Raw genomic sequence first — 72,089 nt, forward strand, 5'->3', positions numbered from 1 at the left:
ATGGTGAGCCCGATGGAGAGTCCAATGGATAGCTCGCTGATGAGGAGAGCTCGATGGAGAGCTCGATGGAGAGGAAAGCACGATGGAGAGCCCGATTGAGAGGAGAGCTCGATGGACAAACCGATGGAGAGTCCAATGGAGAGCCCGAAGGAGAGCCCAATGGAAAGCTCGATGGAGAGGAAAGCATGATGGAGAGCCCGATTGAGAGGAGAGCTCGATGGACAAACCGATGGAGAGTCCAGTGGAGAGCCCGAAGGAGAGCCCAATGGAAAGCTCGATGGAGAGCCCGATGGAGAGTCCAATGGAGAGCCCGATGGAGAGGAGACCTCGATAGAGAAGAGAGCCCGATGGAGAACAGAGCTCGATACAGAGGAGAGCCCGATGGAGAGGAGAGCTCAATGGAGAGCCCGATGTAGAGGAAAGCCCGATGGAGAGCTTGTTGGAGAGCACGATGGAGAGACTGATGGAGAGCACGATGGAGAGCCTGATGGAGGGCACGATGCAGAGCCTGATGGAGAGCCTGTTGGAGAGCACGATGGAGAGTCCGATGGAGAGAAGAGCTTGATAGAGAGGAGAGTCCGATGGAGAGGAGAGCTCGATAGAGAGGAGAGCCTGATGGAGAGGAGAGCTAGTTGGAGAGCCCAATGGAGAGGAGAGCTCAATGGAGAGCCCGATGGAGAGGAGAGCCCGATGGAGAGCTTGTTGGAGAGCCTGATGGAGAGCCTGATTGAGAGGAGAGCTCGATGGAGAGCCCGATGGAGAGGAGATCCCGATGGAGAGCACGATGGAGAGCCTGATGGACAGCTCGATGGAGAGCCTGATGCAGAGCCCAATGGAGAGCCCGATGGGGAGCATGATGGAGAAGAGAGCCCGATGGAGAGCCCGATGGAGAGAGAGCTCGATGGACAGCTCGATGGAGAGCCCGTGGGGAGCCTAATGGAGAACCCGATGGAGAGTCCAATCGATAGCTCGATGGAGAGCCCGATGGAGAGTCCAATGGAGAGCCAGATGGTGAGTCCGATGGAGAGCCCGATGGAGAGGAGAGCTCCATAGAGAAGGGAGCTCGAAGGAGAGCCCGATGGAGAGTCCATTGGAGAACCCGATGGAGAGGCAAGCTCGATAGAGAAGGGAGCTCGATGGAGAGCCCAAAGGAGAGCCGGATGGAGAGCAGAGCTCGATAGAGAGGACAGCCAGATGGAGAGGAGAGCCCAATGGAGAGGAGAGCTCAATGGAGAGCCCGATGGAGAGCATGATGGAGAGCTCGATGTGGAGGAGAGCTCAATCGAGAGGAGAGCCCGATGGAAAGCTCGATGGAGAGTCCGATGGAGAGGAGAGCCCGATGGAGAGGAGAGCTTGATAGAGAGGAGAGCTCGATGGACAGCTCCATGGAGAGCCAGATGGAGAGCCCGATGGAGAGGAGAGCCCGATCGAGAGCTCGATGGAGAGTCTGATGGAGAGCCCGTTGGAGAGGAGAGCCCGATGGAGAGTCCGATGGAGAGTCTGATGGAGAGGAGAGCCCGATGGAGAGGAGGGCTCGATAGAGAGGGGAGCTCGATGGAGAGCTCAATGGAGAGGAGAGCCCGATGGAGAGGAGAGCTTGATAGAGAGGAGAGCTCGATGGACAGCTCGATGGAGAGCCAGATGGAGAGCCCGTTGGAGAGGAGAGCCCGATGGAGAGTCCGATGGAGAGTCTGATGGAGAGCTCAATGGAGAGACCGACGCAGAGGAGAGCCTGATGGAAAGCCTGATGGAGAGTCCGATGGAGTGGAGAGCTCGATAGTGAAGGGAGCTCAATGGAGAGCCCGAAGGGGAGGAGAGCTCAACGGAGAGCCCGATGGAGAGGAGAGCCCGATGGAGAGCTTGATGAGAGCCTGATGGAGAACCTGATGGAGAGGAGAGCTCGATGGAGAGCTTGATGAGAGCCTGATGGAGAACCTGATGGAGAGGAGAGCTCGATGGAGAGCCCGATGGAGAAGAGAGCCCGATGGAGAGCTTGATGAGAGCCTGGTGGAGAATCTGATGGAGAGGAGAGCTCGATGGAGAGCCCGATGGAGAGGAGAGCCTGATGGAGAGGAGAGCCCGATGGAGAGGAGAGCTCAATGGAGAGCCCGATGGAGAGGAGAGCCCGATGGAGAGCATGATGGAGAGCTCGATGTGGAGGAGAGCTCAATAGAGAAGAGAGCCCGATGGAAAGCTCGATGAAGAGTCCGATGGAGAGCCCGATGGAGAGGAGAGCTTGATAGAGAGGAGAGCTCGATGGACAGCTCGATGGAGAGCCAGATGGATAGCCCGATGGAGAGGAGAGCCCGATGGAGAGTCCGATGGAGAGTCTGATGGAGAGCTCAATGGAGAGACCGACGCAGAGGAGAGCCTGATGGAAAGCCTGATGGAGAGTCCGATGGAGTGGAGAGCTCGATAGTGAAGGGAGCTCGATGGAGAGCCCGAAGGAGAGGAGAGCTCAACGGAGAGCCCGATGGAGAGGAGAGCCCGATGGAGAGCTTGATGAGAGCCTGATGGAGAATCTGATGGAGAGGAGAGCTCGATGGAGAGCCCGATGGAGAGGAGAGCCCGATGGAGAGCTTGATGAGAGCCTGATGGAGAACCTGATGGAGAGAAGAGCTCGATGGAGAGCCCGATGGAGAGGAGAGCCCGATGGAGAGCTTGATGAGAGCCTGATGGAGAACCTGATGGAGAGAAGAGCTCGATGGAGAGCCCGATGGAGAGGAGAGCCCGATGGAGAGCTCAATGGAGAACCCGATGGAGAGTCCGATGGAGAGCACAATGGAGATTCCGATGGAGAGCCTGATGGACAGCTCGATGGAGAGCCTGATGCAGAGCCCAATGGAGAGCCCGATGGAGAGGAGAGCCCGATGGAGAGACAGCTCGATGGAGAGCCCGATGGAGATCCCCATGGAGAGCCCAATGGACAGCCCGATGGAGAACCCGATGGAGAGTCCAATGGATAGCTCGATGAAGAGGAGAGCTCGATGGAGAGAAGAGCTTGATGGAGAGCACGATTGAGAGGAGAGCTCGATGGACAAACCGATGGAGAGTCCAATGGAAAGCCCGAAGGAGAGCCCGATGGAGAGTCCAATGGAAAGGAGAGCTCGATAGAGAAGGGAGCTCGATGGAGAGCCCGAAGGAGAGCAGAGCTCGATAGAGAGGAGAGCCCAATGGAGAGGAGAGCTCAATGGAGAGCCGGATGGAGAGGAAAGCCCAATGGAGAGTACGATGGAGAGCACAATTGGGAGAAGAGCTCGATAGAGAGGAGAGCCTGATGGAGAGGAGAGCCTGATGGAGAGTCCGATGGAGAGCTCGATGGAGAGGAGAGTCCGATGGACAGCACGATGGACAGCTCGATGGAGAGTCTGATGGAGAGCTCAATGGAGAGACCGACGCAGAGGAGAGCCTGATGGAAAGCCCGATAGAGAGTCCGATGGAGAGGAGAGCTCGATAGGGAAGGGAGCTCGATGGAGAGCCCGAAGGAGAGGAGAGCTCAACGGAGAGCCCGATGGAGAGGAAAGCCCGATGGAGAGCTTGATGAGAGCCTGATGGAGAACCTGATGGAGAGGAGAGCCCGATGGAGAGCCCGATGGAGAGTCCGATGGAGAGGAGAGCTCGATAGTGAAGGGAGCTCGATGGAGAGCCCGATGGAGAGGAGAGCCCGATGGAGAGCTCAATGGAGAGCCCGATGGAGAGTCCGATGGAGAGCACAATGGAGAGTCCGATGGAGAGCACAATGGAGAGTCTGATGGAGAGCCTGATGGACAGCTCGACGGAGAGCCTGATGCAGAGCCCAATGGAGAGCCCGATGGGGAGCACGATGGAGAGGAGAGCCCGATGGAGAGCCCGATGGAGAGAGAGCCCGATGGAGAACCCGATGGAGAGGAGAGCCCGATGGAGAGCCCGATGGAGAACCCGATGGACAGCCCGATGGAGAACCCGATGCAGAGTCCAATGGATAGCTCGATGGAGAGGAGAGCTCGATGGACAAACCGATGGAGAGTCCAATGGAAAGCCCGAAGGAGAGCCCAATGGAAAGCCCGAAGGAGAGCCCAATGGAAAGCTCAATGGAGAGCCCGATGGAGAGGAGAGCTCGATAGAGAAGAGAGCCCGATGGAGAACAGAGCTCGACACAGAGGAGAGCCCGATGGAGAGGAGAGCTCAATGGAGAGCCCGATGGAGAGGTGAGCTCAATGGAGAGCCCGATGTAGAGGAAAGCCCGAATCAGAGCATTTGAAGGATAGCCAGATGGAGAACCTGATGGAGAGCCTGATGGAGAACCTAATGGAGAGGAGAGCTCGATGGAGAGCCTGAAGGAGAGCCCGATGGAGAGCTCGATGGAGAGCATGATGGAGAGCTCGATTGAGAGGAGAGCCCGATGGAGCGCCCGAAGGAGAGCCCGAAGGAAAGCACGATGGAGAGCCAGATGGAGAGCTCAATGGAGAGCCCAATGGAGAGCCGCATGGAGAAACCTATGGAGAGCTTGATTGAGAGGAGAGCCCGATGGAGACCTTGATGGAGAGCCCGATGGAGAGTCCGATGGAGAGGAGAGCTCGATAGAGAAGGGAGCTCGATGGAGAGCCCGAAGGAGAGCTCGATGGAGAGGAAAGCTCGATAGAGACGAGAGCTCGATGGAGAGCCCGAAGGAGAGCTCGATGGAGAGGAGAGCTCAATAGAGAAGTGAGCTCGATGGAGAGCCCGAAGGAGAGCCCGGTGGAGAGGAGAGCTCGATAGAGAGGAGAGCCTGATGGAGAGGAGAGCTCAATTGAGAGCCCGATGGAGAGGAGAGCTCGCTGGAGAGCTCGATGGAGAGGAGAGCCCAATGGAGAGTCCAATGGAGAGCCCGATGGAGAGTTCGATGGAGAGGAGAACCCGATGGAGAGCCTGATGGAGAGGAGAGCTCGCTGGAGAGCTCGATGGAGAGGAGAGCCCAATGGAGAGTCCAATGGAGAGCCCGGTGGAGAGTTCGATGGAGAGGAGAGCCCGATGGAGACCCCAATGGAGAGTCAAATGGAGAGCTCGATGGAGAGCCTGATGGAGAGTTCGATGGAGAGCTCGATGGAGAGGAGAGCCCGATGGAGAGCCCAATGGAGAGCCCGGTGGAGAGTTCGATGGAGAGGAGAGCCTGGTGGAGAGTTCGATGGAGAGCTCACTGGAGAGCCTGATGGAGAGCTCAATGAAGAGCTTGATGGAGAGGAGAGCCTGATGGAGAGCCCGATGGAGAACCCCATGGAGAGCGCGATGGAGAGCCCGGTGGAGAGTTCAATGGAGAGCTTGATGGAGAGCCCGATGCAGAGCTCGATGGAGAGCCTGATGGAGAGCTCGATGAAGAGCTTGATGGAGAGTTCGATGGAGAGCTCGATGGAGAGCCTGATGGAGAGCTCGATGAAGAGCTTGATGGAGAGCCGGATGGAGAGTTCGATGGAGAGGAGAGACCTTATGGAGAGCCTGATGGAGAGCCTGATGGAGAGCCCGATGGAGAGGAGAGCTCGATGGAGAGCCCGATGCAGAGCTCGATGGAGAGGAGAGCCCGACGGAGAGCCTGATGGAGAGCCCAATGACCCTCCTTGTGCTGGTGGTGATGTCCTTGTATCTGATGTGGTGTAGTGTGATGAATCTGAGTACCAGTGTCCGTAGCCATGGTTGAAGGGGATCGTCCTTGTCTTTTCCAGCTTCCTGAGGGTGAATTTGCTGACGTCCCTTCAATTGTGAGGCAAAGCGCACAAAATGAGTATTGAATCAACTGCCACAACAGCTTAAATCCAACCAGCCCAGTTACCCTCAGAGTGCCTGCAGATCTCAGTCACTGCACATTCTCCAGACAATCCCTCCAGGATTTCCCTAACAGGCCGGCCAGTGGGTGGAGTTTCTGTTTGTTTGTTAAAATGGTGTCAGGCTCACCGGGTGAATGGAGGGGCCTGTAAATGGACTCCCACACAAACCCCGTTCTCACTGGGTGAACGGAGGGGCCTGTAAATGGACTCCCACACACACCCCGTTCTCACTGGGTGAACTGAGGGGCCTGTAAATGGACTCCCACACACACCCCGTTCTCACTGGGTGGGAATGGAGGGGCCTGTAAATGGACTCCCACACACACCCTGTTCTCACTGGGTGGGAATGGAGGGGCCTGTAAATGGACTCCCACACACACCCCGTTCTCACCGGGTGGGAATGGAGGGGCCTGTAAATGGACTCCCACACAATCCCCGTTCTCACCTGGCGAACTGAGGGGCCTGTAAATGGACTCCCACACAAACCCCGTTCTCACTGGGTGAACGGAGGGGCCTGTAAATGGACTCCCACACACACCCCGTTCTCACTGGGTGAACGGAGGGGCCTGTAAATGGACTCCCACACACACCCCGTTCTCACTGGGTGAACGGAGGGGCCTGTAAATGGACTCCCACACACACCCCGTTCTCACCGGGTGGGAATGGAGGGGCCTGTAAATGGACTCCCACACACACCCCGTTATCACCAGGTGAGAATGGAGGGGCCTGTAAATGGACTCCCACACACACCCCGTTCTCACTGGGTGAACGGAGGGGCCTGTAAATGAACTCCCACACACACCCCGTTCTCACTGGGCGGGAATGGAGGGGCCTGTAAATGGACTCCCACACACACCCCGTTCTCACTGGGCGGGAATGGAGGGGCCTGTAAATGGACTCCCACACACACCCCGTTCTCACTGGGTGAACGGCGGGGCCTGTAAATGGACTCCCACACACACCCCGTTCTCACTGGGCGGGAATGGAGGGGCCTGTAAATGGACTCCCACACACACCCTGTTCTCACCAGGTGGGAATGGAGGGGCCTGTAAATGGACTCCCACACACACCCCGTTCTCACCAGGTGGGAATGGAGGGGCCTGTAAATGGACTCCCACACACACCCCGTTCTCACTGGGTGAATGGAGGGGCCTGTAAATGGACTCCCACACACACCCTGTTCTCACCAGGTGGGAATGGAGGGGCCTGTAAATGGACTCCCACACACACCCCGTTCTCACCGGGCGGGAATGGAGGGGCCTGTAAATGGACTCCCACACACACCCCGTTCTCACTGGGTGAATGGAGGGGCCTGTAAATGGACTCCCTCACACACCCCGTTCTGACTGGGTGAATGGAGGGGCCTGTAAATGGACTCCCACACACACCCCGTTCTGACTGGGTGAACGGATGGGCCTGTAAATGGACTCTCACACACATCCCGTTCTCACTGGGTGAATGGAGGGGCCTGTAAATGGACTCCCACACACACCCCGTTCACACTGGGCGGGAATGGAGGGGCCTGTAAATGGATTCCCACACACACCCCGTTCTCACCAGGTGGGAATGGAGGGGCCTGTAAATGGACTCCCACACACACCCCGTTCTGACTGGGTGAACGGATGGGCCTGTAAATGGACTCCCACACACACCCCGTTCACACTGGGCGGGAATGGAGGGGCCTGTAAATGGACTCCCACACACACCCCGTTCTCACTGGGTGGGAATGGAGGGGCCTGTAAATGGACTCCCACACACACCCCGTTCTCACTGGGCGGGAATGGAGGGGCCTGTAAATGGACTCCCACACACACCCCGTTCTCACTGGGTGAACTGAGGGGCCTGTAAATGGACTCCCACACACACCCCGTTCTGACTGGGTGAACGGAGGGGCCTGTAAATGGACTCCCACACACACCCCGTTCTGACTGGGTGAACGGATGGGCCTGTAAATGGACTCTCACACACATCCCGTTCTCACTGGGTGAATGGAGGGGCCTGTAAATGGACTCCCACACACACCCCGTTCACACTGGGCGGGAATGGAGGGGCCTGTAAATGGACTCCCACACACACCCCGTTCTCACTGGGTGGGAATGGAGGGGCCTGTAAATGGACTCCCACACACACCCCGTTCTCACTGGGCGGGAATGGAGGGGCCTGTAAATGGACTCCCACACACACCCCGTTCTCACTGGGTGAACTGAGGGGCCTGTAAATGGACTCCCACACACACCCCGTTCTCACTGGGTGGGAATGGAGGGGCCTGTAAATGGACTCCCACACACACCCTGTTCTCACCGGGCGGGAATGGAGGGGCCTGTAAATGGACTCCCACACACACCCTGTTCTCACTGGGCGGGAATGGAGGGGCCTGTAAATGGACTCCCACACACACCCTGTTCTCACTGGGTGAACTGAGGGGCCTGTAAATGGACTCCCACACACACCCCGTTCTCACTGGGTGGGAATGGAGGGGCCTGTAAATGGACTCCCACACACACCCTGTTCTCACTGGGCGGGAATGGAGGGGCCTGTAAATGGACTCCCACACACACCCCGTTCTCACCGGGTGGGAATGGAGGGGCCTGTAAATGGACTCCCACACACACCCCGTTCACACTGGGCGGGAATGGAGGGGCCTGTAAATGGACTCCCACACACACCCTGTTCTCACTGGGCGGGAATGGAGGGGCCTGTAAATGGACTCCCACACACACCCCGTTCTCACTGGGTGAATGGAGGGGCCTGTAAATGGACTCCCACACACACCCTGTTCTCACCGGGTGGGAATGGAGGGGCCTGTAAATGGACGCCCACACACACCCCGTTCTCACTGGGTGAATGGAGGGGCCTGTAAATGGACTCCCACACACACCCCGTTCACACTGGGCGGGAATGGAGGGGCCTGTAAATGGACTCTCACACACACCCCGTTCTCACTGGGTGAACTGAGGGGCCTGTAAATGGACTCCCACACACACCCCGTTCTCACTGGGTGAACGGCGGGGCCTGTAAATGGACTCCCACACACACCCCGTTCACACTGGGTGAACGGCGGGGCCTGTAAATGGACTCCCACACACACCCCGTTCTCACTGGGCGGGAATGGAGGGGCCTGTAAATGGACTCCCACACACACCCCGTTCTCACTGGGCGGGAATGGAGGGGCCTGTAAATGGACTCCCACACACACCCCGTTCTCACTGGGTGAACTGAGGGGCCTGTAAATGGACTCCCACACACACCCCGTTCTCACTGGGTGAACGGCGGGGCCTGTAAATGGACTCCCACACACACCCCGTTCTCACTGGGCGGGAATGGAGGGGCCTGTAAATGGACTCCCACACACACCCCGTTCTCACTGGGTGAACTGAGGGGCCTGTAAATGGACTCCCACACACACCCCGTTCTCACTGGGCGGGAATGGAGGGGCCTGTAAATGGACTCCCACACACACCCTGTTCTCACCGGGCGGGAATGGAGGGGCCTGTAAATGGACTCCCACACACACCCCGTTCACACTGGGCGGGAATGGAGGGGCCTGTAAATGGACTCCCACACACACCCCGTTCACACTGGGTGAATGGAGGGGCCTGTAAATGGACTCCCACACACACCCCGTTCTCACTGGGTGAATGGAGGGGCCTGTAAATGGACTCCCACACACACCCCGTTCACACTGGGCGGGAATGGAGGGGCCTGTAAATGGACTCCCACACACACCCTGTTCTCACTGGGCGGGAATGGAGGGGCCTGTAAATGGACTCCCACACACACCCCGTTCTCACCGGGTGGGAATGGAGGGGCCTGTAAATGGACTCCCACACACACCCCGTTCACACTGGGCGGGAATGGAGGGGCCTGTAAATGGACTCCCACACACACCCTGTTCTCACTGGGCGGGAATGGAGGGGCCTGTAAATGGACTCCCACACACACCCCGTTCTCACTGGGTGAATGGAGGGGCCTGTAAATGGACTCCCACACACACCCTGTTCTCACCGGGTGGGAATGGAGGGGCCTGTAAATGGACGCCCACACACACCCCGTTCTCACTGGGTGAATGGAGGGGCCTGTAAATGGACTCCCACACACACCCCGTTCACACTGGGCGGGAATGGAGGGGCCTGTAAATGGACTCTCACACACACCCCGTTCTCACTGGGTGAACTGAGGGGCCTGTAAATGGACTCCCACACACACCCCGTTCTCACTGGGTGAACGGCGGGGCCTGTAAATGGACTCCCACACACACCCCGTTCACACTGGGTGAACGGCGGGGCCTGTAAATGGACTCCCACACACACCCCGTTCTCACTGGGCGGGAATGGAGGGGCCTGTAAATGGACTCCCACACACACCCCGTTCTCACTGGGCGGGAATGGAGGGGCCTGTAAATGGACTCCCACACACACCCCGTTCTCACTGGGTGAACTGAGGGGCCTGTAAATGGACTCCCACACACACCCCGTTCTCACTGGGTGAACGGCGGGGCCTGTAAATGGACTCCCACACACACCCCGTTCTCACTGGGCGGGAATGGAGGGGCCTGTAAATGGACTCCCACACACACCCCGTTCTCACTGGGTGAACTGAGGGGCCTGTAAATGGACTCCCACACACACCCCGTTCTCACTGGGCGGGAATGGAGGGGCCTGTAAATGGACTCCCACACACACCCTGTTCTCACCGGGCGGGAATGGAGGGGCCTGTAAATGGACTCCCACACACACCCCGTTCACACTGGGCGGGAATGGAGGGGCCTGTAAATGGACTCCCACACACACCCCGTTCACACTGGGTGAATGGAGGGGCCTGTAAATGGACTCCCACACACACCCCGTTCTCACTGGGTGAATGGAGGGGCCTGTAAATGGACTCCCACACACACCCCGTTCACACTGGGCGGGAATGGAGGGGCCTGTAAATGGACTCCCACACACACCCCGTTCTCACTGGGCGGGAATGGAGGGGCCTGTAAATGGACTCCCACACACACCCTGTTCTCACCGGGTGGGAATGGAGGGGCCTGTAAATGGACTCCCACACACACCCCGTTCACACTGGGTGAATGGAGGGGCCTGTAAATGGACTCCCACACACACCCCGTTCTCACTGGGTGAATGGAGGGGCCTGTAAATGGACTCCCACACACACCCCGTTCACACTGGGCGGGAATGGAGGGGCCTGTAAATGGACTCCCACACACACCCCGTTCTCACTGGGCGGGAATGGAGGGGCCTGTAAATGGACTCCCACACACCCCGTTCTCACTGGGCGGGAATGGAGGGGCCTGTAAATGAACTCCCACACACACCCCGTTCTCACTGGGTGAATGGAGGGGCCTGTAAATGGACTCCCACACACACCCCGTTCTCACTGGGTGAATGGAGGGGCCTGTAAATGGACTCCCACACACACCCCGTTCTCACTGGGCGGGAATGGAGGGGCCTGTAAATGGACTCTCACACACACCCCGTTCACACCGGGTGGGAATGGAGGGGCCTGTAAATGGACTCCCACACACACCCCGTTCTCACCGGGTGGGAATGGAGGGGCCTGTAAATGGACTCCCACACACACCCTGTTCTCACTGGGCGGGAATGGAGGGGCCTGTAAATGGACTCCCACACACACCCCGTTCACACTGGGTGAACTGAGGGGCCTGTAAATGGACTCCCACACACACCCCGTTCACACTGGGCGGGAATGGAGGGGCCTGTAAATGGACTCCCACACACACCCCGTTCTCACTGGGTGGGAATGGAGGGGCCTGTAAATGGACTCCCACACACACCCCGTTCTCACTGGGCGGGAATGGAGGGGCCTGTAAATGGACTCCCACACACACCCCGTTCACACTGGGCGGGAATGGAGGGGCCTGTAAATGGACTCCCACACACACCCCGTTCTCACTGGGTGAATGGAGGGGCCTGTAAATGGACTCCCACACACACCCCGTTCTCACCAGGTGGGAATGGAGGGGCCTGTAAATGGACTCCCACACACACCCCGTTCTCACCGGGTGGGAATGGAGGGGCCTGTAAATGGACTCCCACACACACCCTGTTCTCACCGGGTGGGAATGGAGGGGCCTGTAAATGGACTCCCACACACACCCCGTTCTCACTGGGCGGGAATGGAGGGGCCTGTAAATGGACTCCCACACACACCCCGTTCTCACTGGGCGGGAATGGAGGGGCCTGTAAATGGACTCTCACACACACCCCGTTCTCACTGGGCGGGAATGGAGGGGCCTGTAAATGGACTCCCACACACACCCCGTTCTCACTGGGTGAATGGAGGGGCCTGTAAATGGACTCCCACACAAACCCCGTTCTCACTGGGCGGGAATGGAGGGGCCTGTAAATGGACTCCCACACACACCCCGTTCTCACTGGGTGAATGGAGGGGCCTGTAAATGGACTCCCACACACACCCCGTTCACACTGGGCGGGAATGGAGGGGCCTGTAAATGGACTCCCACACACACCCCGTTCACACTGGGCGGGAATGGAGGGGCCTGTAAATGGACTCCCACACACACCCCGTTCTCACTGGGTGAATGGAGGGGCCTGTAAATGGACTCCCACACAAACCCCGTTCTCACTGGGCGGGAATGGAGGGGCCTGTAAATGGACTCCCACACACACCCCGTTCTCACTGGGCGGGAATGGAGGGGCCTGTAAATGGACTCTCACACACACCCCGTTCTCACTGGGCGGGAATGGAGGGGCCTGTAAATGGACTCCCACACACACCCTGTTCTCACCGGGCGGGAATGGAGGGGCCTGTAAATGGACTCCCACACACACCCCGTTCTCACTGGGCGGGAATGGAGGGGCCTGTAAATGGACTCCCACACACACCCCGTTCTCACTGGGTGAATGGAGGGGCCTGTAAATGGACTCCCACACACACCCCGTTCTCACTGGGCGGGAATGGAGGGGCCTGTAAATGGACTCCCACACACACCCTGTTCTCACTGGGCGGGAATGGAGGGGCCTGTAAATGGACTCCCACACACACCCCGTTCTCACCGGGTGGGAATGGAGGGGCCTGTAAATGGACTCCCACACACACCCCGTTCTCACTGGGCGGGAATGGAGGGGCCTGTAAATGGACTCCCACACACACCCCGTTCTCACTGGGCGGGAATGGAGGGGCCTGTAAATGGACTCCCACACACACCCCGTTCTCACTGGGCGGGAATGGAGGGGCCTGTAAATGGACTCCCACACACACCCCGTTCTCACCGGGTGGGAATGGAGGGGCCTGTAAATGGACTCCCACACACACCCCGTTCTCACCGGGTGGGAATGGAGGGGCCTGTAAATGGACTCCCACACACACCCCGTTCTCACCGGGTGGGAATGGAGGGGCCTGTAAATGGACTCCCACACACACCCCGTTCACACTGGGCGGGAATGGAGGGGCCTGTAAATGGACTCCCACACACACCCCGTTCTCACTGGGCGGGAATGGAGGGGCCTGTAAATGGACTCCCACACACCCCGTTCTCACTGGGCGGGAATGGAGGGGCCTGTAAATGAACTCCCACACACACCCCGTTCTCACTGGGTGAATGGAGGGGCCTGTAAATGGACTCCCACACACACCCCGTTCTCACTGGGTGAATGGAGGGGCCTGTAAATGGACTCCCACACACACCCCGTTCTCACTGGGCGGGAATGGAGGGGCCTGTAAATGGACTCTCACACACACCCCGTTCACACCGGGTGGGAATGGAGGGGCCTGTAAATGGACTCCCACACACACCCCGTTCTCACCGGGTGGGAATGGAGGGGCCTGTAAATGGACTCCCACACACACCCTGTTCTCACTGGGCGGGAATGGAGGGGCCTGTAAATGGACTCCCACACACACCCCGTTCACACTGGGTGAACTGAGGGGCCTGTAAATGGACTCCCACACACACCCCGTTCTCACTGGGTGGGAATGGAGGGGCCTGTAAATGGACTCCCACACACACCCCGTTCTCACTGGGCGGGAATGGAGGGGCCTGTAAATGGACTCCCACACACACCCCGTTCTCACTGGGCGGGAATGGAGGGGCCTGTAAATGGACTCCCACACACACCCCGTTCTCACTGGGCGGGAATGGAGGGGCCTGTAAATGGACTCTCACACACACCCCGTTCTCACTGGGCGGGAATGGAGGGGCCTGTAAATGGACTCCCACACACACCCCGTTCTCACTGGGTGAATGGAGGGGCCTGTAAATGGACTCCCACACAAACCCCGTTCTCACTGGGCGGGAATGGAGGGGCCTGTAAATGGACTCCCACACACACCCCGTTCTCACTGGGTGAATGGAGGGGCCTGTAAATGGACTCCCACACACACCCCGTTCACACTGGGCGGGAATGGAGGGGCCTGTAAATGGACTCCCACACACACCCCGTTCACACTGGGCGGGAATGGAGGGGCCTGTAAATGGACTCCCACACACACCCCGTTCTCACTGGGTGAATGGAGGGGCCTGTAAATGGACTCCCACACAAACCCCGTTCTCACTGGGCGGGAATGGAGGGGCCTGTAAATGGACTCCCACACACACCCCGTTCTCACTGGGCGGGAATGGAGGGGCCTGTAAATGGACTCTCACACACACCCCGTTCTCACTGGGCGGGAATGGAGGGGCCTGTAAATGGACTCCCACACACACCCTGTTCTCACCGGGCGGGAATGGAGGGGCCTGTAAATGGACTCCCACACACACCCCGTTCTCACTGGGCGGGAATGGAGGGGCCTGTAAATGGACTCCCACACACACCCTGTTCTCACTGGGCGGGAATGGAGGGGCCTGTAAATGGACTCCCACACACACCCCGTTCTCACCGGGTGGGAATGGAGGGGCCTGTAAATGGACTCCCACACACACCCCGTTCTCACTGGGCGGGAATGGAGGGGCCTGTAAATGGACTCCCACACACACCCCGTTCTCACCGGGTGGGAATGGAGGGGCCTGTAAATGGACTCCCACACACACCCCGTTCTCACCGGGTGGGAATGGAGGGGCCTGTAAATGGACTCCCACACACACCCCGTTCTCACCGGGTGGGAATGGAGGGGCCTGTAAATGGACTCCCACACACACCCCGTTCTCACCGGGTGGGAATGGAGGGGCCTGTAAATGGACTCCCACACACACCCCGCTCTCACTGGGTGAATGGAGGGGCCTGTAAATGGACTCTCACACACACCCCGCTCTCACTGGGTGAATGGAGGGGCCTGTAAATGGACTCCCACACACACCCCGTTCTCACCGGGTGGGAATGGAGGGGCCTGTAAATGGACTCCCACACACACCCCGTTCTCACTGGGTGAACGGAGGGGCCTGTAAATGGACTCCCACACACACCCTGTTCTCACCGGGTGGGAATGGAGGGGCCTGTAAATGGACTCCCACACACACCCCGTTCTCACCGGGCGAGTAAGGTTAAAATCGAGGCCTTCGTTGCTAGCCATCTGAACATGCGACTCGCAACCTGTTACCGAGTTTCCCAGATCATTCCCTGGTCTACAATCACTCTCCTGTTCTCTATCATAGATCCAAAAGGGTCAATTTCAAACAGCAACCAATCGGATTTCATCCATGCCAAAATCCAGTGATCAACAAGCCCTCCGCCCCCCCAATATGAACAGCGTGATCTGGAGGCTGGGAAAGCTGATTTCTGCACAAACACCAGGATTTAAACTGAATTGAAAGTGATTTAAAGTAATTGCAGCAACAGTGTGAGAAACAGACCTGAGTGAGGCTTCAATTGACTGTGGGTCACAGAGGCTGCAGCTCATTAACGGTGGATTAATGTGACCCACGGGTGACAGTGCCCGAGATTCTGGGCACAATGTGATGGGCACCCCCGAATGGGCACAATCAGCGGAAACTTGCAATTCCGACCACGGGGTGGGGGACAACTTCGGGCAAATTGACTTTTGCACCAGAGTAAAAGATCCCGGAAACTCGAAGGTAAATGATTCTGGGTGTAACTCACTTACGGTTGAAATTCTCTGATCTTTTGCGCTATTTCAGTCGATTCCATCCAGATTGCGTTGATATCTGAGTGGAAACCAAACGGAAACTCCAGGTCTAAAAATTTCATCTACCATTATCGGCAGTCGGGATTTCTAGCCGAGAATTAATTGGAATGTTTGTTGATGGTGGTGTTGGTTGAGAGAGGAATTTTGGTGATGACATTAGGGAATCTCCCTGCTCTTCTTCCAATCACACAATGGGCCTTTAACATCCACCTGGAAAGCCAAAGGACCTCAGATTTACATATCAACCAAAAGCCTGATGTCGAATGATGCAGCACTGCCTCTGAACTTTTTCAAAAATTCGTTCATGGGATGTGGGCATCGCTGGCAAGGCCAGCATTTATTGCCCATCCCTAATTGCCCTTGAGAAGGTGGTGGTGAGCCGCCTTCTTGAACCGCTGCAGTCCGTGTGGTGAAGGTTCTCCCACAGTGCTGTTAGGAAGGGAATTCCAGGATTTTGACCCAGCGACGATGAAGGAACGGTGATATATTTCCAAGTCAGGATGGTGTGTGACTTGGAGGGGAACGTGCAGGTGGTGTTGTTCCCATGTGCCTGCTGCTCTTGTCCTTCTAGGTGGTAGAGGTCGCGGGTTTGGGAGGTGCTGTCGAAGAAGCCTTGGCGAGTTGCTGCAGGACATCCTGTGGATGGTACACACTGCAGCCACGGTGCGCCGGTGGTGAAGGGAGTGAATGTTTAGGGTGGTGGATGGGGTGCCAATCAAGTGGGCTGCTTTATCCTGGATGGTGTCAAGCTTCTTGAGTGTTGTTGGAGCTGCACTCATCCAGGCAAGTGGAGAGTATTCCATCACACTCCTGACTTGTGCCTTGTAGATGGTGGAAAGGCTTTGGGGAGTCAGGAGGTGAGCCACTCGCCACAGAATACCCAGCCTCTGACCTGCTCTTGTAGCCACAGTAGTTATGTGGCTGGTCCAGTTAAGTTTCTGGTCAGTGGTGAACCCCAGGATGTTGATGGTGGGGATTCGGTGATGGTAATGCTGTTGAATGTCAAGGGGAGGTGGTTAGATTCTCTCTTGTTGGAGATGGTCATTGCCTGGCACTTATCTGGTGCGAATGTTACTTGCCACTTATCAGCCCAAGCCTGGATGTTGTCCAGGTCTTGCTGCATGCGGGCTCGGACTGCTTCATTATCTGAGGGGTTGCGAATGGAACTGAACACTGTGCAGTCATCAGCGAACATCCCCATTTCTGACCTTATGATGGAGGGAAGGTCATTGATGAAGCAGCTGAAGATGGTTGGGCCTAGGACACTGCCCTGAGGAACTCCTGCAGCAATGTCCTGGGGCTGAGATGATTGGCCTCCAACAACCACTACCATCTTCCTTTGTGCTAGGCTGCACTACGCTGCAGTGTCAGTCCAGAAACCTCAGTATGTGGATTGGACCTCGTCAACAATCAATGGGGAGGGATGAGAGGGATGTGTCTCATCCCCACAACACAATGTGTTTTGTCATGGATTACATCCCCTTCAACACAGCCCAGATGCCTAATCTTCCCCAGACATTTTAAAAGTGTTTGTCTTTCTGATAAAATTAATAACTGTCCAATTCAAAGATGAGAGAATTACAAATTGAGGCATCCTGCCACAAACCTCCTTCCATGTAACAACTGTTCCAAATGTCATGTTAGTTAATGTTTGAGGGAATCAACATTAAGGAGCTAGAATTGGGATTTGGGATTTGAAGATTGGGAATGTAATATTCCAGTGGGAATCCTACAGATGTCTGAAAACCTGCTCTTCAGGCTCTTTGGGATGGATGGAATCACAGGGAACAAGTGCTGGGAATGATTTATAATCTATTGAAGTATGAGACTAGACTGAAGGAGGCAGAGACAAGGAGAGAGGGCTCACTCTTTAAAATGTAGAGATCGCAGGGTAGGGATCAGGATGGGGGATTGCAGGGAATCAAAGATCTGACTGGTTTAAAGTTCTCCTGAAGGAAACACTGGACTATAAACGGTTAACGAAGCCACCTTTGCTGCACAGATTGTGAAACCAGTTTTAAATGACCAACGAACAATCCACATCGTACTGGGAAGGAACTGTTAAATAGTTTTAAGGAAGTGATAACTGGAAAGTCCCTGGATGTGGTTCAACCATGTTAGAAACTGGCTGAACAAAGCAAGAAACTGTGAACATCCTCAATAATAACTCCTCCCCATCTCCACTATTAACCAATGGGACATGGAGCAGGTATGTGTCACTAGTTGTTGACTGGAATGTATTTCTGACAGTCTGAAATCGAGACTCACCCTCACCCCCACCACTCTGGAGAGGCTGGGGCTGGAATCAGAACAGAGAAGGTTAAGGGGAGATTTGATCGAGGTGTTGAAAGTCATGAGGGGTTTTAATAGAGTAAATAAAGAGAAACTGCTTCCAGTGGCAGGAGGGTCGGTAACCAGAGGACACAGATTTAAGGTGATTGGTAAAAGAACCAGAGGTGAGATGAGGAAACATTTTTTACGCAGCGAGTTGTTATGATCTGGAATTCACTGCCTGAAAGGGCGGTGGAAGCAGATTCAATAATAACTTTCAAAAGGGAATTGGATAAATACACGAAGTGGGTAAATTTACAGGGCCATGGGAAAAGAGCAGGGGAGTGGGACTAATTGGATAGCTCTTTCAAAGAGCCAGCACAGACACAATAGGCCGAATGGCCTCTTTCTATGCCTTAACATACTACTGTAAACAATTTTACAACACCAAGTTATAGTCCAGCAATTTTATTTTAAATTCACAAGCTTTCGGAGATTTTCTCCTTCCTCAGGCAAATGTTCTCCTTTGCCTGAGGAAGGAGAAAATCTCCGAAAGCTTGTGAATTTAAAATAAAATTGCTGGACTATAACTTGGTGTTGTAAAATTGTTTACAATTAACATACTACGGTACTGTGATACTTTTTCCAGATGAGATCATTAAATGGCTTCAAAGTTCAAATTGTATTTATTTGGAAAATTAAACAATTTGCAAGAAGATATTCACACTCCCCATGACTGTCTCTTTCCACAACTCACTCTCAGCCCTCTCCCTCACCCCCACCCATCTCACCCCACGCCTCTCACCCCTCTCCTCACCCCCACCCCTCTCACCCCACCCAGCCCTCTCCCTCACCCCCACCCATCTCACCCCCACCCAGCCATCTCCCTCACCCCCACCCCACCCCTCTCCCTCACCCCCACCCAGCCCTCTCCCTCGCCCCCACCCATCTCACCCCCACCCAGCCCTCTCCCTCACCCCCACCCAGCCCTCTCCCTCACCCCCACCCACCCCTCTCCCTCACCCCCACCCCTCTCCCTCACCCCCACCCAGCCCTCTCCCTCACCCCCACCCCACCCCCTCACCCCCACCCAGCCCTCACCCCCACCCAGCCCTCTCCCTCACCCCTCTCCCTCACCCCCACCCAGCCCTCTCCCTCTCCCTCACCCCCACCCCTCTCCCTCACCCCCACCCCTGTCCCTCACCCCCACCCTCTCACCCCACCCTCTCACCCCCACCCCACTCAACCCCACCCAGCCCTCTCCCCCACCCCCACCCCTCTCCCTCACCCCCACCCAGCCCTCTCCCTCACCCCCACCCCACCCCTCTCCCTCAACCCCAACCCTCTCACCCCCACCCCTATCACACCTCTCCTCACCCCCACCCCACTCACCCCCACCCCACTCACCCCCACCCAGCCCTCTCCCCCACCCCTCTCCCTCACCCCTCTCTCTCACCCCCACCCCTCTCACCACTCACCCCCACCCCTCTCCCTCACCCCCACCCCTCACCCCTCTCACCCCCAGACCTCTCACCCCTGCCCCTCTCACCCCTCTCCGTCACCCCCACCCCTCTCCCTCACCCCCACCCCTGCCCCTCTCACCCCTCTCCGTCACCCCCACCCCTCTCCCTCACCCCCACCCCTCTCCCTCCTCTCCCTCACCCCGCTCACCCCTCTCCGTCACCCCCACCCCTCTCCCTCACCCCCACCCCTCTCCCTCCTCTCCCTCACCCCGCTCACCCCTCTCTCTCACCCCCACCCCTCTCACCCCTCTCTCTCACCCCTCTCTCTCACCCCTCTCCCTCATCCCCACCCCTCTCACCCACCCCCCTCTCACCCCCACCCCTCTCGCCCCCAGACCTCTCACCCCTGCCCCTCTCATTCCTCTCCCTCACCCCCACCCCTCTCATCCCCACCCCTCTCACCCCTCTCCCTCACTCCCATCCCTCTCACCCCACCCCTCTCTATCTCCCATATCTTCCTGTCAAACCCCTCTCTCTCCCACTTTCTCTCCCCAACTCATTCTCACCCGCAGCCCTCACAAACCCTCCCTCATTCCCGATTCTCTTTCACCCCGACCTCTCTCACCCCCAGACCTCCCTCACCACTATCTCTCCCTCACCTCCCAGACAGTGTCCTATATTAACAGCTGTATCGCTATGGTTCTCATTGATCGCCCTGATGTTTTATGACCATATTACTCAGTTTATTTTTCATGATGACACTGTTCAAACAAACCAATCGGAAACACGAGCACAGACAGGAACAAAGTCCTCTCAGGTCAGGTACGTTGATGGTGTACGCCCTCTTTAAGATTTGCTGCTCCGATTGATGAGTGATTGGGCTTGAGATTAGGGTGGGGGAATTAAAGGGGAGCAGGGGTCCATCGGTCCTTGGATTGTATCTGAGGTACAGGACTGGGCTGGACCAAGGGTCAGGATTCCGGTTAAAGAAGATTCATACTGTTTTTCCGAATTCATCTGTTTTACATTGTTTAAAGTGCCACCTTTACTCATTCACAATAAAACAATGCGATTATCACATCCTAATATCATGAAATTCATTAAACAAGTGACGATGGACATGCTGAAACACTTGTTATTTGAACAAACCCAGCCGTTATCTTGCCCCATTAACAGCAGTGACATGAATCAGCAGCTAATTAACGATTCCTCTTCATTTTCTTCAAATTAGTGAGAAGAATATCTTGGGAAAACATTAAGACCTGGAGTTTCCGCTCGAGGAGCAATCAGGAAAATACTCTCAAGATGTGCTGGAAATTGCCGGGGTTTTGCTGAGGTGAAATTACATCCAAGTTTCTGCTCAAACTCTTCTCCATAAGCCTGAAAATAAAATTTCCCATCAATCAGCACAATGGAGGAGCGTCATCGATTGTAATCAGTTAGAGACTGGAACAGGGCCAATGGGGTCTCAAGATTATCGAATTAAACTCATTTATACTGAAAATGTGTTCAAGTTATTGCTGCAGCTGAAGGAACAGGCCAATCATTGGTTTGAATTGACTGCTGCTCACAGCTCTCATGACCCAAGAGCAGGTCAACTGACTGAACCTGAACTCATTTAAACTGAATTGAAAGTGATTTAAAGTAATTGCAGCATCAGTTTGAGAAACAGACCTGAGTGAGGCTTCAATTGACTGCGGGTCACAGAGGCTGCAGCTCATTAACGGTGGATTAATGTGACCCACGGGTGACAGTGCCCGAGATTCTGGGCACAATGTGATGGGCACCCCCGAACGGGCACAATCGATGGAAGCTCATCATTCCGGCCTGGGGGCGTGTGGGCAGGGACTGCTTCGGGCAAATTGACCTTTGAACCAGTGTAAAAGATCCCAGAAACTCGGGGTAAATGGTTATGGGCGTAACCCACTTCCCTTTGAAATTCCACGATCTTTTGCGCTATTTCGGTCAATCCATCCAGATTGTACTGATATCTGGGTGGGAACTCCAGGGCCAGTTCATGTTTGAGGGAATCAACATTAAGGAGCTAGAATTGGGATTTGGGATTTGAAGATTGGGAATGTAATATTCCAGTAGGGATTCTACAGATGTCTGAAACCTGCTCTTCAGGCTCTTTGGGACGGATGGAATCACAGGGAACAAGTGCTGGGAATGATTTATAATCTATTCAAGTATGAGACTAGACTGAAGGAGGCATAGACAAGGAGAGAGGGCTCACTCTTTAAAATGTACAGATCGCAGGGTAGAGATCAGGATGGGGGATTGCAGGGAATCAAAGATCTGACTGGTTTAAAGTTCTCCTGAAGGAAACACTGGGCTATAGAAACATAGAAAATAGGAGCAAGGGTAGGCCATTCGGCCCTTCGGGCCTGCTCTGCCATTCAAAATGATCATGGCTGATCGTCTAACTCAGTACCATGTTCCCACTTTTTCCCCATATCCCTGGATCCCTTTAGCATTAGAAATATATCGATCTCCTTCTTGAATACATCTAATGACTTGGCCTCCACTGCCTTCTGTGGCAGAGAATTCCACAGGTTCACTACCCTCTGAGTGAAGAAATTTCTCCTCATCTCAGTTCTAAATGGAATACCCCGTATCCTGAGACTGTGACCCCTGGTTCTGGACTCCCCAGCCATCGGGAACATCCTCCCTGCATCCAGTCTGTCTAGCCCTGTTAGAATTTTATATGTTTCAATGAGATATCCTCTCATTCTTCTAAACTCAAGTGAATATAGGCCTAGTCGACCCAATCTCTCCTCATACGTCAGTCCTGCCATCCCAGGAATCAGTCTGATAAACCTTTGTTGCACTCCCTCCATGGCAAAGACATCCTTCCTCAGATAAAGAGACCAAAACTGCAAACAATACTCCAGATGTGGTCTCACCAAGGCCCCATACAATTGCATTAAGACATCCCTGCTTCTGTACTCAAATCCTCTTGCAATGGAGGCCAACATACCATTCACCTTCCTAACTGCTTGCTGCACCTGAATGCTCGCTTTCAGCGACTGGTGTACAAGGACGCCCAGGTCTCGTTGCACCTCCCATTTTCCCAATCTATCACCGTTCAGATAATAATCTGCCTTTCTGTTTTTACAACCAAAGTGGATATTTATCCACGTTATACTGCATCTGCCATGTTCTTGCCCACTCACCCAACTTGTCTAAATCACATTGGAGCCTCGTTTTTTATTTGTTCATGGGATGTGGGTGTTGCTGCCAAGGCCAGCATTTATTACCCATCCCTAATTTCCTTGACAAGATGGAGGTGAGCCGCCTTCTTGAACCGCTGCAATCCGTGTGGTGAAGGTTCTCCCACAGTGCTGTCAGGAAGGGAGTTCCAGGATTTTGACCCAGCAATGATGAAGGAACGGCGATATATTTCCAAGTCAGGATGGTGTGTGACTTGGAGGGGAACATGCAGGTGGTGTTGTTCCCATGTGCCTGCTGCCCTTGTCCTTCTAGGTGGTAGAGGTCGTTGGTTTGGGAGGTGCTGTCGAAGAAGCCTTGGCGAGTTGCTGCAGTGCATCCTGTGGATGGTACACACTGCAGCCACTGTGCGCCGGTGGTGAAGGGAGTGAATGTTTAGGATGGTGGATGGGGTGCCAATCAAGCAGGCTGCTTTGTCCTGGATGGTGTCGAGCTTCTTCAGTGTTGTTGAAGTTGCACTCATCCAGGCAAGTGGAGAGTATTCCATCACACTCCTGACTTGTGCCTTGTAGATGGTGGAAAGGCTTTGGGGAGTCAGGAGGTGAGTCACTCACCGCAGAATACCCAGCCTCTGACCTGCTCTTGTAGCCACAGTATTTATGTGGCTGGTTCAGTTAACTTTCTGGTCAATGGTGACCCCCAGGATGTTGATGGTGGGGGATTCGGCGATGGTAATGCCATTGAATGTCAAGGGGAGGTGGTTAGATTCTCTCTTGTTGGAGATGGTCATTGCCTGGCACTTGTCTAGCACGAATGTTACTTGTCACTTATCAGCCCATGTCCAGGTCTTGCTGCATGTGGGCACGGACTGCTTCATTATCTGAGGGGTTATGAATGGAACTGAACACTGTGAAACCATCAGCGAACATCCCCATTTCTGACCTTATGATGGAGGGAAGGTCATTGATGAAGCAGCTGAAGATGGTTGGGCCTCGGACACTGCCCTGAGGAAGTCCTGCAGCAATGTCCTGGGGCTGAGATGTTTGGCCTCCAACAACCACTACCATCTTCCTTTGTGCTAGGTATGACTCCAGCCACTGGAGAGTTTTCCCCCTGATTCCCATTGACTTCAATTTTACTCGGGCTCCTTGGTGCCACACTCAGTCAAATGCTGCCTTGAAATCAAGGGCAGTCACTCTCACCTCACCTCTGTAATTCAGCTCTTTTGTCCATGTTTGGACCAAGGCTGTAATGAGGTCTGGAGCCGAGTGGTCCTGGCGGATCCCAAACTAAGCATCGGTGAGCAGGTTATTGGTGAGTAAGTGCCGCTTGATAGCACTGTCGACGACACCTTCCATCACTTTGCTAATGATTGAGAGCAGACTGATGGGGCGGTAACTGGCCGGATTGGATTTGTCCTGCTTTTTGTGGACAAGACATACCTGGGCAATTTTCCACATTGTCGGGTAGATGCCAGTGTTGTAGCTGTACTGAAGCAGCTTGGCTAGAGGCACGGCTCGTTCTGGAGCGCAAGCCTTCAGCACTACAGCCGGGATGTTGTCGGGGCCCATAGCCTTTGCTGTATCCAGTGCACTCAGCTGTTTCTTGATATCATGTGGAGTGAATTGAATTGGCTGAAGACTGGCTTCTGTGATGGTGGGGATATCGGGAGGAGGCCGAGATGGATCATCCACTCGGCACTTCTGGCTGAAAATGGTTGCAAACGCTTCAGCCTTGTCTTTTGCACTCACATGCTGGACTCTGCCATTATTGAGGATGGGGATGTTTACAGAGCCTTCTCCTCCCGTTGGATGTTTAATTGTCCATCACCATTCACGACTGGATGTGGCTGTGGTTGGTTGTGGAATCGCTTAGCTCTGTCTTTCGCATGGTACTTCCGCTGTTTAGCATGCATGTAGTCCTGTGTTGTATCTTCACCAGGTTGGCATTTTTAGGTACGCCTGGTGCTGCTCCTGGTATGCTCTTCTACACTCCTCATTGAACCAGGGTTGATGCCCTGGCTTGTTGGTAATGGTAGAGTGAGGAATATGCCGGGTCATGAGGTTACAGATTGTGCTGGAATAAAATTCTGCTGCTGCTGATGGCCCACAGCGCCTCATGGATGCCCAGTTTTGAGCTGCTGGATCTGTTCTGAATCTATTCCATTTAGCATGGTGATAGTGCCACACAACACATTGGATGGTGTCCTCGGTGCGAAGACGGGACTTCGTCTCCACAAGGACTGTGCGGTGGTCACAATACTGTCATGGACAGATGCATCTGCGACAGGTAGATTGGTGAGGACGAGGTCAAGTAGGTTTTTCCCATGGCATCCTCCTTACAGCTCACATTCCACCCCAGCTTTGTGTCATCTGCAAACTTGGAAATGTTATATTTAATTCCCTCATCCAAATCATTGATATATATTGTGAATAGCTGGGGCCCGTGCACTGATCCCTGCGGTCCCACTAGTCACTTCCTGCCACCTGGAAAAATACCCATTTATTCCTACTCTCTGTTTCCTGTCAACCAATTCTCAATCCATGCCAGTATATTCCCCCCAATCCCATGTGCTTTAATTTTGCACACTAACCTCTTGTGTGGGACCTTATCAAAAGCCTTCTGAAAATCCAAATACACCACATCCACAGGTTCTCCCTTATCTATTCTACTAGTTTCATCCTCAAAAATCTCCAGTAGATTTGTTAAGCACGATTTCCCTTTCATAAACCCATGCTGACTTTGTCCAATCCCGTTAATGCCTTCCAAGTGTTCTGTTATCACATCTTCTATAATAGACTCTTGCATTTTCCCCACTACTGATGTTAGGTTAACTGGTCTGTAATTTCCTGTTTTTTCTCTCCCTCCTTTTTTAAATAGTGGGGTTACATTTGCCACCCTCCAATCTGTAGCAACTGTTCCAGAATCTATAGAATTTTGGAAGATGATCACCAATGCATCCACTAATTCCAGGGCCACTTCCTTTAGTACTCTGGGATGTAGATTATCAGGCCCTGGCGATTTGTCAGCCTTTAGCCCCATTAATTTCCCTAGCACTATTTTTTTTTTACTAATACTGGCTTCTTCAGTTCCTCCCTCTCACTGGACCCTTGGTTCCCTAACATTTCTGGGAGGTTATTTGTATCCTCCTTTGTGAAGACAAAACCAAAGTATGTGTTTAATTGTTCTGCCATTTCTTTGTCCCCCATTATAATTTCCCCCATTTCTGTCTGTAAGGGACCTACATTTGTCTTCACTAATCTTTTTCTCTTGACATATTTATAGAAGCTTTTACAGTCAGTTTTTATGTTCCCTGCTAGTTTACTCTCATACTCTATTTTTCCTCTCTGAATCAATCTCTTTGTCCTCCTTTGCTGAATTCAGAACTGCTCCCAATCCTCAGGCTTGCCACTTTTTCTGGCAATTTTATATGTCTCCTCTTTGGATCTAATGCTATCCCTAATTTCTTTTGTAATCCATGGTTGAGCCACCTTTCCTGTTTTATTTTTGTGCCAGACAGAAATGAATAATTGTTGTAATTCCTGCACATGTTCTTTAAATATTAGCCATTGCCTATCCACCGTCATCCCTTTTAGTAAAGTTCCCCAATCTATCATAGCCAACTCGCACCTCATACTTTCATAATTTTCTTTATTTAGATTCAGGACCCTAGTTTCGGATTCAACTACTTCACTCTCCATCTTAATGAGGAATTCTATCATGTTATGGTTGCTCTTCCCTAAGGGACTCCGCACAACAAGATTGTTAATTAATCCTTTCTCATTGCACAATACCCAGTCTAGGATCGCCTGTTCTCTAGTTGGTTCCTCAATGTATTGGTCTAGAAAACCATCACGTACGCACTCCAGGAATTCCTCCCCCACAGTATTATTACTAATTTGGTTTGACCAATCTATATGTAGATTAAATTCACCCATGATTATAATTGTACCCTTCTTGCATGCATCTCTAATTTCCTGTTTAATGCCCTCCCCTACATCTCCACTACTGTTTGGGGGCCTATAGACAACCCCCACCAACATTTTCTGCCCCTTGGTGTTTTTTAGCTCCACCCATACAGATTCCACATTGTGATTTTCCGAGCCAATATCCTTCCTCACTATTGCATTGATTTCCTCCTTTACTAACAACGCTACCCCACCTCCTTTCCCTTTTTGCCTGTCCTTCCTAAATATTGAATACCCCTGCATGTTTAGTTCCCATCCTTGCAGCCATGTCTCCGTAATCGCAACTATATCATTACTGTTAATATCTATCTGTGCTATTAATTCATCCACCTTATTGCGAATGCTCTGCGCATTCAGACTCAATGCCTTTAGACTTGTCTTTTTAAGATTGCTAGTCATCTTTGTTTTATTTTATAAACGGTTAACGAAGCCACCTTTGCTGCACAGATTGTGAAACCAGTTTTAAATGACTAACTAACAATCCACATTGTACTGGGAAGGAACTGTTAAATAGTTTTAAGGAAGTGATAACTGGAAAGTCCCTGGATGTGGTTCAACCATGTTAGAAACTGGCTGAACAAAGCAAGAAACTGTGAACATCCTCAATAATAACTCCTCCCCATCTCCACTATTAACCAATGGGACATGGAGCAGGTATGTGTCACTAGTTGTTGACTGGAATTTATTTGTGACAGTCTGAAATAGTTTGATTTTTTCAGCACATTTCACTCTTATTATATTGGGTTTGACCAGGGAGCAGGAGCACTAATCTCATTAGGAAACCCCAACTCACACTGATACAGAGCCTTTAACACAGTGAAACATCTCAAGGGGCTGAATTTCCTCAGGGTTCCTCCCGCTCCGTCACCGGATCATCGGTGGAAACCCCGTTCACCGAACTTCGGCCAAAGTTACGGCAGTGGAGTGGGAGAAACTCCGAGAGGATTCACCCCCGAGATTGTTTGCAATGGGGGGGGGGGGCGTTGGGATTGGGCACTGAGGAGAGGTTGGAAGAGTACGGGGAGGAATGGTTGAAGAGTTAGATATTGAAGAGGCTTTTGAAGATGAGGTTGAGAAGATGGCTGTAGAAGGAGGCCATTCGGCCCATTGAACCTGTACTCCAATGGACCTAATGGCCTCCTTGGGTGCTGTCATTTCTGTGGCCCTGAAATTCCATGGCCAATTTTGGCGTTTTGGAGCAACTCAGTTGATTGGCTGGTAAAATGGGGACGAAACCGTTTACGGTGATTCGATGACCCAAGATTACTCCTCCTGAGTTTCGAAACACAGTTTAGTCCTTCCTGTGACCCACTCGCTCAGTCCACACCCAACTAATTTAAATACATTTAAATATATTTAAATAAGGGCCAGTGGCACTGCCCCTGAATTTCCTGTTTTTACACTGGTTTTGCACTCAGAGTAAGTTGGTGTGAGAGGAATAAGGCACAGCTGTTTCCAGGACCAGCTGAGACGGGGGGAAGTGAGACTGTCTGAGCCTGAAGACTGTGGAGAATTTCTGCAGCTGGAAACCACTTTCTGGAACGATTATTTTTAACACCCTGTGTCTGACTGTCTGCGGGAGTGTGAGATCACTGCCATGTTTTGACCCCTCCTCCACCCACATTGAGAGCTTCTCTAGAGCAGCAATGGCTGCCCCTAAGGCCATTCTATTGATTGTGTGATCAGATCATTTCCAGGGACACTGCAGACAGATCCTCACATCTCCATTATTTAAGAAAGGTGAAAGAAATCAGGAAATTGTAAAGCTGTTAGTCTAACATCTGTTGTCGGGAAGGTATTGGAATCTATTATTAAGGACTGTGACTGAGCACTTAGAGAAATTTGTGCTGATTAGAGAGAGAGAAAACATGGATTTGTAAAGGGTAGGTCATGTCTAAAGAAACTAACTGGACTTTGTTGAGGAAGTAACTAAAATAGTGGACAGGGGAATGTCGATGGATGTAGTTTATATGGACTTCCAGAAGGCATTCGATAAGGTTCCACATAAGAAACTCTAGCTAAAATTAAAGCTCATGGAATTGAGGCAAATTATTGACCTGGTTAGGAGATTGGTTAGGGGGTAGAAGACAGAGAGTAGGGTTAATGGGTATGTACTCAAATTGGAAGGAAGCAACTAGAAAGGATATATTGGCCTTGGAAGGAGTGCAGCGCAGATTCACCGGAATGTGACCAGGGATCCAAGGGTTAGATTATGAGGAGAGATTACATAAACTAGGTCTGTATTCCCTGGAATATAGAAGGTTAAGGGGTGATTTGATTGAGGCTTTCAGGATTTTGAAAGGGATCGATAGTGTGGATAGAGAGAAATCTTTTCCGTTGGTGGGGGGAGTCCAGGACTAGGGGACATAACCTTAAAATCAGAGCCAGGCCATTCAGGAGAGAAATTAGGAAACACTTCTTCATGTAAAGGGTGGTAGAAGTGTGGAACCCTCTCCCACTAAAAGCAGTTGATGCTCGCTCAATGAATCATTTTAAATCTGAGACTGATAGATATTTGCTAACCAAGGGATTTGGATATGGAGCCTAGGTGGGTAAATAGAGTTAGGATACAGATCAGCCATGATCTCATTGAATGGCAGAACAGGCTCGAGGGGCTGAATGGCCTCCTCCTGTTCCTATGTTCCTAGGTGTTCATACCAGCACCATTTGCAGCTTTAGTGGAAGACTCTGGGTTCCACAGTGACGGGTGTGGTGTCCACCTTGAACAGGGGCTTTGAAGGAGACACTAATCTTCTGCAGTCTGCTCTTCCACTGATCAGTGGGAGTGATGAGGCCCAGGCCCAGGCCCATGCGATGGGAGCTGTAGGTGTTGCCCCCTCTCACAATGTCAGCTTGTCTACATGTTCACCACCCCGCATCACACTTTCCCCACAAAGGGGGGGGGGGTGGTAAAAGACTCCCTCAGCCTCAATCTGTTACCGTTCCTTCTTATCTGCTTCTCACACAGGGGCTTTATTTGCTTTCAAAATTCAATTTACTCATTTAAATAATAAATCAGATTGGAATGAGAAAAGTCACTGACCAGACTTCCCCATGTCAGCACTCCTCAGATTGGTGTTGTCCTTTTAGCTGTTGAACAATCCCAGGCTGGGAGTGCAGATATCGAAACTCTGTCTCTCCTTCTGGTCCACAAATGGGAACCTCTGGAACCTCTGGAACTTGTCTTTTTCAATCATCAAAACACAGATGAGTTCATCAGTTGGCTTCAAAATTCAACTTGTATTTTGAACTGTTAGCACGAAGATAATCACACTCCCCACATCTGACTCTCCCCCCAATTCACTCAACCCCATCCCTCTCACCGTCTCGCCCCACTTCCCTTTCACCCCCTTTCTCACCCACGTCTGACTCTTTCCCCAATTCACTCACCCCCACTCCTCTCACCCTGTCTCACTCCACCTCCCTCTCACCCAGTCTGTCTCTGTCCCTATCGTCTTCTCACCCCCTCTTCCTCTTCCCTCTCTTCTCACTTCACTCTCACCCCCACCTTACTCACCCCACCCCTCTCATCCCCTCTCCCCCTATTTCACTCTCACCCCTACCTCTCTCACCCCACCCCTCGCACCCCTTCTCTCCCTCTCTCCACCGCTCACACCCACATCTCTCTCTCTCTCCCTATCTCCCTATCACACCACTCCCTCACACCCATCTCTCTCTCTCTCCCCACCTCCCTCTCATTCCTACCACTCTCTCCCCCTCTCTCCCTACTGCCTCACTCCACCTCTCTCACCCCCCCTCTCTCCCCGCTCTCCCTCTCCACTCCTCTCTCTCACCCCCTCTCTCTCCCCGCTCTCCCTCTCCACTCCTCTCTCTCCCTCACTCCCTCTCTCCCTTACCCTGTCTCTCCCTCACCCCAACCTCTCTCTCATGCCCTCCCTCTCCCCGTTCTCCTTCTTCCTGCCTCTCACTCCCACCACACTCCCTCTCTCCCTTACCCCTCACCCCAACCTCTCATGCCCTCTCTCTCCCCCATCTCTCTCTAAATCATGAGGAACCTTGCAGGCTGCAATGGTGCATGAGAAAGCCATGAGCTGGCGATTTTCTGATCTGTATTTTCAGTGTGTGAGGTCCCTCACCACAGGCGAGGACTTGGAAAATCCCCCCTTATGTGTAAAAAAACTCAATAGTTGTTTTAGTTTATGAAATCTAAATATGTAGCTCCATCCAATAGACTGAAGACACAGGGGAATCGTACATAAATTCCAGTGTACAGTTTATCACTAACACTGTTCACTGTCAGACTGTGAAATCTTTGCAAGGGACAAAATCAAAGCAGCAGATCTCAGATTGTTGGTGAGTTTTGTTTCTGGAAACCATCATCGAGCTGTTAAAAAAAGAAAATAAGGGCTGGGAATTTCCTGGGAGCTGCTCTCTGCCACCGTAACTTCACCGGCACAAACCCAGTCCTGATTTTAACCCGGGGCCTGAGTGCGGGCTTGGGGGCTGGGCGAGCAGCAAGCTCACGTTAGGCCTGGAGAGATTTCGACACCTGGACCGAATTACGATTTGCACTGAATCACCGCCTGGCCAGCGGACGGGAGTGGGATTTCACACGGCAGGAGGCTGCTATTGGGAACTCGAGGGGACGGGCACTGAGATAAGTGGGGTGGGGTGGGGGAGGGGGGCAGAGGGGATTGCGTTCGAAGGAGGGGGTGGGAAGCCTGGGATAGGGGCTCCCACTCCTCGTCCACAAGGAAAGCTTAAAACAGTGAGAACTACGTATCTTCCTGGGCCTCTTCTGGCCCCACTCCTGTTGGTCACCAGGTTGTACTGGTGGTTCTGGCACTCAGCGCCACTTGTGTGATCCCAAGTTAAAACGGCATTGGGGTCCTAACTGCATCAGAGGATCCCGACTTATGTATATTGCTGCGGCCCTCTCCTCCCCTCGGCATCCCTCTCCTGCCCTCGGCATCCCCCTCCTCCCCTCGGCATCCCTCTCCTCCCATCGGCATCCCCCTCCTCCCCTCGGCATCCCCCTCCTCCCCACGGCATCCCTCTCCTCCCCTCGGCATCCCTCTCCTCCCCTCGGCATCCCCCTCCTCCCCACGGCATCCCCCTCCTCCCCTCGGCATCCCTCTCCTCCCCACGGCATCCCTCTCCTCCCCACGGCATCCCTCTCCTCACCACGGCATCCCTCTCCTGCCCTCGGCATCCCTCTCCTCCCCTCGGCATCCCCCTCCTCCCCTCGGCATCCCCCTCCTGCCCTCGGCATCCCCCTCCTCCCCACGGCATCCCCCTCCTCCCCTCGGCATCCCTCTCCTCCCCACGGCATCCCTCTCCTCCCCACGGCATCCCTCTCCTCACCACGGCATCCCTCTCCTGCCCTCGGCATCCCCCTCCTCCCCTCGGCATCCCCCTCCTCCCCACGGCATCCCTCTCCTCCCCTCGGCATCCCCCTCCTCCCCTCGGCATCCCTCTCCTCCCCACGGCATCCCTCTCCTCCCCTCGGCATCCCCCTCCTCCCCTCGGCATCCCTCTCCTCCCCACGGCATCCCTCTCCTCCCCACGGCATCCCTCTCCTCCCCTCGGCATCCCTCTCCTCCCCTCGGCATCCCCCTCCTCCCCTCGGCATCCCCCTCCTCCCCTCGGCATCCCTCTCCTCCCCTCGGCATCCCTCTCCTCCCCTCGGCATCCCTCTCCTCCCCACGGCATCCCTCTCCTGCCCTCGGCATCCCCCTCCTCCACTCGGCATCCCTCTCCTGCCCACGGCATCCCCCTCCTCCCCTCGGCATCCCTCTCCTCCCCTCGGCATCCCTCTCCACCCCACGGCATCCCTCTCCTGCCCTCGGCATCCCCCTCCTCCCCTCGGCATCCCTCTCCTCCCCTCGGCATCCCTCTCCTCCCCTCGGCATCCCTCTCCTCCCCTCGGCAACCCCCTCCTCCCCTCGGCATCCCTCTCCTCCCCTCGGCATCCCTCTCCTCCCCTCGGCATCCCTCTCCTCCCCTCGGCATCCCTCTCCTCCCCTCGGCATCCCCCTCCTCCCCTCGGCATCCCTCTCCTGCCCACGGCATCCCCCTCCTCCCCACGGCATCCCTCTCCTCCCCTCGGCATCCCTCTCCTCCCCTCGGCATCCCTCTCCTGCCCTCGGCATCCCTCTCCTCCCCTCGGCATCCCTCTCCTCCCCTCGGCATCCCCCTCCTCCCCTCGGCATTCCTCTCCTGCCCTCGGCATCCCTCTCCTCCCCTCGGCATCCCTCTCCTCCCCTCGGCATCCCTCTCCTGCCCTCGGCATCCCTCTCCTCCCCTCGGCATCCCTCTCCTCCCCTCGGCATCCCCCTCCTCCCCACGGCATCCCTCTCCTCCCCTCGGCATCCCTCTCCTCCCCTCGGCATCCCCCTCCTCCCCTCGGCATTCCTCTCCTGCCCACGGCATCCCTCTCCTCCCCTCGGCATCCCTCTCCTCCCCTCGGCATCCCTCTCCTCCCCTCGGCATCACTCTCCTGCCCACGGCATCCCTCTCCTCCCCTCGGCATCCCTCTACTCCCCTCGGCATCCCTCTCCTCCCCTCGGCATCCCTCTCCTCCCCTCGGCATCCCTCTCCTCCCCTCGGCATCCCTCTCCTCCCCTCGGCATCCCTCTCCTGCCCACGGCATCCCCCTCCTCCCCTCGGCATTCCTCTCCTGCCCACGGCATCCCTCTCCTCCCCTCGGCATCCCTCTCCTCCCCTCGGCATCCCTCTCCTCCCCTCGGCATCCCTCTCCTCCCCTCGGCATCCCCCTCCTCCCCTCGGCATCCCTCTCCTCCCCTCGGCATCCCCCTCCTCCCCTCGGCATCCCTCTCCTCCCCACGGCATCCCTCTCCTCCCCTCGGCATCCCCCTCCTCCCCTCGGCATCCCTCTCCTCCCCACGGCATCCCCCTCCTCCCCTCGGCATCCCTCTCCTCCCCTCGGCATCCCCCTCCTCCCCTCGGCATCCCTCTCCTCCCCTCGGCATCCCTCTCCTCCCCTCGGCATCCCCCTCCTCCCCTCGGCATCCCTCTCCTCCCCTCGGCATCCCCCTCCTCCCCTCGGCATCCCTCTCCTCCCCACGGCATCCCTCTCCTCCCCTCGGCATCCCCCTCCTCCCCTCGGCATCCCTCTCCTCCCCTCGGCATCCCCCTCCTCCCCTCGGCATCCCTCTCCTCCCCTCGGCATCCCCCTCCTCCCCTCGGCATCCCCCTCCTCCCCTCGGCATCCCTCTCCTCCCCTCGGCATCCCCCTCCTCCCCTCGGCATCCCCCTCCTCCCCACGGCATCCCTCTCCTCCCCTCGGCATCCCCCTCCTCCCCACGGCATCCCTCTCCTCCCCTCGGCATCCCTCTCCTGCCCTCGGCATCCCTCTCCTCCCCTCGGCATCCCCCTCCTCCCCTCGGCATCCCTCTCCTCCCCTCGGCATTCCTCTCCTCCCCTCGGCATCCCCCTCCTCCCCACGGCATCCCTCTCCTCCACTCGGCATCCCCCTCCTCACCTCGGCATCCCCCTCCTCCCCTCTGCATCCCCCTCCTGCCCTCGGCATCCCTCTCCTCCCCTCGGCATCCCCCTCCTCCCCTCGGCATCCCCCTCCTCCCCACGGCATCCCTCTCCTCCCCTCGGCATCCCCCTCCTCCCCACGGCATCCCTCTCCTCCCCACGGCATCCCTCTCCTCCCCTCGGCATCCCCCTCCTCCCCACGGCATCCCTCTCCTCCCCACGGCATCCCTCTCCTCCCCTCGGCATCCCCCTCCTCCCCTCGGCATCCCTCTCCTCCCCTCGGCATCCCCCTCCTCCCCTCGGCATCCCTCTCCTCCCCTCGGCATCCCTCTCCTCCCCTCGGCATCCCCCTCCTCCCCACGGCATCCCTCTCCTCCCCTCGGCATCCCTCTCCACCCCACGGCATCCCCCTCCTCCGCACGGCATCCCCCTCCTCCCCTCGGCATCCCCCTCCTCCCCACGGCATCCCTCTCCTCCCCTCGGCATCCCTCTCCTCCCCTCGGCATCCCTCTCCACCCCACGGCATCCCTCTCCTCCCCACGGCATCCCCCTCCTGCCCACGGCATCCCTCTCCTGCCCTCGGCATCCCTCTCCTCCCCTCGGCATCCCTCTCCTCCCCTCGGCATCCCCCTCCTCCCCTCGGCATCCCTCTCCTCCCCACGGCATCCCCCTCCTCCCCTCGGCATCCCTCTCCTCCTCTCGGCATCCCCCTCCTCCCCTCGGCATCCCCCTCCTCCCCTCGGCATCCCTCTCCTCCCCACGGCATCCCCCTCCTGCCCTCGGCATCCCCCTCCTCCCCTCGGCATCCCCCTCCTCCCCTCGGCATCCCCCTCCTCCCCACGGCATCCCTCTCCTCCCCTCGGCATCCCCCTCCTCCCCACGGCATCCCTCTCCTCCCCTCGGCATCCCTCTCCTCCCCTCGGCATCCCTCTCCTCCCCTCGGCATCCCTCTCCTCCCCACGGCATCCCTCTCCTCCCCACGGCATCCCCCTCCTCCCCTCGGCATCCCCCTCCTCCCCTCGGCATCCCTCTCCTCCCCACGGCATCCCTCTCCTCCCCTCGGCATCCCCCTCCTCCCCTCGGCATCCCTCTCCTCCCCTCGGCATCCCCCTCCTCCCCTCGGCATCCCTCTCCTGCCCACGGCATCCCTCTCCTCCCCTCGGCATCCCCCTCCTCCCCTCGGCATCCCTCTCCTCCCCTCGGCATCCCTCTCCTCCCCTCGGCATCCCTCTCCTCCCCTCGGCATCCCCCTCCTCCCCTCGGCATCCCTCTCCTCCCCTCGGCATCCCTCTCCTCCCCACGGCATCCCTCTCCTCCCCACGGCATCCCTCTCCTCCCCTCGGCATCCCCCTCCTCCCCTCGGCATTCCTCTCCTCCCCACGGCATCCCCCTCCTCCCCTCGGCATCCCTCTCCTCCCCTCGGCATCCCTCTCCTGCCCACGGCATCCCTCTCCTCCCCTCGGCATCCCCCTCCTCCCCTCGGCATCCCTCTCCTCCCCACGGCATCGCCCTCCTCCCCTCGGCATCCCTCTCCTCCCCTCGGCATCCCCCTCCTCCCCTCGGCATCCCCCTCCTCCCCTCGGCATCCCCCTCCTGCCCACGGCATCCCCCTCCTCCCCTCGGCATCCCCCTCCTGCCCACGGCATCCCTCTCCTCCCCTCGGCATCCCTCTACTCCCCGCGGCATCCCTCTCCTCCCCACGGCATCCCCCTCCTCCCCTCGGCATCCCTCTCCTCCCCACGGCATCCCTCTCCTCCCCTCGGCATCCCTCTCCTCCCCTCGGCATCCCCCTCCTCCCCACGTCATCCCTCTCCTCCCCACGGCATCCCCCTCCTCCCCTCGGCATCCCCCTCCTCCCCACGGCATCCCTCTCCTCCCAACGGCATCCCTCTCCTCCCCTCGGCATCCCTCTCCTCCCCACGGCATCCCTCTCCTCCCCTCGGCATCCCTCTCCTCCCCTCGGCATCCCCCTCCTCCCCTCGGCATCCCTCTCCTGCCCACGGCATCCCTCTCCTCCCCTCGGCATCCCTCTCCTGCCCGTGGCGGTCCTCTCCTGCCCGCGGTGGGTACCTCCTGCCCGCGGTGGGTACCTCCTGCCCGTGGCGGTCCTCTCCTGCCCGCGGTGGCCCCCTCCTGCCCGCGGTGGGTACCTCCTGCCCACGGTGGGTACCTCCTGCCCGCGGCGGGTACCTCCTGCCCGCGGCGGGTACCTCCTGCCCGTGGCGGGTACCTCCTGCCCACGGTGGGTACCTCCTGCCCACGGTGGCCCCCTCCTGCCCGCGGCGGGTACCTCCTGCCCACGGTGGGTACCTCCTGCCCACGGCGGTCCTCTCCTGCCTGCGGTGGCTACCCCCGGTGCCTCCCATACCCGGGAGTTAAAACGGAAGCGGGTGGGAGCTTGGGGTGTACGGATGCTGTGCTGATTTTAATCTCCCACCAATCCCGTTCCCATCGGGGATTCAAATCAGGGCCCCTGTTTATGTGTAAACAGGCTTGCAATGGTGGAATGCAGGCAGATCGGAGGAAATTCCCAGCCAATGTTTTCAAAAGCTCAAATTTACTTACAAGATTAGGCAGAGTTTTAAATATAGCAGATTTAAAGCTGGAGTAAATCTGGAGAACAAGATTGAGTGTCAAGATCAACACTTCTTACAGCCTCTTGAAGTGAAACTACCTCCTCGCAATTCAGATTCCCACTGTAACCAGTAGAGACAGGGAGAAGGAGCTCGTAGAGAAGTGAAACCAGGCGTGAGGTTTAAATCGGAAGTAAGCAACAAGTCTAAAAAACAGAACTGAATCAATATAAAACTTCTATATCAGCCACAGGGAATATCGAACAGGAACACACCCTGACACGCTGTCATTAACTGGGTAACACAGAGCATTTAGTGTACACTGTACTGAGCTCATGTATACACTGCACCAAGTACAGACCCTGACACAGTGTAATTAACTGGGTAACACAGAGCATTTAGTGTACACTGTACTGAGCTCATGTATACACTGCACCAAGTACAGACCCTGACACAGTGTCATTAACTGGGTAACACAGAGCATTTAGTGTACACTGTACTGAGCTCATGTACACACTGCACCATGTACAGACCCTGACACAGTGTCATTAACTGGGTAACACAGAGCATTTAGTGTACACTGTACTGAGCTCATGTACACACTGCACCATGTACAGACCCTGACACACTGTCATTAACTGGGTAACACAGAGCATTTAGTGTACACTGTACTGAGCTCATGTACACACTGCACCAGGTGCACACCATTACACAAATTGTCAGCCTTGGCTCAGTGATGGCCCTCTTGTCTCTGAGTCAGAAGGTTTTGAGTTCAGGTCCCACTCCAGAGAAGTGAGCACATAATCTAGGCTGACACTTCAGTGTATTACTGAGGGAGTGCTTTTGGATGAAATGTTAAACCGAGGCCCCGTCTGCCCTCTCAGGTGGATGTAAAAGATCCCATGGCACTATTTCGAAGAAGAGCAGGGGAGTTCTCCCTCGTGCCCTGACCTATATTGATCCCTCAACCAACATCACTGAAACAGATTATCTGGTCATTATCTCATTGCTGTTTGTGGGATCTTGCTGTGCGAAAATTGGCTGCCATGTTTCCTACATTACAACAGTGACTACACTTCCAAAGTACTTCATTGGCTGTAAAACGCTTTGGGAGATCCTGAGGTTGTGAAAGGCGCTATATTAATGCAAATTTGTTTTTTCTGAACCTTGCTAACCTTGCCTGTTATATTGTTATTAAACAAAACCCCAGCTAATTCTACACTATCTGATTATACGTGAATTCCTTAGATTCTGTCCGTTGGTAATAATAGACCACAAAGCGTGACCTTGAGATGGAATGGTGTCTCTGTGGATATTAAATAAAGCAATGGTAATTAATGCATCTCTGTGTCTGACTTTATTTAGTAGGTGACAATTACACTTCATATTCACTGCAGCCCCGCTGTGATTGGTTTGTCTTGTGTAACTATCAATATAACTGAGACTGGGGTATGTGGGGCAGCCCAAAGGTGAATTAATTGAGGCATTTTATAAACCTTAGCTGTGAATGGCAGATCTCAATTCAACGTGCATGTGATTAAAAAGAGGGGAAGATTACCTTTTTGCCTTAAACTAATACATCCTCCTTAAACTCGGCTGCCCGCAGAAATTCGTCACCATTCTCTGCCTGCTCCATGATGACATACAAGCCGTGATCCTCACCAACGGATCCACCACAGACCCAATACGAGTGCAAACTGGGGTCAAGCAGGGCTGTGTCATCGCACCAACGCTCTTCTCCATCTTCCTCACTGTAACACTCCACCCCATCACCATGAAGCTCCCCGCCGGAATGGAGCTAACCTACAGGACAAACTGTTCAACCTTCGACGCCTCCAGGCCAGAACCAAGACCACCCCAACCTCTGTCATCGGGCTGCAGTACACAGACGATGCCTGTGTGTGCGCACACTCAGAGGCCGAGCTACAAACCATCATCGACGCATTCACCGAGGCATATTAGAGAATGGGCCTCAGGCTAAACATCCGGACAACAAAGGTCCTCTACCAGCTCACTCCTGCCACACAACACTGTCCCCCGACCATCAAGATCCACGGTGAGCCTCTGGACAGTGTGGATCATTTCCCATTCCTCGGGAGCCTCCTCTCGGCGTGAGCAGACATCGACGATGAAATTCTTCATCGACTCCAATGTGCCAGTGTAGCCTTCGGACGCCTGAGGAACAGAGTGTTCGACAACCAAGACCTCAAATCCAGCACCAAGCTCATGGTCCACAGAGCAGCATTGGTCCCCGCCCTCCTGTACACATCAGAAACACGGACAATGTACAGCACACACCTCAAATCCCTGGAGAGATATCACCAATGTTGCCTCCGCAAAATCCTGCAAATCCACTGGCAGGATAGGTGTACCAACGTGAGCGTTCTCTCCCAGGCTAATATCCCCAGTATTGAGGTACTGGTCACGCTCAACCAGCTGCGATGGGTGGGCCACATTGTCCGCATGCCCGACACAAGATTCCCAAAACAAGTGCTCTACACCGAGCTCCGCAATGGCAGGTGATCACTAGGAGAGCAGAGGAAACGCTCAAAGCCTCCCTAAAAAAATGCAACATCCCAACCGACACGTGGGAATCGCTTGCCCAGAATGCCCAAACTGGAGAAGAAGCATCCGCGAAGGCACCAATCACCTCGAGCGTCACCGAGTGGAGCACATGGAGGCCAAGTGTAAGCAGCGGAAAGAGCGCACAGAATCCAGAGGGTCTCACCCACCCGCCTTATTAAACACGACCTGCCCCACCTGTGGCAGAGTCTGCGGCTCCAGGATTGGACTATTCAGCCACCGCAGAACCCACCCTCTCAGAGTGGAAGCAAGTCATCCTCGACCCTGAGGGACTGGCAAAGAAAATACAGATTCCACATTGGGATTTAGAATAGAAAACACAATCGGCCTTATTTCCCCCAGGGAAAGCCTATTCCTATTTCCCCAGATATAAGGGTAAAGAGAAAGAGGATGCAGAGCCAGCATAACGAGCCCTGGGATCACCAGAGCTTCCCCGAGGGGTGGAGCAGGGCTTTAAATAGGCTTCGGCCCAGCGGTGCGAAGGGAATGAGGTGGGAGGAGTAATCTCGACCCTCCTGTCTCAATCCCAATTTCCTGCAGTAATATCCATGGGATGCCCATTTCCTGGAGCATCCGGAAAGATGGTGGTGGTGTGTGAGGATGGGGTTTGTGTTTGTGTCTGTCTCAGTATGCACGCTGTGTGGATGGGGTTTGTATTTGTTTCTGTCTCAGTATGCACGCTGTGTGGATGGGGTTTGTGTTTGTGTCTGTCTCCCTGCGCACTGTGTGGATGGGGTTTGTGTTTGTTTCTGTCTCCCTACGCACTGTGTGGATGGGGTCTGTGTTTGTTTCTGTCTCCCTGTGCACTGTGTGGATGGGGTTTGTGTTTGTGTCTGTCTCCCTGTGCACTGTGTGGATGGGGTTTGTGTTTGTTTCTGTCTCCCTGTGCACTGTGTGGATGGGGTTTGTGTTTGTGTCTGTCTCCCTACGCACTGTGTGGATGGGGTTTGTGTTTGTGTCTGTCTCCCTGCACAGTGTGTGGATGGGGATTGTGTTTGTTTCTGTCTCCCTACGCACTGTGTGGATGGGGTTTGTGTTTGTGTCTGTCTCCCTGTGCACTGTGTGGATGGGGTTTGTGTTTGTTTCTGTCTCCCTACGCACTGTGTGGATGGGGTTTGTGTTTGTTTCTGTCTCCCTACGCACTGTGTGGATGGGGTTTGTGTTTGTTTCTGTCTCCCTACGCACTGTGTGATTGGGGTTTGTGTTTGTTTCTGTCTCCCTACGCACTGTGTGGATGGGGTTTGTGTTTGTTTCTGTCTCCCTACGCACTGTGTGGATGGGGTCTGTGTTTGTTTCTGTCTCCCTGCGCACTGTGTGATTGGGGTTTGTGTTTGTTTCTGTCTCCCTACGCACTGTGTGGATGGGGTTTGTGTTTGTGTCTGTCTCCCTGCACAGTGTGTGGATGGGGTTTGTGTTTGTTTCTGTCTCCCTACGCACTGTGTGATTGGGGTTTGTGTTTGTTTCTGTCTCCCTACGCACTGTGTGGATGGGGTTTGTGTTTGTGTCTGTCTCCCTGCACAGTGTGTGGATGGGGTTTGTGTTTGTTTCTGTCTCCCTACGCACTGTGTGGATGGGGTTTGTGTTTGTTTCTGTCTCCCTACGCACTGTGTGGATGGGGTTTGTGTTTGTGTCTGTCTCCCTGCACAGTGTGTGGATGGGGTTTGTGTTTGTTTCTGTCTCCCTACGCACTGTGTGGATGGGGTTTGTGTTTGTGTCTGTCCCCCTGCACAGTGTGTGGATGGGGTTTGTGTTTGTGTCTGTCTCCCGACGCACTGTGTGGATGGGGTTTGTGTTTATTTCTGTCTCCCTGTGCACTGTGTGGATGGGGTTTGTGTTTGTGTCTGTCTCCCTGCACAGTGTGTGGATGGGGTTTGTGTTTGTGTCTGTCTCCCTGTGCACTGTGTGGATGGGGTTTGTGTTTGTGTCTGTCTCCCTGCGCACTGTGTGGATGGGGTTTGTGTTTGTTTCTGTCTCCCTACGCACTGTGTGGATGGGGTTTGTGTTTGTGTCTGTCTCCCTGCACAGTGTGTGGATGGGGTTTGTGTTTGTGTCTGTCTCCCTACGCACTGTGTGGATGGGGTTTGTGTTTGTTTCTGTCTCCCTGTGCACTGTGTGGATGGGGTTTGTGTTTGTGTCTGTATCCCTGCACAGTGTGTGGATGGGGTTTGTGTTTGTGTCTGTCTCCCTGTGCACTGTGTGGATGGGGTTTGTGTTTGTTTCTGTCTCCCTGCGCACTGTGTGGATGGGGTTTGTGTTTGTTTCTGTCTCCCTGCGCACTGTGTGGATGGGGTTTGTGTTTGTGTCTGTCTCCCTGCACAGTGTGTGGATGGGGTTTGTGTTTGTGTCTGTCTCCCTGCGCACTGTGTGGATGGGGTTTGTGTTTGTGTCTGTCTCCCTGTGCACTGTGTGGATGGGGTTTGTGTTTGTTTCTGTCTCCCAGCGCACTGTGTGGATGGGGTTTGTGTTTGTGTCTGTCTCCCTGCACAGTGTGTGGATGGGGTTTGTGTTTGTGTCTGTCTCCCTGCGCACTGTGTGGATGGGGTTTGTGTTTGTGTCTGTCTCCCTGTGCACTGTGTGGATGGGGTTTGTGTTTGTTTCTGTCTCCCAGCGCACTGTGTGGATGGGGTTTGTGTTTGTGTCTGTCTCCCTGTGCACTGTGTGGATGGGATTTGTGTTTGTGTCTGTCTCCCTGTGCACTGTGTGGATGGGGTTTGTGTTTGTTTCTGTCTCCCTGCGCACTGTGTGGATGGGGTTTGTGTTTGTTTCTGTCTCCCTGTGCACTGTGTGGATGGGGTTTGTGTTTGTGTCTGTCTCCCTGCACAGTGTGTGGATGGGGCTTGTGTTTGTGTCTGTCTCCCTGTGCACTGTGTGGATGGGGTTTGTGTTTGTGTCTGTCTCACTGTGCACTGTGTGGATGGGATTTGTGTTTGTTTCTGTCTCCCTGCGCACTGTGTGGATGGGGTTTGTGTTTGTGTCTGTCTCACTGTGCACTGTGTGGATGGGGTTTGTCTTTGTGTCTGTCTCCCTGTGCACTGTGTGGATGGGATTTGTGTTTGTTTCTGTCTCCCTGTGCACTGTGTGGATGGGGTCTGTATTTGTGTCTGTCTCCCTGTGCACTGTGTGGATGGGGTTTGTATTTGTGTCTATCTCCCTGTGTACTGTGGATGGGGTCTGTATTTGTGTCTGTCTCCCTGCGCACTGTGTGGATGGGGTTTGTATTTGTGTCTATCTCCCTGTGCACTGTGGATGTGGTCTGTATTTGTGTCTGTCTCCCTGCGCACTGTGCGGATGGGGTTTGTATTTGTGTCTATCTCCCTGTGCACTGTGGATGTGGTCTGTATTTGTGTCTGTCTCCCTGTGCACTGTGGATGTGGTCTGTATTTGTGTCTGTCTCCCTGTGCACTGTGTGGATGGGGTTTGTATTTGTGTCTATCTCCCTGTGCACTGTGGATGTGGTCTGTATTTGTGTCTGTCTCCCTGCGCACTGTGTGGATGGGGTTTGTATTTGTGTCTGTTACCAGATGTGAAATGCTTGCATGTTTTGCTCTGACTCTCGTTGGGCTGAGACTGACACCAGACGCCACATTCTCACTCAATCACATCGCATCAAACTGCAGATACACAGGAGCTGGCACATTGTGCGCTCTCGTTGTTCTGGGTGTGATTGTGGACCATGACCTGAGACTGGGTGATATCAGAAACTCAAACACAACAACATCCAACTGTCAGTCACACGCTGACTCCATTAACAGCCAATGAGGAGCCAGCCCTCAGTGCGAGTCACTTACTGTCAGGTGGAGAATGTTGTGGAAGGTTTCAGGCTCCTCGAACCCCGTGTGATCCTGAGGTCCCTGTACACCACCTACAGGAGACCCACCCACCCACAGTTTAACACATCCCTCACTGAGGGGGTTGGTAATTGGAAACAATTTTACAACACCAAGTTATAGTCCAACAAATTTATTTTAAATTTCACAAGCTTTCGGAGGCTTCCTCCTTCCTCAGGTGAATGGTGTCGAAATGAAATTTTCGAATCCTTCGCATTTGAAAATCACAGAACAATGCCTGGTGATTACTGCCCGTTGCCAAGGCAATCACAGTGAGCAGACAGAGAGGTGTCACCTAAAAGGCCACCGAATATACAAACCCCCAAAAAAAAGAGAGAGAAGGAAGACAGTCAATAACCCGTTATATTAAACACAGATAACATTTGTTCGCTGGTGGGTTAACGTGTAGCGTGACATGAACCCAAGATCCCGGTTGAGGCCGTCCTCATGGGTGCGGAACTTGGCTATCAATTTCTGCTCGACGATTTTGCGTTGTCGTGTGTCTCGAAGGCCGCCTTGGAGTATGCTTACCTGAAGGTCGGTGGCTGAATGTCCATGACTGCTGAAGTGTTCCCCGACAGGGAGAGAACCCACCTGTCTGGCGATTGTTGCGCGGTGTCCGTTCATCCGTTGTCGCAGCGTCTGCATGGTCTCGCCAATGTACCATGCTCTGGGGCATCCTTTCCTGCAACGTATGAGGTAGACAACGTTGGCTGAGTCACAGGAGTATGAACCGTGCACCTGGTGGGTGGTGTCCTCTCGTGTGATGGTGGTATCTGTGTCGATGATCTGGCATGTCTTGCAGAGGTTACCGTGGCAGGGTTGTGTGGTGTCGTGGACGCTGTTCTCTTGAAAGCTAGGTAATTTGCTGCGAACGATGGTCTGTTTGAGGTTGGGTGGCTGTTTAAAGGCGAGTAGTGGAGGTGTGGGGTTGGCCATAGCGAGGTGTTCGTCATCATTGATGACATGTTGAAGGCTGCGGAGAACATGGCATAGTTTCTCCGCTCCGAGGAAGTACTGGACGACGAAGGGTACTCTGTTGGTTGCGTCCCGTGTTAGTCTTCTGAGGAGGTCTACGCGATTTTTCGCTGTGGCCCGTCGGAACTGTCGATCGATGAGTCGAGCATCATATCCCGTTCTTACCAGGGCGTCTTTCAGCGTCTGTAGGTGTCCATCGCGTTCCTCCTCGTCTGAGCAGACCCTGTGTATTCGCAGGGCCTGTCCATAGGGGATGGCCTCTTTGACGTGGTTAGGGTGGAAGCTGGAAAAGTGGAGCATCGTGAGGTTGTCCGTGGGCTTGCGGTAGAGTGAGGTGCTGAGGTGCCCGTCTTTGATGGAGATTTGTGTGTCGAAGAAAGAAACTGATTCTGAGGAGTAGTCCATGGTGAGCTTGATGGTGGGTTGGAACTTGTTGATGTTATCGTGTAGTCTCTTTAGTGATTCCTCACCGTGGGTCCCTGGAAAGAAAATGTGAGTGCAAAAGAAAAGCAGGACTTCTTCACTGCACAGGACCTCCAACCAACACTATACACCAGATACATCGACGACATTTCTTTCTATGGACCCACGGTGAAGAATCACTAAAGAGACTACACGATAACATCAACAAGTTCCATCCCACCATCAAGCTCACCATGGACTACTCCTCAGAATCAGTTTCTTTCTTGGACACACGAATCTCCATCAAAGACGGGCACCTCAGCACCTCACTCTACCGCAAGCCCACGGACAACCTCACGATGCTCCACTTTTCCAGCTTCCAACCTAACCACGTCAAAGACGCCATCCCCTATGAACAGGCCCTGTGGATACACAGGGTCTGCTCAGACGAGGAGGAACGCGATGGACACCTACAGACGCTGAAAGACGCCCTCGTAAGAACGGGCTATGATGCTCGACTCATCGATCGACAGTTCCGATGGGCCACAGCGAAAAATCGCATAGACCTCCTCAGAAGACTAACACGGGACGCAACCAACAGAGTGCCCTTCGTCGTCCAGTACTTCCCCGGAGCGGAGAAACTACGCCATGTTCTCCGCAGCCTTCAACATGTCATCAATGACGACGAACACCTCGCTATGGCCATCCCCATACCTCCACTACTCGCCTTTAAACAGCCACCCAACCTCAAACAAACCATCGTTCGCAGCAAATTACCCAGCTTTCAGGAGAACAGCGTCCACGACACCACACAACCCTGCCATGGCAACCTCTGCAAGACATGCCAGATCATCGACACAGATACCACCATCACACGAGAGGACACCACCCACCAGGTGCACGGTTCATACTCCTGTGACTCGGCCAACGTTGTCTACCTCATACGTTGCAGGAAAGGATGCCCCAGAGCATGGTACATTGGCGAGACCATGCAGACGCTGCGACAACGGATGAACGGACACCGCGCAACAATCGCCAAAGAGGTGGGTTCTCTCCCTGTCGGGGAACACTTCAGCAGTCAAGGACATTCAGCCACCGACCTTCGGGTAAGCGTTCTCCAAGGCGGCCTTCGAGACACACGACAACGCAAAATCGTCGAGCAGAAATTGATAGCCAAGTTCCGCACCCATGAGGACGGCCTCAACCGGGATCTTGGGTTCATGTCACGCTACACGTAACCTCACCAGCGAACAAATGTTATCTGTTTTTAATATAACGGGTCATTGACTGTCTTCCTTCTCTCTCTTTTTTTTTGGGGTTTGTATATTCGGTGGCCTTTTAGGTGACACCTCTCTGTCTGCTCACTGTGATTGCCTTGGCAACGGGCAGTAATCACCAGGCATTGTTCTGTGATTTTCAAATGCGAAGGATTCGAAAATTTCATTTCCACTCTATTCAGCTGAGGAAGGAGGAAGCCTCCGAAAGCTTGTGGAATTTAAAATAAATTTGTTGGCGTATAACTTGGTGTTGTAAAATTGTTTACAATCATTGAGGATGGGGATGTTCACGGAGCCTCGTCCTCCCGTTAGTTGTTTAATTGTCCACCACCATTCACGACTGGATGTGGCAGGACTGCTGAGCTTTGATCCGATCCGTTGGTTGTGGAATCGCTTAGCTCTGTCTATAGCATGTTGCTTCCACTGTTTAACATGCATGTGGTCCTGTGTTGTAGCCTCACCAGGTTGTCAACACATTTTTAGTTACACCCGGTGCTGCACCTGGCATGCTCTTCCACACTCCTCATTGAACCAGGATTGATCTCCTGGCTTGAAGGTGATCGAGGAGCAAGGGATATTCCGAGCCATGAGGCTACAGATTGTGCTGGAATACAATTCTGCTGCTGATGGCCCACAGCGCCTCATGGATGCCCAGTTTTGAGCTGCTAGATCTGTTCTGAATCTATCCCATTTAGCACGGTGATAGTGACACACAAAACGTTGGATGGTGTCCTCAGTGTAAAGGCAGGACTTCGTCTCCACAAGGACTGTGCGGTGGTCACTTCTACCAATACAGTCATGGACAAACGTATCTGCGACAGGTAGATTGGTGAGGACGAGGTCAAGTAGTTTTTTCCCTCGTGTTGGTTCTCTCACCACCTGCCGTAGGCCCAGTCTGGCAGCTATGTCCTTCAGGACTCAACCAGCTCGGTCAGTAGTTGTGCTACCGAGCCACTCTTGGTGATGGACTTTGAAGTCCCCCACCCAGAGTACATTCTGTGCCCTTGCTACCCTCAGTGCTTCCTCCAAGTGCTGCTCAACATGGAGGAGGACTGATTCATCAGCTGAGGGAGGGCAGTCGGTGGTAATCAGCAGGAGGTTTCCTTGCCCATGTTTGACCTGATGCCATGAGATTTCATGGGGTCCGGAGTCAATGTTGACGACTCCCAGGACCACTCCCTCCTGACTGTATATCACTGTACTGCCACCTCTGGTGGGTCAGGATATACCCAGGGATGATGAGGAGCAGTCTGGGATGTTGGCTGAAAGGTATGCTTCTGTGAGTATGGCGATGTCAGGCTGTTGCTTGACTAGTCTGTGGGACAGCTCTCCTAACTTTGGCACAAGTCCCCAGATGTCAGTGAGGAGGTCTTTGCAGGGTCGACTGGGCTTGGTTTGCCTTTGCCTCTGTCATGTCCGGTGCCTCGTGGTCCAATGCCAGATGATCCATCCGATTTTATTCTTAATATGTCTTTTTGTAGCGGGATTATACAACTGAGTGGCTTACTAGGCCATTTCAGAGGGCAATTAAGAATCAACCACATTGCTGTGGTTCTGGAGTCACATTTGGCCAGACCGGGTAAGGACGGCAGGTTTCCTTCCCCGAAGGACATTAGTGAACCATATGGGTTTTTACAACAATCCGGTAGTTTCATGGTCACTATTACTGATACTACTTTTTTATTCCAGATTTTATTTAATTAACTGAGTTTAAATTCCCCAGCTACCGTGGCAGAATTTGAACTTATGTCTCTGGATTACAGTCCAGTAACATAACCACGAAGCTACCTGTTGGGCTGAGACTGACACCAGACGCCACATTCTCACTCAATCACATCGCATCAAACTGCAGATACACAGGAGCTGGCACATTGTGCGCTCTCGTTGTTCTGGGTGTGATTGTGGACCATGACCTGAGACTGGGTGATATCAGAAACTCAAACACAACAACATCCAACTGTCAGTCACACGCTGACTCCATTAACAGCCAATGAGGAGCCAGCCCTCAGTGCGAGTCACTTACTGTCAGGTGGAGAATGTTGTGGAAGGTTTCAGGCTCCTCGAACCCCGTGTGATCCCGAGGTCCCTGTACACCACCTACAGGAGACCCACCCACCCACAGTTTAACACATCCCTCACTGAGGGGGTTGGAGAATAGATGGAGCTCCAGCCAATGGCAATCTGACCCTGGGCTGTGTCACTGGTTGTCAGGCAGAATGTGCTGTGAAGATGTGATTCAGGATGGTCAGTTCCTGTTTCAGGGACTCTCCAGAAGGGAAGGACTGTAAACCACATCCACAGAACAGGAAGGGATTCAGGCTTTAACCATGACTTCACCCCAGGCAGCCGAGAAGAGATCTTGGCTTGTCAGTGAGCGTTCCTTTCTTCACATTGGTTTGAAGTAAATGTCACTTGTTCTTGTTCATGGTGCAGGCTGGGTATTCTGCGGCGAGTGACTCACCTCCTGACTCCCCAAAGCCTTTCCACCATCTACAAGGCACAAGTCAGGAGTGTGATGGAATACTCTCCACTTGCCTGGATGAGTGCAGCTCCAACAACACTCAAGAAGCTCGACACCATCCAGGACAAAGCAGCCCGCTTGATTGGCACCCCATCCACCACCCGAAACATTCACTCCCTTCACCACCGGTGCACTGTGGCTGCAGTGTGTACCATCTACAGGATGCACTGCAGCAACTCGCCAAGGCTTCTTCAACAGCACCTCTCAAACCCGCGACCTCTAACACCTAGAAGGACAAGGGCAGCAGACGCATGGGAACAACACCACCTGCACGTTCCCCTCCAAGTCACACACCATCCTGAATTGGAAATATATCGCCGTTCCTTCATCGTCACTGGGTCAAAATCCTGGAACTCCCTTCCTAACAGCACTGTGGGAGAACCTTCACCACACGGACTGCAGCGGTTCAAGAACATAGGAACATAAGAAATAGGAGCAGGAGTCGGCCAATCGGCCCCTCGAGCCTGCTCCGCCATTCAATATGATCATGGCTGATCTGATCCTAATCTCAAATCTAAATTCATGTTCAATTTCCTGCCCGCTCCCCGTAACCCCTAAATCCCTTTACTTCTGGGAAACTGTCTATTTCTGTCTTAAATTTATTCAATGATGGAGCTTCCACAGCTTCCTGGGGCAGCAAATTCCACAGACCTACCACCCTCTGAGTGAAGATGTTTCTCCTCATCTCAGTTTTGAAAGAGCAGCCCCTTATTCTAAGATTATGCCCCCTAGTTCTAGTTTCACCCATCCTTGGGAACATCCTTACCGCATCCACCCGATCAAGCCCCTTCACAATCTTATATGTTTCAATAAGATCGCCTCTCATTCTTCTGAACTCCAATGAGTAGAGTCCCAATCTACTCAACCTCTCCTCATATGTCCGCCCCCTCATCCCCGGGATTAACCGAGTGAACCTTCTTTGTACTGCCTCGAGAGCAAGTATGCCTTTTCTTAAGTATGGACACCAAAACTGTATGCAGTATTCCAGGTGCGGTCTCACCAATACCTTATATAACTGCAGCAATACCTCCCTGTTTTTATATTCTCACCACCATCTTCTCAAGGGCAATTAGGGATGGGCAATAAATACTGGCCTCGCCAGTGATGCCCACATCCCGTGAACAAATTTTAAAAAAAACTATACATCTTCAGTCCATCATTATCTACCCAATAAAATTAGAGCCCTGATTTTAACCCAGCCCAGGTGGTTAAAATGGCGACCGAGGGCTTCGCATTATGTTGCTGATGCATTCTCACCTGCCCCCCCTTTAACCTCTGTGTAAAACGGAAACACGAGTGTAGCCCACCACAGCCAGGCGAGGGGCTAATTAACAGTCAAAAATCATGGACTGATGATGTCATCGGCACCACAACGCTACTTTAACGAAAAACGTAAAGCCTGCAAATTAGCAAACCCGCCAAAGAAACCTGGCGAGAGGCAGCTGAGTGGTCAGAAGAATTTTATTTTTTAATCTTCTGGAGGATTCCGTGGTGGCCGGGGGATCAGGAGTGATCCTCTGGGCTCTGGAAGGAATCCTTGCGCCTCCCCTGCTCCTGCCTTCCCTCTCCCTCCTCACACATGCATCTGTTTGGAACAATCCCCAGTACTTGGAATCATGGAATCATCGAAAATTTACAGCACAGAAGGACGCCATTCGGCCCATCGTGTCCGTGCCGGCTGAGAAACGAGCCACCCAGCCTAATCCCACTTTCCCATATTTGGTCCGTAGCCCTGTAGGTCACGGCTCTTCAGGTGCACATCTAGGTATTTTTTAAATGAGTTGAGGGTTTCTGCCTCTCCCACCCTCTCAGGCAGTGAGTTCCAGACCCCCACCACCCTCTGGGTGAAATTTGTTTTCTCATTTCTGTTCTAATCCTTCTACCAATCACTTTAAATCTATGCCCCTTGGTCCCTGACCCCTCCGCTAAGGGAAATAGGTCCTTCCTATCCACTCTATCTAGGCCCCTCATAATTTTATACACCTCAATCAAATCACCCCTCAGCTTCCTCTGTTCCAAGGAAAACAACCCCAGCCTATCCAATCTTTCCTCATAGCTAAAATTCTCCAGTCCTGGCAACATCCTCATAAATCTCCTTTGAACCCTCTCTCGTGCAATTACATCCTTCCTGTAATATGGTGACCAGAACTGTACGCAGAACTCAAGCTGTGGGCTAACTAGTATTTTGCACATTTCCAGCATAACCTCCCTGCTCTTATATTTTATGCATCAGCTAATGAAGGAAAGTATCCCATATGTCTTCTTAACCACCTTGTTTACCTGCCCTGCAATCTTCAGTGATCTGTGGACATGCACTCCAAGGTCCCTCACTTCCTCTGCACCTCTCAGTATCCTCCCATTTATTGTGTATTCCCTTGCCTTGTTTGCCCTCCCCAAATGCATTACCTCACACTTCTTTGGATTGAAATCCATTTGCCACTTTTCTGCCCATCTGACTAGTCCATTGATATCTTCCTGCAGTCTACAGCTTTCCTCCTCACTATCAACCACACGGTCTATCTTTCTGTCATCCACAAATTTCTTAATCATGCCCCCTACGTTTAAGTCCAAATCGTTAATATATACCACAAAAAGCAAGGGACCTAGTACTGAGCCCTGCGGAACCCCACTGGAAACAGCCTTCCAGTCACAAAAACATCCGTCAACCATTACCCTTTGCTTCCTGCCACTGAGCCAATTTTGGATCCAACTTACCACTCTCCCTTGGATCCCATGGGCTTGTACTTTTTTGACCAATCTGCCATGTGGGGCCTTGCTAAAATCCATGTAGACTACATCAATTACGCTACCCTCATCGATCCTCCTTGTCACCTCCTCGAAAAGTTCAATCAAGTTAGTCAGACACAACCTCCCCTTAACAAATCCATGCTGACTGTCCTTGATTAACCCGTGCCTTTCTAAGTGACAGTTTATCCTGTCCCTCAGAATTGATTCCAATAATTTGCCCACCACCGAGGTTAGACTGACTGGCCTATAATTACTCGGTCTATCTCTTTCTCCCTTTTTAAACAATGGGACAACGTTAGCAGTCCTCCAATCCTCCGGCACCACGCCTGTATCCAGGGAGGATTGGAAAATGATGGTCAGAGCCTCCGCTATTTCCTCCCTTGCTTCTCTTAACAGCCTGGGATACATTTTATCCGGGCCTGGCGATTTATCGACTTTCAAAGATGCTAATCCCCTAAATACTTCCTCTCTCTGGATGTTGATCCCATCCAATATTTCACACTCCTCCTCCTTAACTACAATCTCTGCATCGTCCCCCTCCTTTGTGAAGACAGACACAAAGTATTCATTAAGAACCAGACCCACATCTTCCCCCTCCACACACAGGTTACCTTTTTGGTCTCTAATAGGCCCTACTCTTTCCTTAGTTATTCTCTTGCTCTTAATGTATTTATAAAACATCTTTGGGTTTTCTTTGATTTTACCTGCTGATATTTTTTCATGCCCTCACTTTGCTTTCCGAATTTCCTTTTTATCTTCACCCCTGCACTTTGTGTACTCCTCTAAGCTTTCCGTAGTATTGAGTTCCCGATGTCTATCATAGGCTTTCTTTTTTTGCCTTATCTTACCCTGAATGCTCCTGGACATCCAGGGGGCTCTAGATTTGGCAGTCCCACCCTTTATCTTTGTGGGAACATGTTTACTCTGAACCCGTTGAATCTCCCCCTTTGAATGTCTCCCACTGCTCTGACACTGATTTACCTTCAAGTAGCTGTTTCCAGTTTGCTTCTGCTTCTCAGTTTAGTAAAATTGCCCTTTCCCCAATTGAAAACTTTAACTCCTGCTCTGTTTTTGTCCTTTTCCATAACTATGCCAAAACCAACCCGAATTATGATCAAGGGCAATTAGGGATGGGCAATAAATGCCGGCCTCGCCAGCGACGCCCACATTCCATGAGCGAATAAAAAAAAATCACTACCACCAAAATGCTCTCCCACTGATACTCCTTCCAGCTGCCCCTCTTCATTTCCTAGAACTAAACCCAGAACTGCCCCCCCACCACCTCTCGTTGGGCTTGCTAAATACTGGCTAAAAAAATTCTCCTGAGTGCAATTTAAGAATTCTGCGTCCTCTATACCTTTTACACTGATTCTATCCCAGTTAATATCAGGGGCGTTGAAATCCCCCACTATTACTGCCCGATTGTTTTAGCACTTTTCAGAAATTTGCCTCCATATTTGCTCTTCTATCTCCCTCTGACTGTTTGGGGGTCGATAGTACACTCCCAGCAGTGTGACTGACCCTTTTTTACGTTCCCTTAGGTCCCTGGCTCCCGACACCCCTAACGTCATTCCTGCTGGTGTCGGCTGGGAGACTGGGCTGCTCTATTGAAATGAAGCTCAGGCGTTAAAGTGGCTCAGGCCTCACACTCAACTGTCCGTGGGGTTCTCCCTCCCCTCCCCAAGTTAAAATTGGTCTTTTAATTACAGGCCCCAGATGTAATTTCCCGATGTGTCCTCCTGGTGTTTGGCAGGATTGGTGAAGTGGGAAATCTCACCATTTGATTTTACAGACTTTTTTGTATTCTAAAATGCTGATCTACTGCACCATCCTAATTTGGACAGGGCAGTGCTGTGCCGGGTGGGGCATGGCTGGACTGGGCAGGGCTGGGCTGGCCTAGGCTGGGCTGGACTGGGCAGGGCTGGGCTGGCCTAGGCTGGACTGGGTGGGGCAGGGCTGGGCTGGCCTAGGCTGGACTGGGTGGGGCAGGGCTGGGCTGGCCTAGGCTGGACTGGGTGGGGCGGGGCTGGGCTGCGCTGGGCTGGGCTGGACTGGGCAAGGTGGGGTGTGGCTGGGCTGGACTGGGTGGGGCGGGGCTGGGCTGCCCTGGGCTGGGCTGGACTGCGCTAGGCGGGGTGTGGCTGGGCTGGACTGGGTGGGATGGGGCTGCACTGTGCTGGACTATGCTGGGCTGGGCTGGGCTGGGCTGAGTAGGGCGGGGCTGGGCTGGGCAGGGCTGGGCTCACCTGGGCTGGGCTGGGCTGGGCTGCACTGGGCTGGGCGGGGCAGGGCTGAGCGGGGCTTGGCGGGGCTGGGCTGGGCTTGGTGGGGCGGGGCTAGGCTGGGCTGGCTGTGCTGTGCTGGGCTGGGCTGTGCTGGGTGGGGCTGGGCAGGGCAGGGCTGGTCAGGGCTGTGCTGGGCTGGGTTGGGTTGTGCTGGACTGGGCTGGGCTGGGCAGGGTTGAGCTGGACTGGGTGAGGTGGGGCTGGGCAGGGCAGGGCAGGGCTGGGCAGGGCTGTACTGTGCTGGGTGAGGTGGTGCTGGGCAGGGCTGGGGTGGGTTAGGTTTCTCCTGAAGTACATTATCCTCGTGCCACCAGGGGAAAGGAGAAAGCAGGAGAACAGGTCTCAGGGCCTTTACCAAGAGGCAGGCTCCCCATAATCCAGGGAGTATCATAGAGGGCACACACGGGCTCCTCATCACAACCCAAACATCTACACGGACATCTACATGAACAGAGAGAGCTTGTACTCCCTTGATGTGTAAGTGGTTCCAGACCTGAACAATGTCACCCTGCCTGACAATGCACAGTATCCAGGGAGCCAGCTACAGATTGACAATAAAGTAGAATTAATCCCAAGCTGCAATAGGGTCCAGCGATAGACATGGGAAAACACAAAAGACAGAGCAGGAACATAACACGAAAAAAAAGAGCTAAAAATTAAAAATGAACTTCTTTAAAAGAAGTGTGAATATTAAATAAATAAGTTTGTGCTTGTTTCTGGTACCTGATGTGAAATGGTTTCCCAGTTTACATCTGTCTCACTTCGCACTGTATGTAGATGGGATTTGCGTATGTGTCTGTCTCACTGCGCACTGTATATTGATGGGATTTGCGTATGTGTCTGTCTCACTGCGCACTGTATGTAGATGGGATTTGCGTATGTGTCTGTCTCACTGCGCACTGCATATAGATGGGATTTGCGGATGTGTCTGTCTCACTGCGCACTGTATATAGATGGGATTTGCGTATGTGTCTGTCTCACTGCTCACTGTATGTGGATGGGATTTGCGTATGTGTCTGTCTCACTGCGCACTGTATGTAGATGGGATTTGCGTATGTGTCTGTCTCACTGCGCACTGTATGTAGATGGGATTTGTGTATGCGTCTGACTCACTGCGCACTGTATGTTATTGGGATTTGCGTATGTGTCTGTCTCACTTCGCACTGTATGTAGATGGGATTTGCGTATGTGTCTGTCTCACTGCGCACTGCATATAGATGGGATTTGCGTATGTGTCTGTCTCACTGCGCACTGTATGTAGATGGGATTTGCGTATGTGTCTGTCTCACTGCGCACTGTATATAGATGGGATTTGCATATGTGTCTGTCTCACTGCGCACTGTATATAGATGGGATTTGCGTATGTTTACGTCTCACTGCACACTGTATGTAGATGGGATTTGCGTATGTGTCTGTCTCACTGCGCACTGTATATAGATGGGATTTGCATATGTGTCTGTCTCACTGCGCACTGTATATAGATGGGATTTGCGTATGTGTCTGTCTCACTGCGCACTGCATATAGATGGGATTTGCGGATGTGTCTGTCTCACTGCGCACTGTATGGAGATGGGATTTGCGTATGTGTCTGTCTCACTGCTCACTGTATGTAGATGGGATTTGCGTATGTGTCTGTCTCACTGCTCACTGTATATAGATGGGATTTGCATATGTGTCTGTCTCACTGTGCAATGTATGGAGATGGGATTTGTGTATGTGTCTGTCTCACTGCGCACTGTATGCAGATGGGATTTGCATATGTGTCTTTCTCACTGCTCACTGTATGTCGATGGGATTTCGCGTATGTGCCTGTCTCACTGCGCACTGCATGTAGATGGGATTTGCGTATGTGCATGTCTCACTGCGCACTGTATGTAGATGGGATTTGCGAACGTGTCTGTCTCTCTGCTCACTGTATGCAGATGGGATTTGCGTATGTGTCTGTCTCACTGTGCACTGTATGTAGATGGGATTTGTGCATGTTTCTGTCTCACTGCTCACTCTATGTAGATGGGATGTTCGTATGTGTCTGTCTCACTGCGCACTGTATGTGGATGGGATCTGTGCATGTGTCTTTCTCATTGCGCACTGTATCTGGATTGGATTTGTGTATATGTCTGTCTCACTGCGCACTGTATGTAGATGGGATTTGTGTATGTGTCTGTCTCACTGCTCACTGTATGTCGATGGGATCTGTGTATGTGTCTGTCTCACTGCGCACTGTATGTCGATTGGATTTGCGTATGTGTCTGTCTCACTGCTCACTGTATGTATATGGGATTTGCCGATGTGTCTGTCTCACTGCTCACTGTATGTAGATGGGATTTGCATATGTGTCTGTCTCACTGCGCATTACATGTTGATAGGATTTGCGTATGTGTCTGTCTCGCTGCACACTGTATGTGGATGGGATTTGCGTATGAGTCTGTCTCACGGCGCACTGTATGTAGATGGGATTTGCGGATGTGTATGTCTCACTGCGCACTGTATGTAGATGGGATTTGTGTATGTGTCTGTCTCACTGCGCACTGTATGTAGATGGGATTTGTGTATGTGTCTGTCTCACTGCTCACTGTATTTCGATGGGATTTGTGTGTGTGTCTATCTCACTGCGCACTGTAAGTCGATGGGATTTGTGTGTGTGTCTGTCTCACTGCGCACTGTATGTAGATGGGATTTGTGTGTTTGTCTGTCTCACTGCTCACTTTATGTAGATGGGATTTGCGTATGTGTCTGTCTCACTGCTCACTGTACGTGGATGGGATATGTGTATGTGTCTGTCTCACTGCGCACTTTATGTAGATGGGATGTGCCAATTTGTCTGTCAAACTGCTCACTGCAGGTAGATGGGATTTGTGTATGTGTCCGTCTCACTGCGCACTGTATGTCGATGGGATTTGTGTATGTGACTGTCTCACTGCTCACTATAAAGATGGGATTTGTGTATGTGTCTGTCTCACTGCGCACTGCATGTAGATGGGATTTGCGTTTGTGTCTGTCTCACTCCTCACTGTATGTATATGGGATTTGCGTATGTGTCTGTCTCACTGCGCACTGTATGTGGATGGGATTTGCGTATGTGTCTGTCTCACTGCTCACTGTATGTAGATGGGATTTGCGTATGTGTCTGTCTCACTGCTCACTGTATATAGATGGGATTTGCATATGTTTCTGCCTCACTGCGCAATGTATGTTGATGGGATTTGTGTATGTGTCTGTCTCAATGAGCACTGTATGTTGATGGGATTTGTGTATGTGTCTGTCTCACTGCGCACTATATGTGGATGGGATCTGTGCATGTGTCTGTCTCACTGCTCAATGTATGTAGATGGGATTTGCGTATGTGTCTGTCTCACTGCTCACTGCATGTAGATGGGATTTGCGTATGTGTCTGTCTCACTGCGCACTGTATGTAGATGGGATTTGCGTATGTGTCTGTCTCACTGCTCAATGTATGTAGATGGGATTTGCGTATGTGTCTGTCTCACTGCTCACTGTATGTAGATGGGATTTGCGTATGTGTCTGTTTCACTGCACACTGTATGTAGATGGGATTTGCGTATGTGTCTGTCTCACTGCGCACTGTATGCAGATGGGATTTGCGTATGTGTCTGTCTCACTGCGCACTGCATGTAGATGGGATTTGCGAATGTGTCTGTGTCACTGCGCACTGTGTGTAGATGGGATCTGTGTATGTGTCTGTTTCACTGCGCACTGTATGTAGATGGGATTTGCGTGTGTGTCTGTCTCACTGCTCACTGTATGTAGATGGGATTTGTGTATGTGTCTGTCTCACTGCGCACTGTATGTAGATGGGATTTGTGTATGTGTCTGTCTCACTGCTCACTGTATGTAGATGGGATTTGTGTATGTGTCTGTCTCACTGCGCACTGTATGTAGATGGGATTTGCGTATGTGTCTGTCTCACTGCTCACTGTATGTAGATGGGATTTGCGTATGTGTCTGTCTCACTGCGCACTGTATGTAGATGTGATTTGTGTATGTGTCTGTCTCACTGCGCACTGAATGTAGATGGCATTTGCGTATGTGTCTGTCTCACTGCTCACTGTATGTAGATGGGATTTGCGTATGTGTCTGTCTCACTGCTCACTGTATGTAGATGGGATTTGCGTATGTGTCTGTCTCACTGCTCACTGTATATAGATGGGATTTGCATATGTGTCTGTCTCACTGTGCAATGTATGGAGATGGGATTTGTGTATGTGTCTGTCTCACTGCACACTGTATGCAGATGGGATTTGCATATGTGTCTGTCTCACTGCTCACTGTATGTCGATGGGATTTGCGTATGTGCCTGTCTCACTGCGCACTGCATGTAGATGGGATTTGCGTATGTGCATGTCTCACTGCGCACTGTATGTAGATGGGATTTGCGAACGTGTCTGTCTCTCTGCACAATGTATGCAGATGGGATTTGCGTATGTGTCTGTCTCACTGTGCACTGTATGTAGATGGGATTTGTTCACGTTTCTGTCTCACTGCTCACTGTATGTAGATGGGATGTTCGTATGTGTCTGTCTCACTGCGCACTGTATGTGGATGGGATCTGTGCATGTGTCTTTCTCATTGCGCACTGTATGTGGATTGGATTTGTGTATATGTCTGTCTCACTGCGCACTGTATGTAGATGGGATTTGTGTATGTGTCTGTCTCACTGCTCACTGTATGTCGATGGGATCTGTGTATGTGTCTGTCTCACTGCGCACTGTATGTCGATTGGATTTGCGTATGTGTCTGTCTCACTGCTCACTGTATGTATATGGGATTTGCCGATGTGTCTGTCTCACTGCTCACTGTATGTAGATGGGATTTGCATATGTGTCTGACTCACTGCGCATTACATGTTGATAGGATTTGCGTATATGTCTGTCTCGCTGCACACTGTATGTGGATGGGATTTGCGTATGAGTCTGTCTCACGGCGCACTGTATGTAGATGGGATTTGCGGATGTGAATGTCTCACTGCGCACTGTATGTAGATGGGATTTGTGTATGTGTCTGTCTCACTGCGCACTGTATGTAGATGGGATTTGTGTATGTGTCTGTCTCACTGCTCACTGTATGTCGATGGGATTTGTGTGTGTGTCTATCTCACTGCTCACCATATAGATGGGATTTGTGTATGTGTCTGTCTCACTGCGCACTGTAAGTCGATGGGATTTGTGTGTGTGTCTGTCTCACTGCGCACTGTATGTCGATGGGATTTGTGTGTTTGTCTGTCTCACTGCTCACTTTATGTAGATGGGATTTGCGTATGTGTCTGTCTCACTGCTCACTGTACGTGGATGGGATTTGTGTATGTGTCTGTCTCACTGCGCACTTTATGTAGATGGGATGTGCCAATTTGTCTGTCAAACTGCTCACTGCAGGTAGATGGGATTTGTGTATGTGTCCGTCTCACTGCGCACTGTATGTCGATGGGATTTGTGTATGTGACTGTCTCACTGCTCACTATAAAGATGGGATTTGTGTATGTGTCTGTCTCACTGCGCACTGCATGTAGATGGGATTTGCGTTTGTGTCTGTCTCACTCCTCACTGTATGTATATGGGATTTGCGTATGTGTCTGTCTCACTGCGCACTGTATGTGGATGGGATTTGCGTATGTGTCTGTCTCACTGCTCACTGTATGTAGATGGGATTTGCGTATGTGTCTGTCTCACTGCTCACTGTATATAGATGGGATTTGCATATGTTTCTGCCTCACTGCGCAATGTATGTTGATGGGATTTGTGTATGTGTCTGTCTCACTGAGCACTGTATGTTGATGGGATTTGTGTATGTGTCTGTCTCACTGCGCACTATATGTGGATGGGATCTGTGCATGTGTCTGTCTCACTGCTCAATGTATGTAGATGGGATTTGCGTATGTGTCTGTCTCACTGCTCACTGCATGCAGATGGGATTTGCGTATGTGTCTGTTTCACTGCACACTGTATGTAGATGGGATTTGTGTATGTGTCTGTCTCACTGCTCACTGTATGTAGATGGGATTTGTGTATGTGTCTGTCTCACTGCACATTGTATGTAGATGGGATCTGTGTATGTGTCTGTCTCATTGCGCACTGTATGTAGATGGGATTTGCCTATGTGTCTGTCAAACTGCTCACTATAAACATGGGATTTGTGTATGTGTCTGTCTCACTGCGCACTGCATGTAGATGGGATTTGCGTTTGTGTCTGTCTCACTCCTCACTGTATGTATATGGGATTTGCGTATGTGTCTGTCTCACTGCTCACTGTATATAGATGGGATTTGCATATGTGTCTGTCTCACTGTGCACTGCAAGCAGATTGGATCTGCGTATGTGTCTGTCTCACTGCGCACTGTATGTAGATGGGATTTGTGTATGTGTCTGTCTCACTGCGCACTGTATATGGATGGGATTTGCCTCTGTGTCTGTCTCACTGCGCACTGTATGTAGATGGGATTTGTGTATGTGTCTGTCTCACTGCGCACTGTATGCAGATGGGATTTGTGTATATGTCTGTCTCACTGCTCACTGTATGTAGATGGGATGTGCGTATGTGTCTGTCTCACTGCGCACTGTATGTAGATGGGATCTGCGTATGTGTCTGTCTCACTGCTCACTGTATGTATATGGGATTTGCGTATGTGTCTGTCTCACTGCACACTGTATGTAGATGGGATTTGCGTATGTGTCTGTCTCACTGCTCACTGTATGTATATGTGATCTGTGTATATGTCTGTCTCACTGCGCACTGTATGTTATTGGGATTTGCGTATGTGTCTGTCTCACTGCGCACTGTATGCAGATGGAATTTGCGTACGTGTCTGTCTCACTGCTCAGTGTATGTAGATGGGATTTGTGTATGTGTCTGTCTCACTGCGCACTGTATGTAGATGGGATTTGTGTATGTGTCTGTCTCACTGCTCACTGTATGTAGATGGGATTTGTGTATGTGTCTGTCTCACTGCGCACTGTATGTAGATGGGATTTGCGTATGTGTCTGTCTCACTGCTCACTGTATGTAGATGGGATTTGCGTATGTGTCTGTCTCACTGCGCACTGTATGTAGATGTGATTTGTGTATGTGTCTGTCTCACTGCGCACTGAATGTAGATGGCATTTGCGTATGTGTCTGTCTCACTGCTCACTGTATGTAGATGGGATTTGCGTATGTGTCTGTCTCACTGCTCACTGTATGTAGATGGGATTTGCGTATGTGTCTGTCTCACTGCTCACTGTATATAGATGGGATTTGCATATGTGTCTGTCTCACTGTGCAATGTATGGAGATGGGATTTGTGTATATGTCTGTCTCACTGCACACTGTATGCAGATGGGATTTGCATATGTGTCTGTCTCACTGCTCACTGTATGTCGATGGGATTTGCGTATGTGCCTGTCTCACTGCGCACTGCATGTAGATGGGATTTGCGTATGTGCATGTCTCACTGCGCACTGTATGTAGATGGGATTTGCGAACGTGTCTGTCTCTCTGCACAATGTATGCAGATGGGATTTGCGTATGTGTCTGTCTCACTGTGCACTGTATGTAGATGGGATTTGTTCACGTTTCTGTCTCACTGCTCACTGTATGTAGATGGGATGTTCGTATGTGTCTGTCTCACTGCGCACTGTATGTGGATGGGATCTGTGCATGTGTCTTTCTCATTGCGCACTGTATGTGGATTGGATTTGTGTATATGTCTGTCGCACTGCGCACTGTATGTAGATGGGATTTGTGTATGTGTCTGTCTCACTGCTCACTGTATGTCGATGGGATCTGTGTATGTGTCTGTCTCACTGCGCACTGTATGTCGATTGGATTTGCGTATGTGTCTGTCTCACTGCTCACTGTATGTATATGGGATTTGCCGATGTGTCTGTCTCACTGCTCACTGTATGTAGATGGGATTTGCATATGTGTCTGACTCACTGCGCATTACATGTTGATAGGATTTGCGTATATGTCTGTCTCGCTGCACACTGTATGTGGATGGGATTTGCGTATGAGTCTGTCTCACGGCGCACTGTATGTAGATGGGATTTGCGGATGTGTATGTCTCACTGCGCACTGTATGTAGATGGGATTTGTGTATGTGTCTGTCTCACTGCGCACTGTATGTAGATGGGATTTGTGTATGTGTCTGTCTCACTGCTCACTGTATGTCGATGGGATTTGTGTGTGTGTCTATCTCACTGCTCACCATATAGATGGGATTTGTGTATGTGTCTGTCTCACTGCGCACTGTAAGTCGATGGGATTTGTGTGTGTGTCTGTCTCACTGCGCACTGTATGTAGATGGGATTTGTGTGTTTGTCTGTCTCACTGCTCACTTTATGTAGATGGGATTTGCGTATGTGTCTGTCTCACTGCTCACTGTACGTGGATGGGATTTGTGTATGTGTCTGTCTCACTGCGCACTTTATGTAGATGGGATGTGCCAATTTGTCTGTCAAACTGCTCACTGCAGGTAGATGGGATTTGTGTATGTGTCCGTCTCACTGCGCACTGTATGTCGATGGGATTTGTGTATGTGACTGTCTCACTGCTCACTATAAAGATGGGATTTGTGTATGTGTCTGTCTCACTGCGCACTGCATGTAGATGGGATTTGCGTTTGTGTCTGTCTCACTCCTCACTGTATGTATATGGGATTTGCGTATGTGTCTGTCTCACTGCGCACTGTATGTGGATGGGATTTGCGTATGTGTCTGTCTCACTGCTCACTGTATGTAGATGGGATTTGCGTATGTGTCTGTCTCACTGCTCACTGTATATAGATGGGATTTGCATATGTTTCTGCCTCACTGCGCAATGTATGTTGATGGGATTTGTGTATGTGTCTGTCTCACTGAGCACTGTATGTTGATGGGATTTGTGTATGTGTCTGTCTCACTGCGCACTATATGTGGATGGGATCTGTGCATGTGTCTGTCTCACTGCTCAATGTATGTAGATGGGATTTGCGTATGTGTCTGTCTCACTGCTCACTGCATGCAGATGGGATTTGCGTATGTGTCTGTTTCACTGCACACTGTATGTAGATGGGATTTGTGTATGTGTCTGTCTCACTGCTCACTGTATGTAGATGGGATTTGTGTATGTGTCTGTCTCACTGCACATTGTATGTAGATGGGATCTGTGTATGTGTCTGTCTCATTGCGCACTGTATGTAGATGGGATTTGCCTATGTGTCTGTCAAACTGCTCACTATAAACATGGGATTTGTGTATGTGTCTGTCTCACTGCGCACTGCATGTAGATGGGATTTGCGTTTGTGTCTGTCTCACTCCTCACTGTATGTATATGGGATTTGCGTATGTGTCTGTCTCACTGCTCACTGTATATAGATGGGATTTGCATATGTGTCTGTCTCACTGTGCACTGCAAGCAGATTGGATCTGCGTATGTGTCTGTCTCACTGCGCACTGTATGTAGATGGGATTTGTGTATGTGTCTGTCTCACTGCGCACTGTATATGGATGGGATTTGCCTCTGTGTCTGTCTCACTGCGCACTGTATGTAGATGGGATTTGTGTATGTGTCTGTCTCACTGCGCACTGTATGCAGATGGGATTTGTGTATATGTCTGTCTCACTGCTCACTGTATGTAGATGGGATGTGCGTATGTGTCTGTCTCACTGCGCACTGTATGTAGATGGGATCTGCGTATGTGTCTGTCTCACTGCTCACTGTATGTATATGGGATTTGCGTATGTGTCTGTCTCACTGCACACTGTATGTAGATGGGATTTGCGTATGTGTCTGTCTCACTGCTCACTGTATGTATATGTGATCTGTGTATATGTCTGTCTCACTGCGCACTGTATGTTATTGGGATTTGCGTATGTGTCTGTCTCACTGCTCACTTTATGTAGATGGGATTTGCGTATGTGTCTGTCTCACTGCTCACTGTACGTGGATGGGATTTGTGTATGTGTCTGTCTCACTGCGCACTTTATGTAGATGGGATGTGCCAATTTGTCTGTCAAACTGCTCACTGCAGGTAGATGGGATTTGTGTATGTGTCCGTCTCACTGCGCACTGTATGTCGATGGGATTTGTGTATGTGACTGTCTCACTGCTCACTATAAAGATGGGATTTGTGTATGTGTCTGTCTCACTGCGCACTGCATGTAGATGGGATTTGCGTTTGTGTCTGTCTCACTCCTCACTGTATGTATATGGGATTTGCGTATGTGTCTGTCTCACTGCGCACTGTATGTGGATGGGATTTGCGTATGTGTCTGTCTCACTGCTCACTGTATGTAGATGGGATTTGCGTATGTGTCTGTCTCACTGCTCACTGTATATAGATGGGATTTGCATATGTTTCTGCCTCACTGCGCAATGTATGTTGATGGGATTTGTGTATGTGTCTGTCTCACTGAGCACTGTATGTTGATGGGATTTGTGTATGTGTCTGTCTCACTGCGCACTATATGTGGATGGGATCTGTGCATGTGTCTGTCTCACTGCTCAATGTATGTAGATGGGATTTGCGTATGTGTCTGTCTCACTGCTCACTGCATGCAGATGGGATTTGCGTATGTGTCTGTTTCACTGCACACTGTATGTAGATGGGATTTGTGTATGTGTCTGTCTCACTGCTCACTGTATGTAGATGGGATTTGTGTATGTGTCTGTCTCACTGCACATTGTATGTAGATGGGATCTGTGTATGTGTCTGTCTCATTGCGCACTGTATGTAGATGGGATTTGCCTATGTGTCTGTCAAACTGCTCACTATAAACATGGGATTTGTGTATGTGTCTGTCTCACTGCGCACTGCATGTAGATGGGATTTGCGTTTGTGTCTGTCTCACTCCTCACTGTATGTATATGGGATTTGCGTATGTGTCTGTCTCACTGCTCACTGTATATAGATGGGATTTGCATATGTGTCTGTCTCACTGTGCACTGCAAGCAGATTGGATCTGCGTATGTGTCTGTCTCACTGCGCACTGTATGTAGATGGGATTTGTGTATGTGTCTGTCTCACTGCGCACTGTATATGGATGGGATTTGCCTCTGTGTCTGTCTCACTGCGCACTGTATGTAGATGGGATTTGTGTATGTGTCTGTCTCACTGCGCACTGTATGCAGATGGGATTTGTGTATATGTCTGTCTCACTGCTCACTGTATGTAGATGGGATGTGCGTATGTGTCTGTCTCACTGCGCACTGTATGTAGATGGGATCTGCGTATGTGTCTGTCTCACTGCTCACTGTATGTATATGGGATTTGCGTATGTGTCTGTCTCACTGCACACTGTATGTAGATGGGATTTGCGTATGTGTCTGTCTCACTGCTCACTGTATGTATATGTGATCTGTGTATATGTCTGTCTCACTGCGCACTGTATGTTATTGGGATTTGCGTATGTGTCTGTCTCACTGCGCACTGTATGCAGATGGAATTTGCGTACGTGTCTGTCTCACTGCTCAGTGTAGGTTGATGGGATTTGCATATGTGTCTGTCTCACTGCGCACTGTATGTAGATGGGATTTGCCAATGTGTCTGTCTCACTGCGCACTGTATGCAGATGGGATCTGTGTATGTGTCTGTCACACTGCGCACTGTATGTAGATGGGTTTGTGTATGTATCTGTCTCACTGCTCACTGTATGTAGATGGGATTTGCGTATGTGTCTGTCTCACTGCGCACTGTATGTAGATGGGATTTGCGTATGTGTCTGTCTCACTGCACACTGTATGTAGATGGGATTTGCATACGTGTCTGTCTCACTGCTCACTGCATATAGATGGGATTTGCGTATGTGTCTGTCTCACTGCGCACTGTATGTCGATGGGATTTGCGGATGTGTCTGTCTCACTGCGCACTGTATGTAGATTGGATTTGCGTATGTGTCTGTCTCACTGCGCACTGTATGTGGATGGGATTTGCCAATGTGTCTGTCTCACTGCGTACTGTGTGTAGATGGGATCTGTGTATGTGTCTGTCTCACTGCGCACTGTATGTAGATGGGATTTGCGTATGTGTCTGTCTCACTGCACACTGTTTGTAGATGGGATTTGCATATGTGTCTGTCTCACTGCTCACTGCATATAGATGGGATTTGCGTATGTGTCAACTCACTGCACACTATATGTAGATGGGATTTGCATATGTGTCTGTCTCACTGCTAACTGCATATAGATGGGATTTGTGTATGTGTCTGTCTCACTGCGCACTGTATATAGATGGGATTTGCGTATGTGTCTGTCTCACTGCGCACTGTATGTAGATTGGATTTGCGTATGTGTCTGTCTCACTGCGCACTGTATGTGGATGGGATTTGCCAATGTGTCTGTCTCACTGCGTACTGTGTGTAGATGGGATCTGGGTATGTGTCTGTCTCACTGCTCACTGTATGTAGATGGGATTTGCGTATGTGTCTGTCTCACTGCTCACTGTATGTAGATGGGATTTGCGTATGTGTCTGTCTCACTGTACACTGTATGTAGATGGGATCTGCGTAAGTCTCAGTCTCACTGCGCACTGTATGTAGATGGGATTTGCGTATGTGTCTGTCTCACTGCACACTGTATATCGATGGGATTTGTGTATGTGTCTGTCTCACTGAGCACTGAATGTAGATGGGATTTGCATATGTGTCTGTCTCACTGCGCACTGTATGTAGATGGGATTTGTGTATGTGTCTGTCTCACTGCGCACTGTATGTAGATGGGATTTGCATATGTGTCTGTCTCACTGCGCACTGTATGTAGATGTGATTTGCACATTTGTCTGTCTCACTGCGCACTGAATATAAATGGGATCTGTGTATGTGTCTGTCTCACTGCTCACTGTATGTAGATGGGATTTGCCTATTTGTCTGTCTCACTGCTCATTGTATGTAGATGGGATTTGCATATGTGTCTGTCTCACTGCGCACTGTATGTAGATGTGATTTGCACATTTGTCTGTCTCACTGCGCACTGAATGTAAATGGGGTCTGCGTATGTGTCTGTCTCACTGCACACTGTATATCGATGGGATTTGTGTATGTGTCTGTCTCACTGCGCACTGTATGTAGATGGGATTTGCGTATGTGTCTGTCTCACTGCGCACTGTATGTAGATGGGATTTGTGTATGCGTCTGACTCACTGCGCACTGTATGTTATTGGGATTTGCGTATGTGTCTGTCTCACTGCTCACTGTATGTAGATGGGATTTGCGTATGTGTCTGTCTCACTGCGCACTGTATGTAGATGGGATTTGTGTATGCGTCTGACTCACTGCGCACTGTATGTTATTGGGATTTGCGTATGTGTCTGTCTCACTGCGCACTGTATGTAGATGGGATTTGCGTATGTGTCTGTCTCACTGCGCACTGTATGCAGATGGGATTTGCGTATGTGTCTGTCTCACTGCTCACTGAATGAAGATGGGATTTGCGTATGTGTCTGTCTCACTGCGCATTGTATGCGGATGGGATTTGTGCATGTGTCTGTCTCACTGCGCACTGTATGTAGATGGGATTTGCGTATGTCTCTGTCTCACTGCTCACTGTATGTATATGGGATCTGTGTATGTGTCTGTCTCACTGCGCACTGTATGTAGATGGGATTTGCGTATGTGTCTGTTTCACTGCGAACAGTATGGAGATGGGATTTGCCTATGTGTCTGTCAAACTGCTCACTGCAGGTAGATGGGATTTGTGTATGTGTCTGTCTCACTGCTCACTATAAACATGGGATTTGTGTATGTGTCTGTCTCACTGCGCACTGCATGTAGATGGGATTTGCGTTTGTGTCTGTCTCACTCCTCACTGTATGTATATGGGATTTGCGTATGTGTCTGTCTCACTGCTCACTGTATATAGATGGGATTTGCATATGTGTCTGTCTCACTGTGCACTGCAAGCAGATTGGATCTGCGTATGTGTCTGTCTCACTGCACAATGTATGTAGATGGGATTTGTGTATGTGTCTGTCTCACTGCGCACTGTATATGGATGGGATTTGCCTCTGTGTCTGTCTCACTCCTCACTGTATGTATATGGGATTTGCGTATGTGTCTGTCTCACTGCTCACTGTATATAGATGGGATTTGCATATGTTTCTGCCTCACTGCGCAATGTATGTTGATGGGATTTGTGTATGTGTCTGTCTCACTGCGCACTGTATGTTGATGGGATTTGCGTATGTGTCTGTCTCACTGCTCAATGTATGTAGATGGGATTTGCGTATGTGTCTGTCTCACTGCTCACTGCATGTAGATGGGATTTGCGTATGTGTCTGTTTCACTGCACACTGTATGTAGATGGGATTTGCATATGTGTCTGTCTCACTGCGCACTGTATGTAGATGGGATCTGCGTATGTGTCTGTCTCACTGCGCACTGTATGTAGATGGGATTTGCGTATGTGTCTATCTCACTGCTCACTGTATGTAGATGGGATTTGTGTATGTGTCTGTCCCATTGCTCACTGTATGTAGATGGGATTTGTGTATGTGTCTGTCTCACTGCGCACTGTATGTAGATGTCATTTGTGTATGTGTCTGTCTCACTGCTCACTGCATGTAGATGGGATTTGCGTATGTGTCTGTCTCACTGCGCAATGAATGCAGATGGCATTTGCGTATGTGTCTGTCTCACTGCTCACTGTATGTAGATGGGATTTGCGTATGTTTCTGTCTCACTGCTCACTGTATATAGATGGGATTTGCATATGTTTCTGCCTCACTGCGCAATGTATGTCGATGGGATTTGTGTATGTGTCTGTCTCACTGCGCACTGTATGTTGATGGGATTTGTGTATGTGTCTGTCTCACTGCGCACTGTATGTGGATGGGATCTGTGCATGTGTCTGTCTCACTGCTCAATGTATGTAGATGGGATTTGCGTATGTGTCTGTCTCACTGCTCACTGCATGTAAATGGGATTTGTGTATGTGTCTGTCTCACTGCTCACTGTATGTAGATGGGATTTGTGTATGTGTCTGTCTCACTGCGCACTGTATGTAGATGGGATTTGCCTATGTGTCTGTCAAACTGCTCACTGCAGGTAGATGGGATTTGTGTATGTGTCTGTCTCACTGCTCACGATAAACATGGGATTTGTGTATGTGTCTGTCTCACTGCGCACTGCATGTAGATGGGATTTGCGTTTGTGTCTGTCTCACTCCTCACTGTATGTATATGGGATTTGCGTATGTGTCTGTCTCACTGCTCACTGTATACAGATGGGATTTGCATATGTTTCTGCCTCACTGCGCAATGTATGTTGATGGGATTTGTGTATGTGTCTGTCTCACTGCGCACTGTATGTTGATGGGATTTGCGTATGTGTCTGTCTCACTGCTCAATGTATGTAGATGGGATTTGCGTATGTGTCTGTCTCACTGCTCACTGCATGTAGATGGGATTTGCGTATGTGTCTGTTTCACTGCACACTGTATGTAGATGGGATTTGCATATGTGTCTGTCTCACTGCGCACTGTATGCAGATGGGATTTGCGTATCGGTCTGTCTCACTGCGCACTGCATGTAGATGGGATTTGCGAATGTGTCTGTGTCACTGCGCACTGTGTGTAGATGGGATCTGTGTATGTGTCTGTTTCACTGCGCACTGTATGTAGATGGGATTTGCGTATGTGTCGGTCTCACTGCTCACTGTATGTAGATGGGATTTGTGTATGTGTCTGTCTCACTGCGCACTGTATGTAGATGGGATTTGTGTATGTGTCTGTCTCACTGCTCACTGTATGTAGATGGGATTTGTGTATGTGTCTGTCTCACTGCGCACTGTATGTAGATGGGATTTGCGTATGTGTCTGTCTCACTGCTCACTGTATGTAGATGGGATTTGCGTATGTGTCTGTCTCACTGCTCACTGCAGGTAGATGGGATTTGTGTATGTGTCCGTCTCACTGCGCACTGTATGTCGATGGGATTTGTGTATGTGACTGTCTCACTGCTCACTATAAAGATGGGATTTGTGTGTGTGTCTGTCTCACTGCGCACTGCATGTAGATGGGATTTGCGTTTGTGTCTGTCTCACTCCTCACTGTATGTATATGGGATTTGCGTATGTGTCTGTCTCACTGTGCACTGTATGTGGATGGGATTTGCGTATGTGTCTGTCTCACTGCTCACTGTATGTAGATGGGATTTGCGTATGTGTCTGTCTCACTGCTCACTGTATATAGATGGGATTTGCATATGTTTCTGCCTCACTGCGCAATGTATGTTGATGGGATTTGTGTATGTGTCTGTCTCACTGAGCACTGTATGTTGATGGGATTTGTGTATGTGTCTGTCTCACTGCGCACTATATGTGGATGGGATCTGTGCATGTGTCTGTCTCACTGCTCAATGTATGTAGATGGGATTTGCGTATGTGTCTGTCTCACTGCTCACTGCATGTAGATGGGATTTGCGTATGTGTCTGTCTCACTGCGCACTGTATGTTGATGGGATTTGCGTATGTGTCTGTCTCACTGCTCAATGTATGTAGATGGGATTTGCGTATGTGTCTGTCTCACTGCGCACTGTATATGGATGGGATTTGCCTCTGTGTCTGTCTCACTCCTCACTGTATGTATATGGGATTTGCGTATGTGTCTGTCTCACTGCTCACTGTATATAGATGGGATTTGCATATGTTTCTGCCTCACTGCGCAATGTATGTTGATGGGATTTGTGTATGTGTCTGTCTCACTGCGCACTGTATGTTGATGGGATTTGCGTATGTGTCTGTCTCACTGCTCAATGTATGTAGATGGGATTTGCGTATGTGTCTGTCTCACTGCTCACTGCATGTAGATGGGATTTGCGTATGTGTCTGTTTCACTGCACACTGTATGTAGATGGGATTTGCATATGTGTCTGTCTCACTGCGCACTGTATGTAGATGGGATCTGCGTATGTGTCTGTCTCACTGCGCACTGTATGTAGATGGGATTTGCGTATGTGTCTATCTCACTGCTCACTGTATGTAGATGGGATTTGTGTATGTGTCTGTCCCATTGCTCACTGTATGTAGATGGGATTTGTGTATGTGTCTGTCTCACTGCGCACTGTATGTAGATGTCATTTGTGTATGTGTCTGTCTCACTGCTCACTGCATGTAGATGGGATTTGCGTATGTGTCTGTCTCACTGCGCAATGAATGCAGATGGCATTTGCGTATGTGTCTGTCTCACTGCTCACTGTATGTAGATGGGATTTGCGTATGTTTCTGTCTCACTGCTCACTGTATATAGATGGGATTTGCATATGTTTCTGCCTCACTGCGCAATGTATGTCGATGGGATTTGTGTATGTGTCTGTCTCACTGCGCACTGTATGTTGATGGGATTTGTGTATGTGTCTGTCTCACTGCGCACTGTATGTGGATGGGATCTGTGCATGTGTCTGTCTCACTGCTCAATGTATGTAGATGGGATTTGCGTATGTGTCTGTCTCACTGCTCACTGCATGTAAATGGGATTTGTGTATGTGTCTGTCTCACTGCTCACTGTATGTAGATGGGATTTGTGTATGTGTCTGTCTCACTGCGCACTGTATGTAGATGGGATTTGCCTATGTGTCTGTCAAACTGCTCACTGCAGGTAGATGGGATTTGTGTATGTGTCTGTCTCACTGCTCACGATAAACATGGGATTTGTGTATGTGTCTGTCTCACTGCGCACTGCATGTAGATGGGATTTGCGTTTGTGTCTGTCTCACTCCTCACTGTATGTATATGGGATTTGCGTATGTGTCTGTCTCACTGCTCACTGTATACAGATGGGATTTGCATATGTTTCTGCCTCACTGCGCAATGTATGTTGATGGGATTTGTGTATGTGTCTGTCTCACTGCGCACTGTATGTTGATGGGATTTGCGTATGTGTCTGTCTCACTGCTCAATGTATGTAGATGGGATTTGCGTATGTGTCTGTCTCACTGCTCACTGCATGTAGATGGGATTTGCGTATGTGTCTGTTTCACTGCACACTGTATGTAGATGGGATTTGCATATGTGTCTGTCTCACTGCGCACTGTATGCAGATGGGATTTGCGTATCGGTCTGTCTCACTGCGCACTGCATGTAGATGGGATTTGCGAATGTGTCTGTGTCACTGCGCACTGTGTGTAGATGGGATCTGTGTATGTGTCTGTTTCACTGCGCACTGTATGTAGATGGGATTTGCGTATGTGTCGGTCTCACTGCTCACTGTATGTAGATGGGATTTGTGTATGTGTCTGTCTCACTGCGCACTGTATGTAGATGGGATTTGTGTATGTGTCTGTCTCACTGCTCACTGTATGTAGATGGGATTTGTGTATGTGTCTGTCTCACTGCGCACTGTATGTAGATGGGATTTGCGTATGTGTCTGTCTCACTGCTCACTGTATGTAGATGGGATTTGCGTATGTGTCTGTCTCACTGCTCACTGCAGGTAGATGGGATTTGTGTATGTGTCCGTCTCACTGCGCACTGTATGTCGATGGGATTTGTGTATGTGACTGTCTCACTGCTCACTATAAAGATGGGATTTGTGTGTGTGTCTGTCTCACTGCGCACTGCATGTAGATGGGATTTGCGTTTGTGTCTGTCTCACTCCTCACTGTATGTATATGGGATTTGCGTATGTGTCTGTCTCACTGTGCACTGTATGTGGATGGGATTTGCGTATGTGTCTGTCTCACTGCTCACTGTATGTAGATGGGATTTGCGTATGTGTCTGTCTCACTGCTCACTGTATATAGATGGGATTTG

General features: G+C 51.8%; 1 long non-coding RNA gene across 1 annotated transcript; it reads right to left on the reverse strand.

Moving 5' to 3' along the window:
* Positions 1-20,233: 20,233 nt before the first annotated feature.
* Positions 20,234-43,195, reverse strand: LOC137310382 (uncharacterized). The gene is made up of 3 exons (XR_010960063.1): positions 43,130-43,195; positions 29,762-29,902; positions 20,234-20,959 (listed from the first exon to the last, which is right to left on the reverse strand). It is a non-coding gene; the product is annotated as an uncharacterized lncRNA (long non-coding RNA).
* Between the last annotated feature and the right edge of the window lie 28,894 nt (positions 43,196-72,089).

Source organism: Heptranchias perlo, unplaced genomic scaffold (genome assembly GCF_035084215.1).
Source record: "Heptranchias perlo isolate sHepPer1 unplaced genomic scaffold, sHepPer1.hap1 HAP1_SCAFFOLD_248, whole genome shotgun sequence".
Taxonomy (NCBI): domain Eukaryota; kingdom Metazoa; phylum Chordata; class Chondrichthyes; order Hexanchiformes; family Hexanchidae; genus Heptranchias; species Heptranchias perlo.